The sequence below is a fragment of the Anser cygnoides genome, chromosome 1, assembly GCF_040182565.1.
Source record: "Anser cygnoides isolate HZ-2024a breed goose chromosome 1, Taihu_goose_T2T_genome, whole genome shotgun sequence".
Lineage (NCBI taxonomy): Eukaryota > Metazoa > Chordata > Aves > Anseriformes > Anatidae > Anser > Anser cygnoides.
The window spans coordinates 49,846,699-49,907,646 of NC_089873.1; the positions used below are offsets into that span (position 1 = coordinate 49,846,699).

General features: G+C 35.5%; 1 protein-coding gene and 1 long non-coding RNA gene across 2 annotated transcripts; one reads left to right on the forward strand and one right to left on the reverse strand.

Moving 5' to 3' along the window:
* Positions 1-13,619: 13,619 nt before the first annotated feature.
* LOC136790563 (uncharacterized) lies at positions 13,620-19,797 on the reverse strand. Its single transcript, XR_010830710.1, has 3 exons — positions 19,738-19,797; positions 14,670-14,889; positions 13,620-14,603 (listed from the first exon to the last, which is right to left on the reverse strand). It is a non-coding gene; the product is annotated as an uncharacterized lncRNA (long non-coding RNA).
* Positions 19,762-57,313, forward strand: DCN (decorin). The gene is made up of 8 exons (XM_066995163.1): positions 19,762-19,967; positions 24,123-24,355; positions 39,528-39,640; positions 49,044-49,257; positions 49,480-49,593; positions 51,020-51,113; positions 55,317-55,455; positions 56,528-57,313. Exons 2-8 carry the CDS (start codon positions 24,151-24,153, stop codon positions 56,720-56,722), a joined length of 1,074 nt encoding a protein of 357 aa, XP_066851264.1. The 5' UTR covers positions 19,762-19,967; positions 24,123-24,150; the 3' UTR covers positions 56,723-57,313.
* Positions 57,314-60,948: the final 3,635 nt, after the last annotated feature.

Genomic DNA, 60,948 nt, shown 5'->3' on the forward strand with positions numbered 1-60,948 from the left:
TGGGGCAGACCCCTACATCTATAAAGAACCCAAAATCCCCTGCTGATATCTGCATGTGCAAAACAACACCCCACTGGGACAGAGGACAACGGCACATTTCAATACTTATGGTATTAATTTAAATCCTTTTTTTTTTTTTTTACAAGTTGAACTATAATTTCCTGACTGCATTTATATTTATATTTATACTCCTTACACCTAAATTGTATTATTTTACTAAATATTTAAGCAACTGTCACAGTGCTAGTTGTATTTAGTGACTCTCAGTAGTAGATATGAGTAAAATTGCCTTTCATTTCCCTTCTGCTAGTATTTCCCAGTTTTTTAGCTTTACTGTTAGCTTCTCATCTGTCTGTTCTGTAATTAGTTTTAACAGAGCATACAGAATGCTAATATAATTTTAGTTAGCAAACACAAGCATTGTTTAGTAAACCCAAACACTTAATTTTTGTGTGTATTTGTAAGTGATGTTCAGTAGGATTATCAGCAAAACATTTCCAAAGGAAGTTTATATAGATGGCATTTTCACTGTGTTGTGTTATAAAGGTGTTAAACCAAGCATTTTAGCATGTGTGAGATATATCAGCAGAACTTATCTATGCTTATAACATATTTCATGAAATTTATCTGAATGGTTTGCAGGCTTCTCTTTGGCTTTCCATATTGTTCAGATATTAGTTCTTTGGGTGGCCTAAAGAAACAGGCTATCATTCTAAATGTGCTGTAAAAAAACAATTAGTACCTTATAAAAAGGAATACAGAAACTTCCTAATTGCCCAGGAAGTGTGAATTAGGCTCTAATCTTCTGTGTGTTTAGCTTGCACTCTCCTGCACATGTGAAGGGACCCCAGAGTCAGATCATGGCTTGGACCCATGGCTGTACCCAGTGCTGCAAGTGGTTGCCCAAGATAGCAGCTGCAGATGCAGCAGCTTCCACACCATCCACCTTCTGCAGACACAGCCAGGTGGCAGGCAGCCCCAGGCACCTGCCTCATGTGCCTCCAGCCCAGTTCACTCCTGTGTGTGCTGCCCAGGCATGAGGCATCAGCACTCCAAGGAGGCTTCAGGTCATGCTTTCTGTCTGCTCTTTGCACGGCCAGGAAATTCACTTTTGAGGGGAGAACCATTTCCAATTTCATCATTTTCCAAATACATTTTTCTTTTAAAGAAACTTTAATTTTTTCAGATAAACTTGGGAAAAGAAAATTTGGAATATTTATATGTTAAAGACCTGTATATAAATTCAATTCTTTCCTCAGAGCACCTTTGTTTTAAATCAGCACTTAGGTGCTCACAGTAGCCTAAGGAATAATTCAATTCTTGGGTAAAATAAAGAGAAGCCAGCATGTTTTGTCGATGGTGTTTTGTTAGGAAATCATCAGTAAGCCCCAGGAAAGTGCCCTAACTATCACATTCAAACAGGGTTTTGCTTTGCTCTCTCCTACAAAGAAAGGCTAGGAGAACTGGGAATGTTCAGCCTGAAGAGAAGGCTCCAGAGACAACTCATTGCAGCTTTTCAGTGCTTAAAGAGGGCTTATGAGCCAGCAGTGCACGCTTACATCCCAGAAGGCCAACTGCATCCTGGGTTGCATCAACAGAGGAGTGGCCAGCAGGGTGAGGAAGGTCATTGCCCCCCTCTGCTCTGCCCTTGTGAGGCCCCACCTGGAATTTTGCATTCAGGTTTGGGGCCCCCAGCCCATGAAAGATGTAGACCTGCTAGAGCGAGTCCAGAGGAGGACTACAAAGATGATCAGAGTGCTGGAGCACCTCTCCTATGAAGAAAGGCTGAGAGAACTGGGGATGTTCAACTTGGAGAAGAGAAGGCTTTGGGGAGACCTCATTGTGACCTTTCGATACTTAAAGGGGTCATATAAAAAAGATGGAGAAGGACTCTTTACTTGGGTAGACAATTATAGGATAACGGAGAATGGTCTTAAACTAAATGAGGATAGATTTATACTACACATTAGGAGGAAATTCTTCACTGTAAGGGAAGTGCCTCACTAAGGCACTGGAACAAGTTGCCCAGAGAAGTAGTGGATGGCCCATCCCTGAAGGTGTTCAAGGCCAGGCTGGATGGGGCCTTAGGCAATCTGATCTACTGGGTGGCATCCCTGCCTATGGCAGGGGTTTGGAATTAGATGATCTTTAAGGTCCCTTTCAACTCAAGCCATTCTATGATTCTATGATGATTCTATGATTCTAAAGAGGGGAGATTAGATGAGATGTTAGGAGGAAATTCTTCACTCAGAGGGTGATGAGGCATTGGAACGGGTTGCCCAGAGAAGCTGTCAATGCTCCATCCCTGGAAGTGTTTAAGGCCAGGTTGGATGGGGCCTTGGGCAACCTGGTCTAGTGGGTGGCATCTCTGCCCATGGCAGGAGGGTTGGCAGGGTCTTTAGGGTCCCTTCCAACCTAAGCCATGCTAAGATTCTCTATTAGTCTATGATTAGAAAACAAGAAATCATGGTGTATTAGGAAACTGCCAGAACTGGGGACTAGAAAACAAAGAATTGCACAGTTAAAGATCTACAAAACTACTGACATTACAGCATGGACAATCTCCTCCCCTTCTCAGTGGTGGTAGCAGAGGAAACAAAGGGCTTTGCTGCAGTAAGAAAGCTTCAGGGTAGACTGTGGGAAAAATATCCAACTGCTGGGAAAGGTCACCTCACTGCTGCTGAGGGCATCTGCCTGGAGAGCTGTAGGACCTCCAATGCAGATGGCCCTAAGTGCCCTGGGCTGGGTGAGGGCATCTTATGCGTGAACTGGCTACTACTCACTCTGTTGTCTGGCTTCATGTGGCAATGGGTGTCTTTGTCATTCCTGCCAGGTGCATGAGCCAGGAATCATTGCACAAAAGACAGATCATTAGTAAGCGATGGTATTTGTTTGTTTAGGAAATAATACCAAAGAGTTAGTTATAAAGAAATATGGATATATATTTCATAACCTGGAGTTCTGGGACACTTTTTGATGCCTGAAGCAGAAAGGTTTCCTGAGTTTTTTTTAAGGCCCCATAACTTCTTGGCCTCTTCTCAGTATTTGCTGTTGGCTGTTGTGCTCAAGAAGCAGACTTCAAGAGTTTGGTCCTCTGGTTTGTTTATTAATGAGCAAAAAAGTACCCAGTTAAGAGTTCAGACAATGTATTTGATAAAATGTGTTCTACTTTTTTTTTTTTTTTAAACTATTTCTTTAATTGGAGAAGAAAATTATTCCCTCCTAACAATTTCAATTCCATATTCCATCCACATTTCTTAGATGTATCTACAAGGTGTATCAAGGAACATGAAAGTGCATGTCATGGCCTGAGTGTTATTAACATTTACAGTTAGCAAGTTTGCTAATATTTTTAACCATCTTATAGTGTATAATTTTAACCCAGAATAATGCAAGCAATAAGTTTTCTGTAGGATCCTAGAGACTTCTTGTCATGAATCATATCCAAAATCTCAAACAGCTGCAAGAATATTTAGAAAACGTAGAGCTGTTTCTAAGCAAAAGGTTGGCACCTGTCTATGATAATTTCTGTATGGAAATATATGAGTTGGAAATTTCAAACGCCTACTGTAAGTTAAAAAGTATTTAAACTAGAATGATTCCTGAGTTGTTGTTACATTTACGTGCTTATGAGGACAAAATATTTTCAAGCATTCAAGCAAGCTATAAATTATCTTCTTTTTCATTTCTGTATTTATTTTAACTTCACCTATGTATATTTACTTGTGTACATCCACTTATGTGGAGGTTGTTTCAAATTAATATCTTAATGTTGACTCCAGTAATTCCTCAGCCCTTTTTTCACCAGAAATTATAACAAACATCAATATATTTTAAAGTAACTGCATCAAAAGAAGCATGGCCAGCAGGTCAAGGGAGGTGGTTCTGCCTCTCTACTCTGCTCTTGTGAGAACCCCACCTGGAGTATTGCATTCAGCTCTGGGGCTCCCAGCATAAGAAGGACATGGAATTATTAGAATGAGTCCAGAGGAGGACCACGAGTTTGATCAGAGGGCCGGAGCACCCCTCCTATGGAAACAGGATGAGAGAGCTGGGGTTGTTCGTCCTGGAGAAGAGAAGGCTCTGGAGAGACATCATTGCAGCATTCCAGTATCTAACGAGGGCCTACGAGAAAGGTGTAGAGGGACTTTGTCAGGGAGTGTAGTGTTAGGACAAAGAGTAGTGGTTTTAAAGTAAAAAGGGTAGATTTAGATTAGATATTATGAAGTTTTTAGAGCGTGGTGAGGCACTGGAACAGGTTACCCAGAAAAGTTGTGGATGCCCTATCCCTGGAAGTGTTCAAGGCCAGTTTGGAAAGGGCTTTGTGGAACCTGATCTAGTGGGTGGCATCCCTGCCCATGGCAGGGGAGTTCAAACTAAATGGTCTTTAAGGTCTCTTCCAACACAAACCATTCTATGATTTTATGTTATTAGCAAAGGGGAATGTTGCCAAGAAGCCTGTGCATCCTGTTAGGCTAATGCACTGCACATTAACTCACTAGCCATTCGTAGTACTCTAGATAGTCCAACATTCTGCACATGTATGGTAATAACTAAAACTGTGGAGTAATTAATGTGCAGCAGTATATTACATGTATTACATGTTATTTCCCAAATATTCCTACTTGAAGAACATCAGACCAATCCCATGCCATGGAAAGACGAAGTATTAGATAGTGGAGCTGGGAAATGCTAAAAGGTTTCATATCATTAGGGTTTCTTCTATGCACTATGGACAAAGTCCATGTTAGTGAAATTAGTGGTCTATCTAAATATGTTCTACAGAAGTAAAATAGAAAGTTTTATTAAAGTGTAAGTGAGCCAACACTTCTTTTTTTTTCAGTAAGTGAAATATGTCTTCCCTTAATATTTTACTAATTTGTGATTTCAATGTAGCTTAAAATTTCTAATACAAATTCAAAATTATATACTTGTATCCAGATATGTGGTCTCATTTTAGAAATGCTGAATTCCCACAGTTTCCACTGAGCAAACAAAACTGTGTTGATACATGAAAGTAACCTATTTATTTATGGTCATATCTATCATCCACTGGAGTTAAAGGAAAAAAAAAAAAATCTTTCATGAAGTAATATTAAAGAGCTTGTTTAGTCCTTTAACTTTAGGCACCCAGTCAAACAAGTTTGTCAAAAGAACCTTAAAAATGCCCAAGCAGAATTTGATAAAAAAAATGGTTTTGGAGGAATTTTTTTGTTTCGGAACATTAACACTTATTTTGGAAAATGTGTTTCTAAGTACTGTAATAACTGTTGATAAAGGACAGTGGCAAAGAAACCTTTATATTACCATATTTCTTACTCAAAATATCACACAAAATTTTCCTTCTGAACTATTTGGGAGAAAGTAACTCTTATTTTTCAGTGTTCTGTCATAAACAAAAGAAGTATATCTGGAGAGTAATACAAGCTGTCATAAGGCAAAAGAGGTATATCTGAAGACTAATTCAAGTACCCTCAAGTAAACGCACTATAATAATATTATTCAAACAATTTTCATATCTCAGCCTATTAATTCAGAATGTTTTCTCACGGCCTCTCATATAATCTATTTTTATTGTGTCTGCCTTAAAAATATGTGACTGAGAATGATAGATAGAATAATATTTATTTAACTTTTGCATCATACCAGGAAGCGTTCATTGACCTCTTTTAAATAAGCATTTAGAACTTCCTTGACAAAGACTTTAGAACTTCTTGCCAAAAAAAAAAGTTTTCTCTTCAGTCTCTTCAATTATGCGTAAAGATGAATGAATCTGGAAAAAAAAAATATTGAATAACTTGCTTCAAAGAGAATTATTCATTAAATAAAGCAAAGAAAAATTGTTAAATAAAGCAAATAAATATCTGAATAACAATCCTTATGAAAAAAATGCATATGTAGTATGCAGATTTCCTCACTAATTAGTCGCTTCTGGCAACTACTTTATAAATACCCATGGGCCTTCTCCCTGGGATCATCCTAGATAAGCTGCACCAGCTTTCTGACATGCCTGTGACAGCCTTTACTCTTCTGCCCTTGTTGTACTCTGTGTAACCCTGGAACTGCACCAGAGTAACCCAGCTGAAATATATAGGTCCTGCAGCGGCCAATAAGCAGCAAGATTACTTGTTCCAGAGCTGAAAGGCTTTCAGTGCCCTCTAAGCAACAAGTAAATTGAAATGAGTGTAGTTATGAATTATATTATTCCAGTGTTCAATACACTCTACCTACAATTCAGAAATAAATAAATAAATAAAATAATAATAAATAATAATAATAAACACTTTTTGAATTAGGAAACCTTGAACACAGAATTCACTAGAAGAGACTTCTAGCAAAGTCCTTTTTCTAAAAGAAATTGAAGAAACTTCTCAGCATGAGAGAAAGTAAAAAGATGTATAACCCTCTGGGAGTGTTCAAGTGCACATATTTCTTAGGTCTTATTGCTGAAAAATGGAAAAAATGTCAGAAAAATATGTGTGAGGGGAGGAAAACTTTAAGTGATTCAGTCTGGCATGCAGCAGGAGTAGCTTGAATTTTAACCTTTCTCCATCTAGCACTCTCCTGCCCTCTTTCTCTACCTGATTTTTTCCTGTTTTCCCCTTTAATTTATTTAATTACTTCTAATTATATACAGCCAAGCTTATATGGGTGCTGTAAGTGATAATTTTTTTTTTTTCCACAAAAATGTGTATTCTGAGACATCACTCGTTATTTATAGAACCATGTGCTAGAACATAAGCTTTTCATATATTCAAGGGGTACAGTTTTTGCATATAGGAATTTCTTTAATTTAGTAACATTTAGTACAGAAAATAATTAATATAACTATTCTGCCTTTTAAATATCCACCCTCCAAGAATGTCTTTCACAAGAAAATATCTGGATTGCAAACACTACCTTCAGTGCCAGAAAAAACTCTGCTTTGTCTATGGAACTCTGCAGTCCTGTTGATTTGCAGTTTTAAAGTTGCTTTACTATACTTTCATGCCTACAAATCACATCATTGTGTGTCTCAAAGTTAAAAATTCCCTCAATAACATTTCATAGAATCAGAAAATCGTAGAATATCCCTAGTTGGAAGGGACCCACAAGGATCATTGAGTCCAACTCCTGGGTCCCCAGAGGAACACCCAAAAAATAAGACCATGTTTCTGAGAGCATTATCCAAATGCTTCCTATACTCCAGCAGGCTTGGTGCTGTGACCACTTCCCTGGGGAGCCTGTGCCAGTGAATGAACACCCTTTCAGTGTAGAACCTTTTCCTGATAAACCTGAACTGCCGCTGTTGCAGCTTCAAGCCTTTTCCTTGGGTCCTATCACCGGTCATCAGAGACAAGAGATCAATTCCTGTCCCTCCATTCCCCCTTGTCAGGAAGCTGTAGATCGCAATGAGGTCTCTCCTCAGTCTTCTCTTCTCCAGGCTGAACAAGCCAAGTGACTTCAGCTGCTCTTCATACATCTTCCCATCCAGACCTTTCACCATCTTTGTAACTGCACACTGTATTCAAGGTGAGGCTGCACCAGTGCAGACTAGAGTGGGACAATCCCTTCCCTTGACTGGCTAGCAATATTGTTCTTGATACTCTTCAGGATACGACTGGCACTCCTGGCTGCCAGGGCACACTGCTGGCTCATGTTCAGCTTGAGGTAAACAAGACGACCCGCCCTGCTCCACCCCCCCCCCCCCCCCCCCCCCCCCCCCGATACTTTTCTGCAGGGCTGCTCTCCAGCAACTTGTCCCCCAGCTTGTACATGTTGCCCCTTCGCAGGTGCAGAATCCTGCACTTGTTCTTGTTAAACTTCATGTTGGTAATTGCCCAGCTCTCCAACCTGTCTAGATCTCCCTGCGAGGCCTCACCACCCTCAATGGAGTCAATAGCTCCACCAAATTTAGTATCTTCCATGAACTTCCTCATAAAACCTTCAAGTCCTTCATCCAAACCATTTATGAAAGCATTGTAGAGGACTGGTCCTAAAATATGGGGTTCCTGGGGAACCCCAGTAGTGACAGGTTGTCATCCTGATGCAACCCCATTTATAAGAATCTTTTGGGCCCAACCCATCAGCCAATTGTTCACCCATCTTATTATGCTTTTATCTAACTGTATTCTGGTCATTTTGTCCAGAAGGATACTGTGAGAGACAGTATCAAAAACTTTACTGAAATCCAGAAAGATGACAATAACTGTCTTCCTTTGTTCAACATTTCTGGATGTTTAGTGGTTCATGTGAAATGTATGGCTATAAAATTTGAGTCCACATTTTTATTGTACTAATGAAGAGAAAAACACAAGCTTAACTCCATTGTCATTTTAATCCATAATTTCTGACTTCAGACACATATGAAAAGATTTGTTGGGGGGAGGGTCAAATTAAACAAGCTACAATATTTCTCTGAAATAATATGCACTTCCCACTAAATATTTATAAATGAAATCTCTAAGGGTAAAAAAACTAAATCAAGCCAATTTAAATGACTACTGTAAACTTAGTCATAGCAGGTTGAACATAGGTTTATATTAAATTATAAGCTGTAATATTTACACCAAAGAAACCGAAGAAGTCCAAGTCTACAGTTCTTCAAGGGAAGTAGTAATAATCAACATCTCTCAGAGGTATTTTGCTTGATGTCACCTCACAGAAGAAAGATGAACTAGATGGTCTTTTTTGGTGTATCTCCTACTTTGCTATTAGTTATGAAGACTTCATCCTGCATTTCATCAGAAGCTTGCAGTAGCATACCTCTACTGAGTGTGTTAGAACTTCTGCCTCATAGACATAACATGCAGTTTTGTTTTTTTTTTAAAAATAAAATAATAAAAAAGGTGCTGTTTCATTAACTCTAAAGCATGTCTGTGTCCTCACCCATGATACACATTTCAAATTAATTATATTAGTTTGTGATAGCATATATATATATATATATTTATATATATATGTATATATATTTAATTAATGAAGACTAAAGGAAACCGCTACATTTTACTTGGCGGTCCTGCAAACACTATCTCATATTTATTATATTATGTAACTAGTTAGTAGGTGATGTACATTTAAATACAAGAGAGATGGGACTCCAGCTTATAGCCACGTTTATGGAAAAATCTTATTGAGTTAAAAAGGAATATAATAAATGTTCTTTTATAGAAATTACTCAAAACCCAAGAGAACCAAATAATAAATGAGATTCTTTCAACAGAACTTTTACATAGAACAGGATGGAGAACAGAGCTCTATAGCTGTCATAATTTTCCATTACTTTTTCCATTTGATTGTGTTGTCTGTTTTAAAATATTATACAAAAACAATTTTGTTTCTTGTTAAATGTCTTTGGAATTTTCTGTAAAAACATATGTACAAGTCACACAGTCAGATTTCCTATCTGATGATTTGGGGTCTTTTTGTCTTGAAAGAGCCTAGTGATTATGAAGACAAGCAAAAGAATATTCTGTGCAAAATAATTTCCTTCATAAACTTCTAAATAAAAATGCATATGGATACAAACTCATCACACATGGTAATAGAGAATATCTTTGTGTCCATTTAAAGTCTCTATTGGGTATACTGTTCTCCAAAAGCAAAGAGACTGGAAGAATTAGAAACCGATGCACAGTTTTCTGTGTCCTATGTAATCGTTAATTGACTGGTGTTGAACTACCTCCAGGACTTCAGAAAAGCTAAACCAAAATTCAGTAAACAGTAGATCTAAACAAACAAACAAACAATACAACACAACACAACAACAACAACTACGAAATTCACACTTATGATAAGCCTGGAAAGTCTGGGTAAGGTCAGAGTATAGGTCAGAGATTAGTAAAGCAACAGTCATTTCTTTCATAAAATCATAAAATCATTAAGGTTGGAAAAGACCTTCAAGATCATCTGGTCTAGCCATGACCCTACTACCAATGTCCCTAAGCGCCAAGTACAACCTTTCCTTGAATACTCCCAGGGAAGGTGACTCCACCACTTCCCTGGGCAACCCATTCCAATGCTTAACTACTCTTTCTGAGAGGAAATGTCTCTTAATTTCTAACCTAAACCTCCCCTGTCAATCATTAAGACCATTCACTCTAGCCCTATCACTAGTTACCTGTGAGAAGAGGCTGACCCCCAGCTCCTCACAACTTTCTTTCAGGAGGTTGTAGAGAGCAATAAGGTCTTCCCTGAACCTCCTCTTCTAGACATCCCCAGTTCCCTCAGCCGCTCCTCACAGGACTTGTGTTCCAGGCCTTTCACCAGCTTTGTAGCCCTTCTCTGAACAAGCTCCAGGGCCTTGATCTACTTCTTGTACTGAGGGGCCCAAAACTGAACACAGCACTCAAGGTGCGTCCTCACCAGAGCAGAGTACAGGGAAATGATCACCTCCCTAGTCCTGCTGGCTACACTATTCCTCCTGATAAAAGCCAGGATGCCATTGGACTTATACAAACAAAATGTAATCAGAAAAAAAAAAAAAAAAAGGGGTAAAGCACTCTGGATGTCTAGAAAAGTCATATTTTATTATGTCATATTTTGCACAAGTTTGCTGTATAATTATAAGCTGCCCTGATTCAAGAGTTTATAGTCATAGGGATCATAATGCTACTACGGTATTTCATATAGTCCCACTTAGCACATGGCTTGTCTCTCCTTGTTATCAAACAGCAACTCCTTCTTTATTTATAATTTAAAAAGTTAAATCTCTTTGAGCACTTCACTGGACAATATGCAAATACACACTTTTTTTCGGTGAAAAAAGAGGATATTTAAAAGGGAAAATTCACAGCTTTTTTTTTTTTTTTTTTTTTTTTTTTTTTCAGAACAGGCTGATTAATTCTAAGACTGGTAAGGAAACTAAATTCAAGCTGTCATAAATATTGTACAAATTTTCATTACAAAGTAGTAATTTGACTCTGTTTTTCCTTGATGAAAGATATCTGACATTATTTTTAAAAGATTCAGACCTGAAATATAAGAATGTGAATTTTTGTCTTTTACAACCCCCAACCTTTTATTATAAACAGAAGGTCATATTAGTTTTATTTTTATTTTTTTTAATAAAATATCCTGAGATGTAATCTCATAAGAGAAGCCATATAAAAATAACAATCTCAGACAGGCTGAAACTTCTTTTGAGGTTTAAAGAATACTTGTAAAAACTACAAAAAATATTTTTCTGTCTGCAGTTTAAATGGCAGTAACATTTCATACATTTTGTACTTTTCTAGTTCCGCTGATTTTGTCCTTTGATCTGAAACATACAATAAGGAATTTTCAATTTACTATTTGGAATAGAAACTATACAAAGCAGCTGCTTGCTGTAGAAAATACAACTGAACTATTTCAATGAATAGAAAATCTGAGAGGTCATGGGGAGAATTACAGAAAAGGAAGGTTGAATTTCAGTAGATGGTGCGAGCACCATAACTCTTTATTAAATTAAGATAAAATATCTAGTATGTGAAGTTTGTGGAGAAGAGTCAGTAAATACTTGAGAAACGAGGCTAAGTAAAGTGGTGGCAAGGGATGAAATACAGATCTACCACCAGAGCAACACTTTATGTCATCATTATAGTTGAATATAGTCAGACAGATCAGACCATCAAGCCTCTCAGCCTGGCAGTGCCCGCTCCTTCAAGTCTTGGTAAAGCTTATAAGGAAGGCTATAGTTAATCCTAGACACTTCAGGTAACTTCATCTTTACTATTTCAAGGGCCACAGAAGAAAATATAACTATATTAACGTAATTTTAACCATAAATTGGAATTTGGCCCACATGGATGCTATAATCCAGAGGTTTATTAAGTTGGAGCTGAAAGAATGCAATGACTTTGCTACCTGGAATGAGAAGTAAATTTGCAAAATGGACTCTTTGTAAACCATATAATTTTTCATCTTGGATGTACACTTGACAAATAGATTATGAATATTAACTAGGCACTTCAGGCTAAACAATAAGAATCCTTTAGGATGAAGTACAATATAACCTATAGCCATAGCTGGATAAACTAAAAAATAATAAAGCCACAAATTTAAAGCTTTTGTGGTCCTTGAAAGATTCTACAAAATCCTCTAAATATTAAAATTTTCTTGAATGTATTTTTAAAGTCTATTTTTCTATCTTATGTCCTATAATTTAAAACCAAATAGTTATTTATTTTTGTGACTCCATTCCATATCCTCTTTTGCCAAATATTTCTCATTTTAAACTGACACAAAAATGGCTGTAACTGCATTGCAGGCTGTGAATGGGTTGCATGTAGTGTGAACTCCTCCTCAGAGAGCTGAATTTTCTAACTGTGACTGAAAGAAAGGTACATCCTCCTACAGAGGTGATTCAAACAATTTGGAGGATAGACAGGATGCACAAACACAGTGGAAGACCTTTAACAACAAGACAAATGACTGTTCCAACCTGTCCAAGTCTCAAGATCCAACTTACAGTGGTTTTGGTTTTATAAATGAAGGGCAGGCTCTGAACAGATTTTTGCTTGCAAATATGTGTGGCTTCTTCAGAGGTAAGCTTTCCATCTTCTTATAAAAATGTGATACATTTATTTTGAAACATCCCGTTTCATTTTTACATGTAAGGCAAAACAACTCCATCTTTAATGTAGTTGGTAGATCCAAACTAATTCAATACACTGTGGTTTTCAAAGGTGATTACTTTGTTTAGGTGCCTGCGGTTTTGTTGTTGTTGTTTATTGTTTGTTTTGTTTTGTTTTGTTTTTCTCTTAGTCCTGTTTTTTTGGTCTATTTTTTCATTTTTTTTTTCCAGTGCCTTATAAAATACTTGATTTTCAAAAACTGCTCTTTGAATGTCTCTCTGAAAATCAGAACTATTAGGTGTATAGAGGAAAACTGATTGTCACTTTTCCAAACCTTGATTTAGATCTCTAAGGATAGGGTTCCTGGTATATTACGAGAGATCAAGATGAGTCAAAAGATTCAGTGGCCAGATTTTGAAATGGGGTAAATCACAAGATGTGCAATCTCTATAAAATTATGATTCATGTCCACTGAGGGTCTGTCACATCATGTTAATAAATTCATCTATTACACATGCAGGCCTAAAAACAATAATAATAATAAAAACAGTGAGCTAAATAAATACAAACCAAGCATACTCATAAACAAGAACAGAAACAACAACAAACCAAGCCAAAACAACAAAAAAAAAACAGTGTTTCCCTATTACTCCTATTAATTCACTTTTTATTTATTTATTTATTTATTTTTTCCAGCTTCACTATGGAAAATTGCTGTTGAGGAACATCACCACCAGTTGGTCTGAGTAATCTTTTTTGTATATAGTTAGAGCTTATTTATATAAATAAGTGCTTATTTATAAGAATAAAAGTAGAATCTGCTTAAAATCTGCCAAACAAACAAACCAACAAATAAAAAACATACCTGGTCTATCCATTCATGTGTTCAAGGCACTAGTTAACAGCAAGATAAATAGAATGATTCTTCAAATACTTAAAGAAATGCAATGGATATTTTGAAGACTGTTATCTGGTCTATAGTATAACTCTCTGGATTTAAAAATGAATTCTTAAATGCTTGATGACCTTAATTTCAAGTGATCTTGGAAGAAATCTAATTCTGCATTGATTATAAAAAAAAGATTTAGAAGTTATTCATGACTTTTATTAAATTCTGAGACATGTTACAATTAAAATTTTCCTTTTGTATCAATTTCCATTTTGCTTTTCTTGAAGATACTTGTATTCTTACTTTCTGTGTCTTAAAAAACAGATAAAATTTGTGTAAAACAGAATATTCTCACAATCACTTCTTCCACTTGAATGCTAGATATCAACTGTGTTATCTGAACTCTGCTCCCATGTCATTATTTTTCCTTATTATGTTTTCAAATTTTCTCAGATGCAGTCAATTACTTGAAAGGTTCAATAATTATGAAGTACACATCTTTTTCATTAGAACCCCATGTGATATACTCTGTTTAGACAGAGTTGGCTCCTTCATAACTAACTCATCACCATCCACCTTGAGATTCTCAACAGTCTTCTGTAGTGTGGTAATACAATCCAAACAAAAACAGTAACTTATGATGTCATTGCTTATATCTTCAAAGTCACTATTTTATATGTTTAGTTGAAGTTATAAATTATTTCCTCAGCAGATTTCCAACATTTAAAAAATTACCATTTTAATATAGAGAGACACAAACACAAATGCTACTATAGATGTCCTCCTTTTGTTATTACACTCCTTATTTCAGGACTTTCCTCAGTAATACAGTCACTAGCTTCCTCTAAAGCAGTTTGCTCTCTGTGATGACTAAATTGGAAAACAAGGATGACCTGGCCATTCATATGTTTTTCATAATCTGGGAATAGGCTGTTCAGAGCTGCACAGGATGTGTCTCATTTTGAATGCTGGTTCATAACCCCTGACTAACAAAGGACACGCAAGGCATATAGTTCCAACAATTGCATGAATTATTGTCATCCTTTTCTAGGGCATTGTGTAATCCAGATGGGATGATGAAAGTTGTCCAGAGCATGATCTAAGGTCCATCGAAATGAGAATAAAGGTTTGGATTTTTCATTAGAACCTTGAAAATTGTTGGACTTCAACTCAGGATACTGAAAAATAAAAAGAAAAGTCAAAATCTGATGAAACAGTGCACTTTAAATTTCTTCTTCTCTTACCTAAGCTAGTCATCTCTCTTCTCGAGTCATCACTCCGTCATTTGTGGCCTTCACTCCTACAGTGAGGTTTATTCCCATAGGGAGTTGTATCTTCCTGGGCCCTTTGGTGAGGGGGATACACTTGCACTTTATTTTCTTCATGTAAGGGATTTTTTGGAGGGTGGAAGACTTAACACTCACACAGAAGTCAGGCAGGAAAAAAATGTGATGTTGTCTATCACTGAAAAAAAGTAAATGGGGTACCTCAGTATCACTACAAAAGCATATCAGTGTGTACAATAAGAAAAGGTTTTGCATATGTTTTCTTTATTATTAATTAGTCACACTAATTGGAGATTCTAGGGTCTTTGGTCCCATGATCACTTTTACTTTCCTCTCATTCTTTGCTCCTAGAATGGATAGCAGCTCGGAGTACGGGTACAAATCTGATTTTATATGTTCACTGTGTTTTTGAGGAAAACAGGTTAAGAGTGATCACAAAATGTGCATCTACACCACAGAATTGTAAGGAAGAGTTAGGACAGGCTTTGTCCTCAAGGATTAAAGTTAAATTCAGAACACTGGAAATCACAGCAAGTAGTAAAGCTATATTGGTATGAGTTAGCTGCTGCATCTTTTGGATGTACTTAAACAGAACAATTTGATTCAAGAGAGAATAGACAGACCAGAGGAAAGGAAAAACAGTGTCAGGAAAAACAGGAACAAATTACACTTTCCGTAGAAAAGAGACCAAGGTAAAGGACATGATCACGTGTTAAATACTTCAATTGTAGGCAATTTGAGTTTGTTTCATTAAGAGAGCTGCAAACTCCATAGTCTCCATTCAGAAAACCAGAGAGATGACAAAGAGAGGTGGTTTACACAGTACATGATCTTGTGAGTGGGAAAGGGAGAGAAAAGAAAACAGACTGACAGAAGAGACTTCCTCCAAAAAGATGGATTTCTATTTTGAAATTTAGTTGCTTTTTGTTCAAACAGTTGTACAGGAGGTATTTTCACTGGTACAGAAAAAATAACGTTACTGATAGTATCACAGAATCACAGAATTGTAGGGGTTGGAAGGGACCTCAAGAGATCGAGTCCAACTCCCCTGCCAAAGCAGGTTCCCTAGAGAAGGTTACCCAGGTAGGCATCCAGACAGGTCTTCAATATCTGCAGAGAAGGAGACTCCACAACCTCCCTGGGCAGCCTGTTCCAGTGCTCCATCATCCTTACCATGAAGTTCTTTCACATGTTGGTGTGGAACTTCCTGTGATCCATTTTTTGGCCGTTGCCCCTTGTCCTGTCCCCACAAACCACTGAAGAGATGTTGGCCAAATCCCTCTGTCTTCCACACTTAAGGTATTTATAAACATTAAAAAGATCCCCTCGCAGTCTTCTTTTCTCAAGGCTGAACAGACCCAGGTCCCTCAGCCTTTCCTCACAGGGGAGATGCTCTAGGCCCCGTATCATCTTTGTGGCCCTCTGCTGGACTCTTTCCCGGAGACCCATCTTTTCTTGTACGGGGGTAGTACTTGTCCAAAGTCTGATATTTTGGTCTTTTTGATTTGTAGAAATATAAAGAAGTACATGACTATCATTTATGAGGTCAGAGAACACTGAAGGAAAATAGGTATTCAAAATACTCAGAAATGGCAGTTCTGTCTCTCTAACTACTTTCCCAGGCTGTGCCTGGGTCAATATTTACCTGGATCAATGTTTATTAAGCTTGAGTCAATATTTACTTGCATTTTTAGTAGAAGAAGTACATTGCTATGGTAAAGAACATCTTTCTATGGGTGCTTGGAAGAAATTATGCACTGAACAGAAAAGAGAAGAGACAGCCAGTAGTATATTACAGAGAACAGTGGATGACATGCTAGGGAGCAAGTAAAGCCCAGGCGTGAGACATAGGAGAGGTGGCAAGAGCCCCTAAGAGGCAGCCAAACAAGAGATCCTGTTTCATCCCATCCCCTGCTGGGGACAGGCACTTGACTAGCTGTTTCATGAGGACTTTGAAGCAGATTTGCCTGCCCCACTTCCTTACCACAGCAACCACAACAACTCTAACCAGGTGCTGATCATCAAAGCTGGCGTCTATTAGAAGGCAGCCCAAGGAAAATGCCTTTTTCAGGAGAGGAAACTTAGAATGAGGAAGAACCTGAATCTCTGAGCTACCATGTCCCTGAAGGGCAGATCCTGTCCTTCTTTGCTTTCATTCCAGTAACTTTCTGGATTGCAATAAATGCTACTCTTCTTTCCCAGGCTCCCTAATTTTTTTTTATTTTTTTTTTTTTCCTCCACTCTTTGAGAGCCAATTGTGTCGGCTCCCTCTTCTTCTGAGGAGGCGTGCAACCTGTACTGACAGCTCCTGATGCTTGCAGGACACGTCTATCTTCCAGGCCAGCCCCACGCTCCAGGAGCTATTCCCCCAGGGTACTTCTGCTCCTCACCGGGCAGCTGCTCACCCCCTTCCAGCAGAGACTTCCACTGGACCTGGGCATAGTCATCAACAGCAGACAGTCTGGCTTGCTCTCCTATCTCCTGTCACTGACCTATGAAAGGTCCACAAAATAAGCCATGAGCAAACAAAGCAGATGCTATCCATCAAAATTTAATAAAAATACTGTTATATAAATATCATTAATATGCAGTTGCCTGTAACTTTCTGGGAATAGGTATTTGGAGCAGCATGTAGCCCTATAGGTTGGTTAAATCGGACTAAGATTTTATAGAAACCAATTTTTCTAATTTTTTTTTTTTAATGTTGACTAAGCGGTTGTCAAAGTAGGTCAGACGGACAAGAAGAGCTTATAGATGCTACGCCCTGTATATAGTCATGTTCCTTTAAATAACATACTGACTTAATATTGTTTTGTACTGTTTGTTTGTTTCAATGTCATTTTTCTTCTGAGTGACGTAGCAGAATGCAAAGAAAGGGAATAAAAGAATAATTGTGTCAGAAAGGATCCCACATCCCCTTATAAGCACACAAAATACCTAGAAAATAGTGTGCATTAACACTTTATAGGGTACTGTACTGATATTCGGTCTCATAAGTCCCCACCACCTTAGTTGCTCAGTCCCCCAGGTACTCCACTTTGCATTTCAGGAGGGGTTGGACACATAAAACATACCTGCTCTACTTCTGGGTATCAACAGTCAGAATTAGGGTTTTTCATAATTCCTAAAGGATGTGACATCTGTACCCTTCTGAGGTTCTTGGGATGGACTTCATTACAGAAAAAGAAAGAAAATCCTCCAGTTGATGAAGATGTGCACCAAGTGCTCCACCTGTTCTCACCTTGATCTTTATATTTTTGTTCAACTATACCTCTTGCCAAAGACAGAAAAGAAAGAGAGGTGGCTCTCCATCTTCTTCCATGCCTTCAAAGAGATGACTAAGTTATTAACTTGTAACACCTTTCAACCCCATACCAGATATCAGAACAAATATATTACAGTTTTGCTGGGAAATATAAATGGATTTTATGAAACAAATTGACAACAAGTTTATCCTGACCTGTTCCTCATCAAAATCTTGCTTTGAAATGTATTTTTAAACAACCAGATGCAGCTGGTGACCAAGGTTCAAATAACTGACATTACTAAGATGCAGCCAAGATTTCAGCAAGCCTCATGGAGACACTTCTGGACAAAGATAAGGCTTTGTTGTAAGCATGAAATCTTGGAACACTACTAATCGTATGTAGAAAAAAAAGTCCCAACAAAAATCATTAGCAGTCTTGAATCCATTGGTGAGGCGGAGAAAGAAGGCAGAGGAAGGCTTGAGGACAGGGAAGGAATAAATATTCCTTACTTTTAGAATTAAATATATAAAGAAGCTGTAATATAAGGTCTCTGATTACATCTTTGTGCTACACCGACCAAAACTAACAGTCAATTATTCCACCATGTTTTCTTCCACCAAAGAAAAATTTTAAGAGCTGTTTTCTTGGCTCATCTTAAAATCAAATTAAAAGAATAGCTAAAATTTCAAGATTTTATTGTGTTTCTAAAAAATCTGACTTCTTTTAAACATACTTTCACATTTTACAGGCTTTAATTTCAGATTTGCACCTGGTCCTAGCCTAGGGGTAGAAATAAAAGGATACAAGTCAAAACATAGAGACATAAGCCTCCAGTATTTAGACGGGACAGTTAACAGCACAAGGAAGCTACACATGTTCACAATGTGTTTGGATAACTAACTAAATAATAATTATTGTATTTATTGTCCTTTCTGGTTTCTAGATTTTTTTAAATTGTGCAGGAACAGAGAAATTGCATTTTAGATTCTATTGAAATTTGCATCAAAAGAGAAATTAATTAAAATATAAATCTGAACAATTAGTAAAAGACATTGCTTCATTCATGTTTCAAAAAAACCTACTGTATATCATAAAAAAAAAAAAAAGAGTTGAATCTAATTTCTCCTTTCCTTTGTTGTTCTGGTAAAAAAAAAACAGTAAAAAAAAAAGCAAAGTTTATATAAAACAGTTTTAACCACAAATGCTACAATAATTCAACTAATGAAAACATGATTTTCATATATATCAAAAACATGCTGTAGTATGAAGAAATACGTAAAAGCCTATTATTAAACAGGATAATAGTAGTATATTACACTATATACTACTTGCTTTACACAATGATTATAGCATAAGCAGAGGCAGGTTGATATCTGTATAAATAGTTTTACCTAAAGCTACCCCTTTTTTCTGATGTTAATCTCCACTTTGGCTAGCTCTAGGATAAATTTTATATCCTTTCCTTGAATTACAAGTATTATAAACAAGAGGAACAGCCAAACTTTCTCAGCAATGAGTCAGAAAAAAAAAAAAAAAAAAAAAAAAAAAAAAAAAAAACAGTTAAAACCAAGAAAACTTCACTAAATATATGTTTTAGAGACTGAAATAAAATAAGTGAGATGATTTACAGCTACACATCTGTCTTATAGTGTTCAGGCAGTTTGGGAATCTAAACAGATGAAAAAGGAATAAAGCAAATGGAAAAAAAAAAAAGGAAGGAAAAGAAAGCAAAAGAGCTGATAAAGTTTCTGGCTACAATACAGGAGACATATCATTACCATATGATCTAATGTGGGTGTCAGCCTGGATTGTGTTCATTGAGAGAAACCTTATTTTTTAACTGTGCTATGGAATAGAAGCAGGAGGGTTTTCCACCAAGTGACAGTCGCTGAGCTGAACTTACCCCCTCCTCCTTTCCACACCTGCAAAGCCTTTTGCCTGGGTTGAATATTTAGTTTAATTACATCTCAGCTTTGAGAGCTCCTGTTGCAAATCCCTGGATTAAAAGGTATGGTTTTCAGTAATTCTTCTGAACTATGTTGCACTAATAAAACTTCAGGCAAGTCTACGGCAAGTAGTTGAATTTTAACAGAAGCAAGGAAAAATCCTACTAAATGTTTAGCAATGTTAAATGCTGTATCCAGCACTTTTGTTTCTTGAAAACATGAAAATGCATTCTTAAGGACTGTGCACATTTCCTACTGTTTATTTGACTGTTCTGTCTCTTGTTTTGATTTGTATAAGCACTGCTATAGTCCTTTCTTTTTCCGTACTGTAAACTTTTGCAGTAGTATATTCTCTGTTTGCAATTCAGTGTTTAGAATCTGTGATGTAGCGAGTGTAAAAAAAAGAAAAAAAAAAAAAGTGTTGAGTTCTTGTATTTCTTGTTTAAATGGCACTCTGAGATATATATATTTTTTATTCAGATTTCTTCATATGTATTCCAAACTTTAATGAGTGTAATTTTTGATTTGAGAGAAAAAGATGTGTAGTAGATAGTTAAACAGGATCGGTGTATGTCTTTGTAATGTTAGAAAGTATTATGTTACAGTGTACAAATGAAGGATATATTTAAAGAAGCTGCCTGTGAATGAAATAGTAGAAAAGAAAATTCCTGGAGTTGAAATCCCTGTTAAAAGAATTTTAGTCTCTTTTAGACTCCCAACATTTTTTTCCCAAATCTAGACTTTAAAAAAAAACAAAAAACATAATGAAGGAGATTTCTTTGAAACTGAATGTATTGTTTAACTTGCCATTTGTGGCATTTTGAGAGATGTATGATGGTGGAAGAATTAATATTTAAAATATAATATTAAGGCAAACTGACAAGAAGACCACCAATACCGTGGTGACGTGAACTGATGAAGCATATTTCCAGTGCTATTTTGAACTGAAATGTGGCCAAGTCTATGCTATAGTTTCCTCTGTTTGTGGAAAAGTCTTACTCATTGTAAACACATAATTAAAGCAAATTTAAACAGTTCTGTCCTGCAGACATAAATATTGTGTCACAGACCTTTAAGAATTCAGAGTTTATTTTCCTTCCTTATTTTTTTTATAAATGAAATGTAAACATTTCTTACTAGTACATTTTTGTATATATTTTGTATCTGTTTATGTTCATTTACACATGCAAACAATGTGAACAGATATGTGTGCCTGCAGTAGGAAAATACATAAATATATGCATACACATATCTATTTTTAATTCTTGATTAATATGTAATTGTGTTTGGTATTTTCTCTGCTGTGATCAGATTAGATCCTTGATATCCTTTGTTGCCTTACAGTCCTCCTTTATACACAATTCTTTCTGAATTTGTTATAGTTTTGGCAAAACAGGGACCAAAGGAAAAGGCCTGCTACAGGTTTTCACTGAGATAAGTGAAGTTCATCAATATTAATATGATCAAGTACTAAAGTGTGAAGACACTTCCAGAGTGCCAGTGCATTTTTTTTTTTTTTTTTTTTTTTTTTTCCCTCTTCCCTCCTCCCTCCCCCTCTCCCCCTTGTGAGGGGAGGGTGTTAGTAATTTAACTCCAGGGTAAGATCCTGATTGTGCATTCTTGGGAAGGGGGTGGGGGTTGGGGGAGGATGGTGCTTAGGCAGTGACACTGAAAGAAATAGCAACAGTTTTTAAAAAATATAATAATATGCAAGAAAGAGCTGAGATTTATTTTTATTTTTTTTTTTAATTACTGACTGACAGTGCCATGCCGGGGATGGTGTACATCTTTCCCAATGTTTGTTGATGTTAATAAGCATTTTGAAAAATACTCTGTACTCAGGTAGCATTTTATTGATAATTTTCACAGAGCAGCTTATTAAAATGAATAGTGATGATTTAGCAGGTTTGCATTCTCATTTCAAACTATTAATAAGTTGCATTGTTATTCTATAATCATCTGTACATAATAATAAGTATGCCAAATCTTGCATGAAGTTAAACCATAACTTACCACAATGTATTAACATGACATTGTTGTGACATCCTTGCTTGCCCATCGATACTGAACTATAGGGGTATAGGCTGGGCATGGGACACCACCCTGAAGTCAGCAGGGGCCAGAGTAGGAGGGAGTGCAGGAGGATGCTCCACCCAGGAACACAGCCTGTCCCAGCTACATGACACGAGTTTGTATGGCATGGGGCTTTGCTACCAGGATGGGCTAAAAGGCTTTGACTCTCTAGCTGATGTTAGGGTCTGCCAAGTTCCTCAGTGCATATAGTGGGTAATATGAAGGTCTACTCCAAGAATAGAAAATACTTTCAGATCTAACTAAGAAACCAACTATGTTTCTTATAGAGATAACAGAAACAATGTTTTTCTCCACCTGAACTCACTTTGAAGTCTTTGGGACATCTGAAGATGTTAGACACTTGTTTTCCTGTCAGGTAGATGACAGAACTATAAACTGATTTTAAAACATTATCATAGTTGATAAGGTAACCTTATCATCCTCTTAAGACTGAACCTCAGAGGTTTCTGCAGGACTGCATTTTTGACATCTGTAGGTAAAAAATTGTAAAGGAAAGTGAACTCAGGCACAATACAGATTGTATCTAATTCCCGGCCTGTGATTTTTATATTTTTACTTTTTTTTTTTTTTTTACTGACTATTTCTGTTAGAGTACCTGGATGTGGTATTCTAGAGAGGCCTCAGTATGCAATGCTCACCTAATATCAGCTGTCCATGTTTGTCATCTAGTCCCACCTAGTAGGCTCCTTATGTCAATAGAGAGAGGGAGACATTAATTCTCCTTTTCCTCCCTCCCATTTTTTTTTTCAATCTTCATTAGTCAATATGGAGTTGGGAAATGATATAGCACACCCCTAACTGTTGGATAACTTCTAGATAATATAAATCCCAACTAGCACACAGACAAGGCATTTCATCAGCAAATTTCAATGATCTAATTATTGACTTGAAGAAGCCATTGAATATTTTTGCTTTCCTTACATAGATCAGTATCTGTATTCAGGAATATGTTAAGTTTCCTAAATAAAATACAAGTTTGCCTTTCTATCATTTGATGACTTGAAGGCAATTTTCTTTTTGTGTATTTGTGTTGTTTTTAAACCTATGAAAGGTTACAAAACATAAGCTTCCTTATGTAAAGTAAATAGTAAAAGAAAGTAATTTTCAGAAGATTAGCTGATCTCTACAGACCTGACACAAAACATAGAAACAGCTGTTTCATAATTTTTTCTTAGTGACAACAACATAGGTAGCACAATGTACAGTGTGTAGAAATGCATTTAGGCCGAAGTCCTGAAAACACATATTAAAGCAGTTTTGCTTATCTGGCAGTGTAGCAATCAGTAGTAATTCATAATTCTGTAAAGTTGCTTCTGAGCATGAAAGACTGCAGGATGAGGCCCTGAAGTCCAGTTAGAAAGTATGCTGACAACACTGCAAGCATCAGTTCAAATGCTTACACATTACAAAGCAGAGGATTTTCAGGGTGCATTGTTATAATGTAAAATCCCCTAGCCAAAAGTCTGGAAAGAAAGCCAAGAATATCTAATATAACACAACATTGTATTCCATTTTATTGTGCTGTTTAAACTGAGAATGAAGTATAGCTTACTTAAATAGCTAAAGATTTTACCCCCCTCTCTCTCCACCCCATCACTAGATCTTTTTCTCAGTCAGCTTTACTATAATTTAAAACACACAGCAAGCTGGCACTTTAAAAAAAAAAAAAAAAAGGTTTCTCAAGACATGACATACTGCATTACAGTGAGTTTGGGAACCTGAGGTTCATCCCCAGGGAACAAACCCATTGCTATGAAACAAATGCTAATGAAATCAAATAGACTGTTACGTTGGCAGAAAACAGACACATGGAAAATGTGGGTTATTGTGTTGACTGTTTTGCATAACAAAGTTGACAGTGCTGCCTGTTCCTAATAAATATTACTCTAAATGTGCAAGCAGATGTGTTTAGAGTTGCCTTTAAATCTCTCTGTAAAAATAGGCTATTGGCAAGTAGTTACCAGACTCCTATCGCATAACTGTCTTATTTTCAAAATTCAGATTTCATTTATTGAAAGGAACAGTTATGCAACTGGTGGATATGCTGGACCTCCTTCAGCAGGAACTGTGCAGCTATGGAAAAATTGCTACTTCTGTTTTAAATTCCCTGCTTTGGATCCTAGGTTCTGCCTGGAGTCGATGAACTAAGCCATGAAGCTGGCTCTCCTCTTCATCCTACTGCTGCCAGTATGCTTGGCCAAGCCATTCCACCAGATGGGCCTCTTTGACTTTATGCTGGAGGATGAGGGGTCGGCTGATATGGCTCCAACAGATGATCCTGTCATATCTGGATTTGGGCCAGTGTGCCCCTTCCGCTGCCAGTGCCATCTCCGCGTGGTGCAGTGCTCTGACCTAGGTAAGCCCTGGAGTGTGTCCAAAGGGTCCAGTCATGACCACAAAATATGTTTGATCTTTTATGTATATTTTATGTATGCACATTTCATTTGTTCTTTGAAACACCACAGATTTCTGTTGCAGGGAAAATCACTTTTCAAGGCTATTCCTTCAAAACTGTATTAAATAAATTCAGTGAGGTTAGATGTGGGTATGGAAACATTTTAAAAGGTCTTAAATTGCATGGTTCAGACTCCAACACCCTTAATCATACTGACAAATACTTCAACATAAAAATCATCCTATTTCCATAGGATTACATGAGCATGGAACAACCAACACTGAATCATGGAACAATCAACCATAGAACCAGCTCTTTGGAGGAAAGAACTTGGAAACACTCCAAAACAATGAACACATTTTGGAGTTCCTAATTAAATATCTGTCCTAGACACTGTTCAAGCTGTGAGAACTTTTCTTACAAAATCCCCATACTCCCACAAGTACAAGGGCTTGTCTATATCATCAGGCCAGCAGGATATGAAGCCATGCCTGCCGTCACTGTGTTCTGACTTTACCATGCAGAAATCACAAGTAATGAAGTTGACTTCAGTGTAACTGCTTCTGGTTTATGCCAGTTTTAGTCAGTCATTTCAAAAAAAAAATATATATATATATTTCTGTTTGTTTTTGTATTTCCTCACTAGGAAATTAGACAGTTTATTCAGTGAACAAACGAATATCTTGTCATAATTTTATAGATTATTTTTTTTGAGTCTTCTCTCAGATGTTTGAATGTATTTCTGGTGTTTCTATTTTCCTATGTTATAACATTACCTTTGATAATTACTGTAGGTCATGGCACAATTCTAACAAAAAAGGCTTGGGTCTCACTGTGGTGGGTGTTGTATAAGTACAGAAACGAGGGGGAAACATTAGTTACATCCCTAGAAACTTCTGTGATTTTTTTAAAGCAAGCCACATAATTATGCAACAGATATGTTTGGCAAGGACCCAGTGAACAATGCAAGCCAAGTTGCACAAATGAGCACAGACTAACCTACTCATGCATTCATAAAACTTTCACGGTACTGGCCCTGTTGCAAGATTTTTCTTTTTCACTGTTTAGATACCAGATAGTAGCAAACAGGGAGTGGGGAGGAGGTTGCCCCGCATACCATGAAGACCTTAGGTTTTATCATTGTTACGCTGGATAATGCTGTTGGAATTTAAGTTATTTTAGGAACTTTTCCCCAGTCTGTTTCAATTCTGCAGAATGTAAGGAGCTTTCACTCAGTTAAAAAGTAGAGATACTCACACAGGAACCCTTTGTTGCTATACTTGCTCCCACATTCATTCAGTTCCCCTTCATATTCATGTGGTTTCCAAGGGGGTTCACTACAGTCCACTGCCTGCAATTGCTTCTGGGTTAATAAAGTCCCATAATGTCAAGGAGACTCAGAAATAAAGTGATTAAAGCCCCAGGTCTATGTTTTCCATATAATTTTGAGAGGGATGATAAGAAATACATTTTCAGCTTGGTTTAAGCCCCCATAGTGCAGATATGGAATGAGAAGCCAGTGCTTTTGAAGCAGCTGGGCTGATAACATCCAGCCCCTGGGCACAACAGAAGTGAGATCTCCCTGGGGTTCAGAAATGCAGTCCAGCAAAATAAGTAATATTTCCCTGGCAGAGCTCAGGGAAGTTATAACCATTCAGCATTATCCAGCCTTGGCACGAAGTTTTCTCTATCCCTGTCACGTGTAGCTATGGCAGCCACTTCTGGGCCTGGCCCAGATGGGAGGCTCACCAGGACACAGGTCCAATGGACACCCCTGAGAGTGGGGACAGGACAGCTGAGTGTGCCTCTGTTCTGCACTCCTCCTGCCTTAAGTCTGTTTCTGTGTGACTCAGGCTCTGTTGAGGTCAGATTTACCCAAAGACTTGAGGAAAGCCAGAAGCTGATTCTAAGAGCTCAAAATTTCTTTGGGAGCAGTGGAGGTTCTGCCAAGTTGACCAAGTATGCTCCTTGGCTGTCAGATGAAGGGCACAGGGCACAGTGATCAGGGAGACAACGTGTATGCTGGAGCCTTAACACCAGCAATGAGAGTTGTAACTCCCTGCAAACCACTGCTCCTGATGTGCCTTTCCCTTGCAGTTCCAGGCGTTTCCTACCCAATCAAATTAGCTACCTCCCTCGCCCAGAATTATCAAATTGATTCATGTAGTCCCATGGGCACTAATTGAAGAAAAGCTTCAGGCAATAACAAGACTCCTCCCAAGGATATATTAAGAATTTACTAAATTAAATCCTTGTCCACAAAGGAAAGCTGTAATCTAGATCCTGTCTTCTACTCTGTGGCATGGAAGGAGGCCTCCTTACAGCTGGGTGCAGGGGGCAGGTTATAACAAGGAAGCTGGGGGACCTGACTTGGGCTGCTTACGGAGATTTCTCTTCTTCTTCTGCATGCTTCATTTTGTGCCTGAAGGGGCATTTACTATTTGTAAATTCTTGCTGTGTAAGGAAGAGTCTACTACCTGACACAGACTTATGTGGAAAATTAAAAACAACAGAACTATAACATCCAGGAGGGCCTGGAGGTGAGGTTTGGCCCTTTTATTGTTACTTATTTTTTTTGTTTTTTTTTTGCCTAGTTTCCATGTCCCAAGAGTACTCGATGGGAATATTAAAAAAAATACAACTAAATTTTATAAAAACAGTGAAAAAAAAAAGCCTGGTGGTCTAGTTACACTAGTGTCAGCTGAATTTTTGCATTCTTGTACTTTTAAGCTTTAGTCACATCTTCCTAAACACATACCTTCAAATTAATTTATTTTGCCTTCGAGCCAAAAGCTGAACTAGCAGGAAAGAGAACACTGTCTTCTCACACCCCAAAGAAGAATTCTCTCAGAGGTGCAGTTACTGACATATTGAGAACAAGGCCCAGTGTGCCTACCTCATATAAGATTTATTACCTTTGTGCAACAGGCTCAAGGATCTCATCAAAGAAGACCACTGTGGCATTTTTATGAAAGCCCTGCCTTTTCTGAATTTTCCTCCTGTTGCCAAAAGAGAACCATAGGTTCACTTTTTGATCATGCTTCAATAAAGGCATTACTACGCTACAGCTGTGCTTTTTGTAGAGATAGTAATCTTCCTTATTAGCATGCACTGCAGAGTGGCTGATATAGCTGGTCAGAGGCAGCTCTTCATGTATCAAAATACCAAATATAGGAAAGACATGAAGTCATCTGCCCAGGCAAACATGCCTTGTGAAAGCCCTAGGAAGAGTTGACAGTTCAATTTAAAGTCTCAGCCTCCCAAAGGGAGTCTCAAGAAAAGGTTCCTCTCAGAGTGCCGTGGTAGACAAGAGAAAGAACATGTAATTATTCAGCCCTGTGGCAGATGCAGAATGCTCCTTAAGTACGTTCAGTGATGGTGGACAGAGCTTTATTTCACCTTCAGGTGAGTCTAGCAGCCCCTTATGAATTGAGCAGTGTTTGTGTTCTGTGGGATGTGGTGAAATCGCCTTCCTTAGAGACTTCACAGAAGGTGAAGGTTCCTTCAGCCATCTTGCCATGAGCATCCATGGGGGCTTTGTGGTCTCCAAAAAGTGCAGGAGAGATGAATGTCAGTAATTAAAGTTCAAGCTGTATTACATCTTAAATTGGAGCTTTGCTCACAGCTCAGAATTGCAGAGTTTTTCCAGCTGTAAAGAAGCATGTATTGAAGCTCAGCATGGATGCTGGAGTGTGTATTTGAAAAGTACTTTGAGATCAGCAGGTGAAAAGCTCACAGTTGTGTAAAACATTATTCCAGGGATCCAGTAACGTGAGACAGTTTATCTGAATACATAAAATGTCTAAGTTATATTAACTAATAGCCCTTCAACACCTGGATAATGCTAACATGAAAACAGCTAATTTATTAGTTGACAAAAGACAATTTACCTTGTATAAAATCTTCCAAAAATAACTGAACACCCATTTTCTCATCATATCTCTGATTGGGAACCTCTTCTCTCCTTTTAAAGGAAATTAGCTCCTTTGGGACATACCTTGATTTGAACTTCCATTGTCAGCACAAAATATTCTTAAAGAAAAATAATACTTACCTTATTGGTGATCAGTATCAGTCATTTTAGGAGTCCAAGAAAATAGACGGAAAAACAGAAACTGTTGAGTACTTCAGCTTTTAAATCTCTACCATTAGCATCCTCTCTAAACCGTAATTTTTATAGCTAAATGTTTAGTTCAAAATCTGATGGGTTTCTAAAAGTGCAATTAGAAAAAAACATGAATGACCAGATTATCTTAAATGACCAGATATTAAAAAATATAATTTTAAAATAAATGTTTTCATTAACTTACGTTTCACTTGTTGAGCTTTTAGGTTAAGTTATTAAGCTATGTGTGATAAAACTAAAGGACGAAAAAGTCAACTGAGGATAGCAACATTGTTTTTCAATAAATTTGCCATGATTATAAAAATTTTACTATCTATGCAGTTGACATACTATTTTGGGTCTGTGTTGGAAGTTAAAGAAACCATGAAAGAAAGCCCTAAGCTCAGTAAACCTGGAAACAATTATTAAATTAAGAAGAAAATAATTAGAAAACACTCTTGAAAAGTTGTCAAGAAGAAAAATATTGGCTAGATGTAGACTGATCTATACTTATAAAGTATTAGCTTTCTCCACTGTAAGAACAAAAGACAAGCCTTGTTATAAACCACCAGTTTTACTACCTGAATTCTTGATGTTCCAGTTCCCATTGATAGACATGATTCTGGGTGAAAGTTAGTTCACTCCAAATACATCTTCTCTTTATTTGTTGCCTGCTCCAAGGTAACTGTTACCACTTCTGTGTGTTTGTTTGCTATTTTTGTTTTGTTTCTAGATTTATTCACTTGTTTTAGACTAGAAAATACAATTTAAGAAAGCATAGTGGCAGGAATGAAAATCCTGAGTGCCAAATGCAAGTGGTACAAGAAGTGACTGTTTTCTGGTTCATAATAGAACAAGGTTTCATTTCTAAAATATCCCACAGTACAAATAAGTAACTAATAGCTAAAAAAAAGTGAGTCAACTGTTAAGTCATTACAGAACATAGCGCGTAACTGAAGCACTTCAATTATACTAAATAATCACTACTGACATCTACTAATGTTATGGACATCTATAATATTTGTATTAAATTCTCAACATCTTTATATGTTGTAGTATTTGGTAACAGATATATTTATTTAGAAACTGTTTATATTTTCAAGACACAAAACCTGTGCTATTCACCTGCTAAAGACTCCCTGCTAAGTCTTAGAAAGATCTAGGGAGTCCAAAGGCTCCTTCCCAGAGTTCACTGATAACCCTCAGCCAGTAGGGATGTGACCTAGGAATTTGTCCTACCTGAAGCCACCAACGACAATAGCAAAAAACCACCAATACCAGCCTCCAGCCACTCAGGAAAAATGCTTTTACAGAGTTCAGTTACCATGGTATTTAGAAAAGTTTCTATTTTTAAGTGTATCTTTAAAACATCTTCCTAACCCAGGTTTGAGAGTATCATTTCTAACCCTTCTTAATCAACTTTGGATTCACTGGTCTGTGTTTTACTTTATCCAAGTCCTGGATCTACCATGTGGTTACAGGGAAAAAATATATATTTATTTTTTTCTGAATATATTTTTGTCTTTTCATAAAGTTCAGGTCAAATAATATGTGCTTTACAATGCATTGTACATTCTTTTGAAACTTACTTCTCCTGTTTTACATACTTGTCCTGACTGACAGTAATAGCAAATGCTAGAATTCTGTTGTATTGTGTTTAAAGGTTCGTTCATGCAGAGCATTATTGTCTAGAAAAGGAAAGGAAAATACTAGGAAAAGAAAACAGGTAGGGCAAAAATTTCTTCTTGGCTTCTCAGCAAGGAAAGTGATGGAAACAATGAACACAGTCATACAGGGGCCTTTAAAACCAAGGACCATGCCCACAAATATGTGTGTATGGGGGAGGTGTTGTGGGTTTTGTTCTTTCGTTTTGTATGTGTTTGGTTGGTTGGATGGTTTGTTTTCTGGGTGGCTTTTTTTTGTTGTAGGGTTTTTGTTTGTTTGTTTTTGTGTAGTAGTTTTCAGCTCATGGGATTGATGGCCTTGAACAGGTCTGTACACCATTGTCAACAGGGTTACATTTGCTATACATGCAATCATACGGTAGACTTCTCAGGCATTCTATAAAGAATGAGAAGAGTGAAAAACAACATTTAAAGATTCTGTGTGTACTCTCTGTGCATGCTCTTAGGTGAGAAGACACCTAGGAGGATATCCCATACTAGCCTGCTGTTCATTTCCTGGAAACTATTTGGAGTGCTACAAAAATCTGTTAAGGAGAGGATGTTGGCAGTTTTTATTTCAATATGAAAAATAACATAATAAATATGAAATAATATAAAAGCAGTGAAAACTAGAAGCCCACCTGATTTCATGGTAACTTTAGGGATTTAATGGTAAAATAAATGGACAGATTATTTCTAGAAATGTTACAGCATTACAGACATGCAAATATAAATGAATTTACAGCCTGGTTCTGTAATATATCATCACAATTGACATGTGCAATAGGTCATCCTAGAAACAGCTTCTGCTGCATCATCCGCCTCACCTTAAATATGAAAGCCCAGCACAGCCTCAGTTTCCATGCTAGAGCATTTTCACTTTGGACATAGCATTCAAGCTAATCACTACAAACATTCAAGTTAAACACTAAGTCTAGAAGCTCATTTTCCAATAAATATTTTCATTTCTACTGCTCCAATGTGGGCCTCAGACACTAAATTGGCTCTCAATGAATTCGTATTTTAGGGTAACATGGAAGAAGAGTGTTTGTACTGGTGCAATAGACACTCTCTCTCAAAACAAAACAAACAAACAAACAAAAAAACACCTCCGTCCAAGAAATGTAGGAGCAAAGACATAAGTGAGTTAGCCAAACAAGACTAAAAGACTGTTATCATTCAGCTATAATGCCTTATCTTTCCATAAATTCAATTAGGATTTCCACACCTTCAAACTGAGGAGATCATATTAATTCCTCACCACTGGAAGTAAAAATGGAAAAAATAAAAAGGGGGGGGAGGGAGGGAAGAGGGGTAACAGTGCTAATAATGTTTATATAGCGGCAGCAGCAGAGAAAATTTAAAAAATACAGTGTGTTAATACAAGAATAAAATGAAAGAGAAGAAAACCAATGGAAGAAATACAGGAAGGCAGACAAAATAGGAAAGATTTAAGGAGGAGGGTATGAACACGAAAGGGAAAATCTCACTTTTTCAAGGGAAGCCATAAAAGAAATGTTTAAAAAAGGAGACCTATAGTAAGTTTCAAATACAGGTGAGGAAAAACGAAAAAGGAACTTAAGATAGGAATCTAACGAAAATCTTGCAGCTTTCAGGGTCAGGGGCTAAAATTTATCTTCTTTTCTTTATTCTCTCACTCTGTGGTGGAGATCTGATATCATACGGACTGGAAGAGATTACTGTTTCAGATGACGTCTATCACTAAATAACCAATAAAATAAATGAGTAACATAAGCAAAATGTCAAAGAGTCACTAGAATATATATAACATAATCAGGTAGAAAGAGGAAACTAACAGCTCTGCAGGCTCCCTAATTCTTTCAGGAAATTCTCTCAACATTTATTTAAATGTTACTCACTATGTTCAGACATATTCATGGTGGCTCTCTTCCTTTGTTTGCATGAAAGGAAGTTGAAAGCAATCCTAAAACATTTATGAAAAATGCTCACGTCCCTAAAATACCAGTAACAAACCTCTGCCCTCAGATCATAATAAAACTAGAGCTGTGCAATGACTATGTGGTGAGAAAAGGAAAGTGTAATTTTACTGGAAAGCACAGGAGATCCCACCAAACCACTCTTTATGGCTACCCCTTTGAGTTAGTTCTATTTCTGCTAAATCACAAAGTAAAGATTTAGAGTGGTAGACTTAGATTTGTATCTATTGCCTGCTGCTTAAACTGTGAAACAGACAAATATCAAATATCCAAAGGTTCATTCAAAATTTAATGTTAGAAATTTCCCCAGTCATTGAAATACTGTCTTCTGAATACTGTGAATATTCATAAGAAATATATGTTTCACCTCAATGCACGAATAGTCATAGATAGTACATCTGCATTGCATCCACATTGATTAAAGCCATGATGCATACCATACGGGCAGATTGCATGAATCACACAGGACTGTTGCTGTTCTCTGATAGAATGTTTTATGTCAGTAACCATGACAGTGGGAATTGTAATGTTGGCAATTCTAGCAGTTACTTCAGAAATCTCACGATATTTGATTTTTTATACAAGGTCTTCATCCCTGAAGACCCACGATTGTTTCAAAAATATTTTTCTTCCTTTCTAAAATAAATCTGTCCTTCCTGATAAGGTATATATCTTCCAGACCTTTGAAATTAAGTCAGTTAGAAAGAACACAGAAATGGTATTTGCTTGATTTTAAGATTTAAGAATATAATTACTTTTTATTTTATTTTATTTTATAATTACTTTTTTATTTTATTTTATAATTACTTTTTTATTTTATTTTATTTATTATTATTTTTTGAGACAGGAGGCTGAATCTCTCTGTACCAGAAATGTGACTATCACAGAAAAATAATTCATCAAATCTATAGCTTACAATATCTGTTATATTTTGAAATATGTGGTCACTACACAGAGTGAGTAGAAATGGAAGTGAGCAGATAAGTTATGCATTCATTTTAAAACCTTTCTTTGGGTTTTTACGATTATTAACACTATCATAATGGAATTGCACAGTTGATCATAATGTCTTTTTTTTTTTTTTTTTCCTGTGTTCTTCACTCTGTTCTGGAAAACAATGTTGTGAAAGTTTGGGAAAACAAACAAACAAAAAAACAGTGTAGTAGTATACCAGTTGGTCTACTTTTGTGAAAGGCCATCCCAGCACGGAATGGAGTTCATTTTCTCATTCTTTCCAATGGGAAGGGTCAGAGGTATACAAAAATAATAATATGTGATGAAAATGATGAAAAGTCCCACATGGATCTTAATGGAACATGAATCTTACAGACTGAAGAGCAGGAAGAATATCTGAAAAATGGTTGTCACCTTAAGATGTATTTTAAGAGTTTCATGGATTCCAGTGGAAACTGTGTTGCTCTTTTTTGTTGTTGTTGTTGTTTCTTAAACCTTTAAGAATAATCACCTGAGAAAAAAACAATTCTCCAATTCTTCAGGCTTTTTTTTTTTTTAATTAATTAAAATATTCCCATTAGTACTGATGATTTCATAATAAGAAAAGGAAAGGTAAAGAACAGACTTTTCATTTGAAAGTGGGAGGGAGAAGGAGGTTGTGAGTACTCCTCTGTAAAGAAAGACAATTGTTTCTTATTTTTAAAGTTGGTAGGATGCAAATTGTGAAACCACTCCTATTTTCAAATCCCACACAATAGAGAACAAATTCCAGTAAATACTGAAGTACACAGACTGGGAAAGTTTCAGTGAACTCTTCTAATTTGAAGCATTCAACACTATGCCATGTTCCCTGACATCCTTCCAGAAAGTTGTCCTTGAGTCCTGTTATTTTCCCTGACTAAGTCTCCTGAACCTGTGAGTTTGCCATTCACCCCATTCATCCCAGAGTCCACACAGCCCACTGTTGAGACAAGGCAGAGCTGGGCTTTGAGCAGGGGAGAACACATAGCAGAGGAAGCACAGGCAGCTGCTGGAGAGGCTGCCCCCACCGGGAGAGCAGCCGCTGATGACCACGTCTGGGAATTACATGTAACTCAGCCCAAATTCTTCAGCTGGCAGCAGCTGTTAGTGGAAACTAAAGGAGACTTGAAAAGAGCCCCATTTTATGGCCCCTATGATAATAATTGTGAGTGTTGCAATGCAATAACACATGTATCTGAGCTACAGCATTCAGATCTCCCTCTGCCTTTTGACCCCTTCTCCTCGGCTGGGAAAGGGAATGTTTATTCAGGGGAATGAGCCCCATCCCCGTTTGTTGTAAACTGGATAGGGGGAGGGAAAATATATTTATTTACTTATTTATTTATTTATTTATTTGTAATTGGCACCAGTCACATATTTCTTATTTTGACTATGTGGTCTCAGTGTTGCAAGGATACAGTTCCCAGGGAAGTGTCCTCATCTCTGGGCTACAGACTCAGACTCCCTTTTGCTTCATCTCTCTCACTAGCTCCATAAATCTTGCATTCCTTTTCTTCATAGTTGTATGGCTTCAGCAGAAATGTGGCTTCATGCCATGTTGCAGACTCTCAGTTCTGAGAAACTGGAGCAGTGAACTGAAGCCCCTTCATAGAGGGGAGGTTTCAAATGCCACCCTTCACATTTTGGGGGTTAAACAATTCCACAGCCACTTGATCACAGCTCCTGCAGCTGAGCAGGTAATTCCCTGAGCTGCAAAAGTAATGAAGCTTGCCTTGTATACCAAAATCCCTAATCCCCCTTAGTCCTCAAAATATTCCCAAATCCTTGCTACATCTCCTACACCTGTTTGGCTGGCTAAATGGCAGCATATGTGAGTTGGGCTGGTGTATCACTACACAGGAGATGACTAGCCACAGATTGCTGCTCTCTCAGGGACTCAATAAGGGCTGAATTATACCAGCCTCACTGTATCATTAGTTTGGCTCATTTGTGCTTATTTTCTGGTCTCATAAAATCTCCAGACCCATCAGACTTCTGTCCTTTCCAAGTGGAGAGGCAATCACAGATAAGCAGCCAGACATTGCAATAGCATTAATCTAATTTATTTAAGAAATAATGAGAAAATACTACACATCACGTAGGTAGGATCCCACTGAGACAAGCCTGATTTCTGCAAGGTTACCTTCATTTCTGTCCTCCCACTATGGAGGGATTCCTGGTCCTGATAACCTCTCTCTACTGATCATCTTCTAGTTGACTCTAGATGAGCCTTTCCATCACAGTACTTCCAAAAGTGAGTGTGGGTTCTTGTTGTCTATGTGAAAGAAATCCATTGATGATCCAGCTTTGCTAGGCATCCCTCTAATACATTTGATCATATTATTATATTAGTTATTCCAGAAATCTGTGATGTAGTTACTAGTGTAAGAATAAGTTAAGAATAGGAAAGAATAAGAATGTAAGAATAGGAAACCTTCTGCTGGGAAAATAAAAGTACAACTGATCCTGAGCAACAAGGGGAAGTGTTTCAAGCTCATTTACTTGTTTCTTATTATTGTTGTCTAGTATTCTACTCTTTATGTATTGTCATATCCATGCATGTTTACACACATACATGTATGCTGGTGGGAATCGCTAAGCGCTAGGGGTTGATGATGTAGGACAGAAGAAAATTTCTATTTGTTGTAATCTGCAGAGAATGACACTGATCTGGCACATATTGCAGGAATGGATATTTGTTTAGCTTCTGTAAGTAAGACATGATTTCTCTTGGAGAACTATTTTAGTGCAAATGGCAATAGCTTTCTGACTAAAGATAAGAACTCTTTTGTTAAGTCCCTTATGTTTCCAGAATATTTAGGCTTTTAATTTCAGTGTAAGCAAGCATTTTGTAAGGGTGGGGCTATACCTTTTCTGCTCATTCATGAATTTTTTAATGCATTTAACAACTTAAATAGTAACTGATCTAGTTTTATTCAATCGAAATTAATGAAACAATATGCATTTTCAATTTAACAGATAGAAAGGCAGAAATATGTAAATCTTTAGTCAGTTCTACATTCATCTTAGAAACCAGAGGCCTGAAATATTTCCAGAGAACTGAATACCAAACTCTATATCCCTGAGTATTCACATAAAAAGTCAGACTGCTATGAAAGATTGCCATATAGCTTTCTTTTCTTTGTATTCACAAGCTTAAATGTATATTAAAGAGAAAAAAAAAAAAAGCTGAAATAGTTGTGTAAACTGTTTTTAAAATGATTAAGAAGTGCCTCAGTTGGTATTTTCCCGTACCAGTTCCTCTGTCAGTTGACATTACATAAATTTCGCAGGAAGGCAGTAGGTGGACATAGAGTCACACTACAACAGGTTTTCAGAAGTATATGGGCATTAAGTCATGGGAAATAAGTAATAAGTACAGCCCACAATTCCCCTCTAAATTCTTCTGTCTTCCAGCCAGAAGAATCCAAGAATCATCCTGGGCAATGGTAATTCTAACTTAAGATTCAAGAGCCATTTTAGCTTCTAGTGGGATTGCAGTTTTCTAGATTCATTTCAAATTCTGTCATGCTGTCATGTTAGACTCCCCCATTCATGTGCACTGCTTATATACTGACCTGTTATGACTAGAAAGACTTGAAGGATTGCTCCTCAGGCAATAAAACTCCAGAGAAGAAACTGGCTTCATGAGCTTGCAGGTCCAGGATAGATGTAGAATACAAGTAGAAGTACTGTCGTAGTGCAAACCAATGTAGATGGGACAAGCGGTGAAACACCTGGATCCAGTCGACAAGTTAAACACAGTTTAATCCTGAATTATTAGTTGATGATTTTATAAGGCAGTGTCCAGATCCACCCATTTACAAACTGTTGTGTCACTGGAGAGCTCTATTTGATATAGCTGTCAGTTGGTGGGTGTACTATACTGCTTAATATTAATGTAACATCTCTATGGCACCTGAGGTGCATCCTGTACTCCTATATACAATGCATGATACTTTGCTCTCCATACGTTCAAAACTCAGACAAGACAAGGAAAAATCATATACCATGGTTTCAGTTCAGCTGTTTTCTAAACCATTTTTAGAAATGGCTTCAGGAAACATATAACAGAATGTACATGAGATAGGTAATAAAACAAGTTCAGTATTTTAAGGGATGGCAGTTATATTCCTTGTATGCAGAGCTAATAATTGCATTGTACCTCCTAGATTTTAGTACAATAAGCTTTTATAAATCGCTGTTCACAAAGGGTTATCTGATTATATTTGTCTTACTATAATATGAACCACCATTTAACTTCAATGCTCTGTGAAATTATCAGTTCTACCTCATTCACAGAAAATGCTTGAGCTTGTAGAATCTGACATGTGAAGCTTGAAGAGTACAGCTGGAAATTTAATTTGAAGTTTAGTTTAGTCTCTAGCAAATTATCCCTTCAATGGCAATCCAAGTATTCTTACAAAGCATGTTTCAAGGGCATTCTGTAATGTACAGCTATATAGCTCTCATGTACACTGGTTTCTGTCACAAGAACTTAAATTACTAATACTAGTCTTTTTAATATAAATGTACTAACAACCACAACATAGTAATATTAATTTGTATCCAAATAATTCAACTAAATTTTGCATTTATATGTGAAAAATACTATAAAAGTTGCTGGATTCTGAAAACTTCTCATAACAAAATTATGACCTTAAACAAACAGTGCTTTTGGGAGAGAATTTTTAGTTGCTGACATCACTGCTGTCTGCAGAGTACAGAAATTTTCCAAACACAACATGCAAATTATATGGTATTATATTTTTATATATATGTGGAGCTCTAGCCCCGCATTTCTGAAAATAATTAAGGTTTTGCAACTGCCTTTAGTAAAAATGAACTTCATGCCTAAATGAGAAAAAAAAATTTAGTGATATGAAGAACCTTAATCTGTATCATCTATTCATGCTCTGAAAATCAGTAAGGTGAATAGGATGAGATATGAGGTTTGGCTCTTGTCATTTTATGTACAGTACATACTTTTACTTATTCATCTGGAACTGGAAGATTCTTCATTTTAAAACTTTTGGGTTCCGATGGGATTAAAAATTAGCCAGGTTAATCTATATTGTACTCAGTTTTAATAAATATCAGACTCATATTTTAATACTTGTTTAGCTAATGTTTTAGAACTTGAGGGCTGGGGGGGAGATAAATTTGGAAGAGTGGCTAGGATGTTTTTAAATTCAGAAACCAACTTTTTACAATGTCAGAACGACAGAATGTGTTCTACACAGAGTACTATCATCAGTTAAAGCTAAGTGTAAAAGAAGCACTTTTCAAAAGTTTAGGTCTCCTACACCCATATTAAGATAACTTATGAAGGCTTGTTTTTAGGATTTGTTGGGGAGACACTGGTGATACTTACAGATAAATCTTTTCAAGAGATTTTGAGTATACATTCAGAAATATTTATTTAAACCTTTATTGTTAAAAAGTCTATTCTTCCTGAAAAAAATACACTTCTGTTAGATGCCCATATTGAGACTTTATTACTGGCTATAAATTATTCCTACTAGCCATTCATTTAGCATTTCATATTCTGTAAAAAAAAAAAAATAAAATAAAAATAAAAATAAAATAAAAATAAAAATAAAAGACAAGTTAGGAAAGAACATTTTAATTTTGTGGTAAATCAGAATGACTATAAAAGATTTGCTCTATTCCAAGTCACCGTACGAAAGCAAAGCTGGGTAAAGTGAGTGTTATTTAACACTAAATAATTTCATTTCCATGACTTCATTGGACTTACATATCAGCTATTCAGAAAATAGTCCCAAAGAGAGTCTTTAATTTAAACTGTCTGATGTTCTTTTGGCAGTTGTAGTGAAACCAAGAGATTTGTTCTCCAGAAAACTTGGACATAGTTTCACATAGTTTCAACTGAAAGAAAAGTGGGGGTTTGTGTTTTTTTTTTTTTTTTTTTTTCTTTAAGGTGGACTTAACTGCAAGTTATTCAGTTATTGTCAAATAAATAATATTTTTCTGGAAATGAATGTAATTAGCCATCATACTTCTTTGAAGAAAAGTTTATTGACTTAGATAGCAGGAAATGCTCTCTGTCCAAAAAATTTAGCACACAGTGAAATTAATAAATGCCATACCTCCTTCTGAAAGCAATTTTTATCCACACAATTCAGCAGGGTTAAATGTGTTAGAAATAATTTTGACAAACTCAGTCTTTTCTATAACTTGGAAAAAGGCAGAATGGAAATGTGAATAAATACATTTTAATTTGACATAGCAAAATAAAACTCCCTTTGACACTTTGGAGACAGAAATGTTGTCAAATAAGACTTCATAACATACTTCAGGAAATGAGTTCTAGAAATGTTTACTGGAAGGTAAATAGTACTAAGGAAAGTACTGACCCCTGTTTGAAGTTTCTTTCAAAGTCGATTGTTTATTCTTTTCACTGTTCCTAGGTCTGGAAAGAGTGCCAAAAGATCTTCCCCCTGATACAACTCTGCTGGACTTACAGAACAACAAAATAACTGAAATTAAAGAAGGAGATTTCAAAAACTTGAAGAATCTTCATGTAAGTGTATAGCTGAACTATTACTTGAAAAAAAAAAAAAAAAAAAAGGATAGAAAAGGTGATTTTGGCCTGGTACCCATGTTTTTAAGGAAAACTGATGAAATGCTCTGTGATCTTCCTCCACCAGCCCTGCCTATTAATTTTCTTTCCTATTTCTCTCCTGTAAACTTTCTTCTCCTGCCATGGAAGTTCCTTGTCTGATTTAATCTCTTTGTACCTGTCTCCCTTCCATTCAGTCTCCTGACCCCCACTGTAACTTTTCTCAACTCTTTACTTATGTTTTCACTCCCTTTGGCACGGTGGTTTGGTTATTTCTAGTAAAAAAGAAAATTGTTCTCAAACTTGCTGCCTCAGTCATTCATTACTGTATGCCTTCCTGTCCCACCTTGGAGCTCAAGGAGTGCTAGAGAATATATTCTATTTTTCATCAGTTTTCTTTAATAATTTTATCTCAACCCCCCTTTCAAACCAACCTCCTGCCCACTTCACTACAATAAAATTATGTTTTTGCCAATAATCTCCTCTTACCAAAATTCCATCCTCATCCTTCTTTACCTTCCAGTCTCTTCCAACACTACTGACTTCCTTCTCTTTGTTAAAATATTTTCCTTCCCTGGTTTCTATATACCCTTTTTTCTGGTTCTCTTATTTTCCAAGTTTCCATCAGAAACCTTCCTCTGCTTCCAAATTTTTGTTCTTCTATCAGAGGTCCTCCTCTTTTATTTCTTTGCTTATTATCAACATCTTAAAATTTCATACCTCATAGACTTGTTTTAATTGTATCAAAATATCTTTATTTCCAGATTTAATAAATAATAATAATAATAATAATAATAATAATAATAATAGTAATAATAATAAAATAACAATAATAATAATAATAATAATACTTTTCTGCCTTGGAAAGTAATACCCTAACTCAGATATATTTCAAAATGCTGCAGCAGAAATTATTTTTCTAGCCTGTCACCAAGTCACTTTATTCTGTGCATAGTTTCATTTGATCCTTTTTGATTATAAGCATTATGAATTACTTGACTTCACTTTCTTGGCACTTCACAACCTCTTTCAATTCTATTGTTCCCATTTGCTACCAAGAAGCCAACTCAAAAAAGATTTGAGTAATTACTAGGGATGCAATGACAGTCTGTCCAAAATGGAGGGAGCTGCATGAGCAAATCATGATGAGGTTCTTGTCACATAATTTTAGCAACTACTGTATAGATATCTACATCTGATCTAGTTGTGTAGATAGCCTATAGAGTCAGCAAAGAGAAACCAATGTTTCTATACCCTATTTCACCTGACTTATTTTGAAGTTTGTATTAGAATGAGATTATTTATGCTGCAAATCTGAGTTTTCAGTTTCTGTGCTTCACTACTAAACAGATTTGACACGCTAATTCCTTCTCACTTGTTTTGGTTTTCATCCACCTCAAAGAGACATCCTGTATTTTCAATGAGAAAATCTTGTCAGTAGAATGAATCTTTTGAAATCCTTCCTCACGACACTGCATTAAATGAATCAGAGCATAGTATTGCAGATGAAAAGTACTGGCACCAATGACTTCTCCCTACTTGTCACTCAGCTCTGGTCTTTATTATACCTTGTGCTGTGAGTTGAGCACTTGTGAATGATAACTCATTGAGTTAATTCTATAGATGTTCTTTTCCTTATTACAGCAGATATAATTTAATACTGAATTAAATAGGTAACTCTTCAGGGAAGAAGTCATTAGTTCATCTTAATCCCCAAACTACCTAGGGCATATTTAGGGACTAGTGGAAATTGTTACAATAGTAATGTAAATTTTAAAAAATGACCTTCAAAGCAATGTGGTTTTCTTGGATATATTCAAGACAGAAAAAGAATCCTCTTGTCTCCTCCCCAACATAATAATTTACCCATGCAGTACATTTAAGTAACTGGGCACCATCTTTATTCTAGGCAGGCATCATTCTGCTTGTGTAAGATCTGGGAATATTTCCCATTTTCCTCCCTCATAATATTATTCAGAGCCATATTGCTTTTAATCAATATAATAAATAAATTTGAGAAACTTTACTGTTGATAGAGGTCCATTGTCATTTTTTGTTTTAAGGATATGTGTGTGTGATGTAAATGTACATATATCACATATATACTTTTAAAAATCGTATTCCCAAATACACATGGCTTGTATTTGACCGTGTAATGTTAAAAAGTTTCTAGACTTCTTCTAAATTATGAAACCTTCTTACACTCTACTAAAGCAGAAAGATTTACATATATTATAGCTATTATTGTTCCAAAGTCTGAAATAATCAGAAACTGCAGTCAATCTCATGCATACAGTGACTACTTGTATGTCCATTTAGGGAACAATTCCCTAGATCCCAACTCATACTGGTATTGGAAATAAATAAATAAATAAATAAATAAATAAATAAATAATCCTGCAGACATCACCTACGATAGGACTAATAGTTTTTAAAAAGTTTTCCATGAACAAGTTAGTTTGAACATGAAGTTCAATTTGTACTAAAAGCTAAAGTTAGCAGAAAGGAAAGGATCTACCTATACCTTGCCTGTGGCTTCTCTTTCAATACAAAAGTGATTAAATTCATAAATGGAAGAACAAGAGGACTTAACACCTACAAAGATATTCTGTGTAAATAATAATAATAAAAAATTTAAGAAGGTCAAAGAGCAGTTAAAATTTGCAGCTATTGAATATGGCAAACAGGTAGAAAAGTATGCAACTAAGGGAATATTTAACTGCAAGCAATAAATACCTGCAAAGGAAGACAACCAGAAATCATTAGTCAACAGTTGTGGTGTACCTGATATTTTTGTAGTTTTCAATTAATCCAGGAAAATGTGACTAAACTATTAAAGTTGTACTACAAAAACTGAATGAGACTTCATACTATTAAAAAATGAAACTTGAAATATACTTTTAATCAGAGGACTCAGGAGAAAAGTAAAAAATAAAAAAATAGAAGACAGCCCATTTTAGAGCCAAGGACAGAGTTTTACAGTTTCAGAAAATTGTCTGATACTGTGTAAAAGATTTGCCTATTTAGACTTGTGGCAAAACAGTTACAGAGATGCTATTGGAAAAGGCAGAAGATACCTTTTTATACAACTGTCAGAATTTTCCAGCCAAACTGAGACTTCTGGATAAAATACAGTACTTTTACCCCATAGACATATTTGTAGCAATATCTAGTGGAAAAAATAGTGAACAAAATATTTCATGCCCTCATTTCTTTTTTTTCTTTCTTTCTTTTTTTTTTTTTGTTTTGTTTTGTTTTGCTCTGCTTTGCTTTGTTTTTAACCAAAAGAAGACTCCCTATGGAAGGACAACCATCTAGATTAACTGAGGAAAAGTCTAAGAACATCTTCCAGAAATACAGAAAAATTCCTAATAGATCAAAAAATATTAATGAAAGAACACAGTTTTCTGATGATTCATTACAGCTTCAGTTCCCATTCCCAGTCATAATCAAATGAGAAGTTAGGTAAACTTACTGCTCTACAAATCACAGAATGAAGATTCAGTAGCCACCAGCTTACTGTAAAAAACATTCAGAAATGTCTGCCCAGGTTCTTCCTGTGAACTCGATTCCCACTATCATCTATAGCAGATATTTTTTAACAGAACTGAGAGACACTTCTCCTCTTTCCAGCTTAGAGAATCTGTAGGCCTCTGACAATTATTCTGAGGAAATAAAATAATAATAACAACAATAATGATGACGATAATAGTAATAATAATAATAAAGGATGTTGATCTTTCTGAAATGCAACACTCCCTTAGATGTCCTATTTCCTCAGACTCTCCTTTACATTATGCTGAACACACGATGAGATTTTCCACTAAAACAGCAATGTGCAACACATAACATGCATGTAAAACCTTATTTTTTTTTAATCTGCAGAGGACAAAGAACTTTCTGTGTGAGCAAAATAGCAGGAAAAAATAGTTTGACATCCTCAAAATTTTAGAGATGTTCAGAATGTTAAACTAAAGGAAAAAAAAAAAAAAGGAATAAAGCAGTAAAATAAACAAGTAATTTATGATAAAACGAATGACCTAAATGTTTGCCCCAGTTGACAAAGGCAGTGTTTTCTGGCTCTAGAATGCTAGAGCATAAGGATTATTTTTATTGGAGCAGTAAAATGTAGAGCCAGCAGTTCTCTGGTCATCTGTGCAAGTCACATTACACAACACTTACTAGTGACGGCTCAAACTCAGTGCAAACTAGATGTACGCCAGGCTCCTCAGCTTGCTGAGATTACTCAACAAGCTTCTGTGGATGTGATCAAACTGTTTTCCCCAGCCTTCTTTCCTCTAGGAAAGCCTTCTTTCCTCAAGTGGTAGTCTTGTTTCAATGCCTTGCTGTCTCCTTCTTCATAGTTCATCCATCTCTTCCATCTGCTTTCTATGTCATCCATTTTTCCTTGCCTTTCTTAGTTATGTCCACTTGAACCACTTTACTAAAGCCTACAAAAGAACTTAAGTAACAACATAAAAAGAATCATTGCACCATCATTTTTTTTATTTTTTTTGATACCTTTAGCCTTCTTCTGTCTTAACTCTGTACATCTTGGGCCATTCAGAAGATAAGACATCTGGAATTCCATTCAGAGACCTCCTTGGATTCAGGGCCTCTTGGTTGTTTCAAGTTTACCGATCTTTACTATTGATAAAATGACTTTAAAAATGAACGCTTATTTTGTAAAATTCTATCTTCTGGTAAAACATAATTAGAGAAGGATGTAAAGTTCTTTTGGGGTTGTTGTTTTTATTTTATTTTATTTTATTTTATTTTATTTTATTTTATTTTAGTCTGTTCGATTTGGTTTGGTTTGGTTGGTTGGTTGTTTTTTGTCTGCCTGTTTTTGTTTCCCCTACATGTGCACATTCATTCCTAATAATTTGGCAAAACTTGACTGTATGTCCAGGATATGAATATGTCTTAATAACTGAAACCATAAGGCAAAAAAGAAAAAAAAATCAGATTTATTATTATTTTTATTTGGACACCTGATTCCTCAGCTTACAATTCTTAAGGCATTACTGTACATAGCAGCACTATAATAAAACAACAGGTTAATAATATAATACATAACCCAGGAAATTAAAAAAATTCCATTGGGTCAGCAGATTGATTTTTCAGTTTAAACCCTGAAGGCCACATGCATCATTAAAGATTTGATGTTAGGTAAGAGTACCATCTCCAGCTGGCAAAACAGATGTATCAGCATGTATCACGCTTGATAATAATTTGCTGATTGTTTTACAGTTCATTTCAGCTTTTGGCAAGGCTTTCACTTCAAACTGTTCTAAACCAAGGAGAACAGATGTAAGGATGCAAAAGCCACAGAACAGTTCCCTGAGATTCTCACATAATAAAGTTGTACCAAAAGATACAGTATCCCTCTTCCCACCCCCAGCCAGGGCAAAAATTGCGCATTTTGATAACAGCAGAAGAACGATGCTACATGACTGCCACACGCACACTCTGCAGTTTGTCAGGGTGTATTTTGACAAGAGCATGCTAACAAGTGTTCCAAAATCTTTGTGAACTGTGAGTTCTCCTTTTTGTTTAGGGAATAAATATTTGAAGCAGAAACCAGACCAAAGGGAGATAAATAGCCATACTCCTATGGACTTTAATTAAGCAGTATTCATACAGTCCTTTTTTTCTTTTTTTTTTGTTATTTTTTATTTTGTTGTAGTTGTTATTGTTACTACAATAGTTACTACTAGAAGTAGTTCAGTAAAAATTAAAGTATCTTTGGAACAAAGCTATTTTACTTCTCTGAGCACTGTGTAAATTGCAGATAATGATGAAGTAGTCTATAGGTATTACTACATTGCAATATATAGTAATGAACATAACAGAGTCAATGTTTATACTGTAAGAGCTGAATAAGAGCTGCAAAAGCTATGTTATACGTATCATGCTATATATCCATTTTCCTACTCATAGGATAAGAGTATGAGCTGTCTGAGCCCAACTATATGGTGTCTTTAATACTTCGTGTATTTGTGCCTCTTTATTTTCTTGCCTCTTTTCTTGCCTATGGCTAAGTATCTCAAAACCCATATCAAGTCACGATGAAAGCTGTGCATGCTGAAAGTCTTTTGTATTTTTGGATTTTAGTGATATTCTTCAGTGTTGTTGGTGTCGTGCCCCCCCCCCCCCCCTTATTTATTTATTTTTTTAAAGAATCATCTTTATTCCCTCCACTAAGAAAAGGAAGCATGGAAGAAGATAGATTAAAAAAAAATAATTCAATTCCTGTGGCTCTATTCAAGTATTACCCTAAACTGTCACATTTCTGAAGTCTGCCAAATTGTTCCATACTAGCAGCATTGCAAGTGCTAGCTATGGTTCAAGCACTTTCAGAACTTTCAGATTGACTCTCATCTTAACCTCTGAGAATTGCTTGCCCTGCACAAAATTAGTATATGGAGCCGTCCTTTAGCAAGATGAATATAATAATGTCCCATCATGCCATCTGTGCTATATTCAGGAAACTTAGTCCATGTGGCATTTTTTTTTGTCTAACATCCCTTCCTCAATAACATTGCCTGCAGATGTTTTCCCTCAGATTTTCTTCTCTAGTTCCTGTTTTCACTGACCTCTAAATTCCCCTGAGTTTTTCATTTAATTTTATTGTATTTTGTTTTAACTTTTGTTACATGCAAACCATACGGGGCACATTCTGAAGAAAATAAACAGCAGCACTCCAAAGCTAATAACTTCTTTCTTTAAGTCTTGCATATAATAGAGTTATTGTGAAGTAGGAAAGAAACCCATGGGTATGGCTGGCCAGGTGCTATGCTGGTGTGTTATCCTCATCATTTGCTGTTGCTCTGGGAGACAGTAAAACTTCTCTTGCAAATTCTGATGTGTGGGCTTGTTTTTTCTTCTTTAAAACAGCACAGTGGTGTGAAAAATAATATAGGTTTAAAATAGGAGGAACAGCGTCTTACACAGCATGATGCAAGACAGAACTGATGTTCTGGTACAAAGAAATTGAAAACTACAGGCTTGTGATACTTTTCCAGTTTATACCACCATAGATATGTTCCCACAGTGAAAGTATTTTTAAGTATACCTTTGACAGATATCATCATTTCTAAGTGAGATAGGTTTTCTGAATGTTTGAATAAAATAATTGTTTTGTGTGTTTCTCCAAGATAACATGATCATATTCTGGAAAACATTGGCAAAGCAGAACAGATTAATCCTAAATACATGGACAATTTCTGGTTTTGGTCAGGACTAACAGTTCTTGGAAGAGCTTTAGCTATTCTCTGAACATCAGCTACTCACAGAATATTTACATTACAGGGCCTATCTGAATATATACCTGCCTGTTTCAAGATAGAAGTATTTTGTATCAGAACATCAGCTGTGATAATCAAACCAAAAGCATTTTTATCTAAAAAGAAAACAAGTTAAAACAGATAAGAAATAATAATAATAAGACAAGGAAATATTTAGCTGAAATAAATGACCAAATGCTACAAAGCAGGATGTAGGATAAAAATTACAAGTGCTCACCAGTCTAAACTCAATGAATATTGGTTTAAATATCTATGGAAAATAAAATTATGGTAAAATCAACAACAACAACAAAAGAATGTATTTAGCAGTAGCTCATTCATTTATTCCATTATTATAATAAGAGCAATGAGAGAGATTAATCTGTATAATTCAAGCTGTACTCTTCACAACAACTATATGTCGCCTGTGTCCTAATACATGCAGGTAGCCTTAGTACACTAAGGGGAGAAGCTACATCTGTCTCCAAATTCTTGCAATTTTCTCTTAGGAAACCAAAACTGATGTGTTCTTATGGAAGTTCTTATAACAGTCTGAAATACAAGAGAGCTGTGGCTGTAGCATCCTCTGACCAATCTATTTATTTTGGGAGTGGTTTATTGTTAGTGAAATACTCTGCTGAACTGTGAATGACCTTTTCTACCTCCTCTTGCAAATGTAGCATTGCTAGCTAGCATTCAAAATTAAAAACAGATCTGCTCAACTTTATGCGTACTCAGAAGCCATGTACAGAACACACTGCTTGCTTTGCTCAGGATGAACTGCAAGAGGAGTCCATTAGGGGACAAACATGCATCAAATACAATTTTATACCATCTTCTTACCCCTCTTTCAATTTTCTTGATAGGTAGGTGCTGACACAGATACCGATACGCTTCTTGACACTGTTTTAATACTTAACTGATTATGGAAAGAGCTAAATGTTCTATTTTTCTCCAAGAAACATGTAAACATTTAATTCTGAAAATATTAAAAATGTATTAAAATACACTGAATGTTAACTATAATATATGCAATATCATTTGGGGGGAGTGTATTAACAACTATTTTCTTCTGTTTCTGAAAAAATGGCATGATGGAGTTAGTGAACAGAAATCCACTATAGTTTTTCTCCAGTAATAAATGTAAACAGATAATGCTATCCATATCTATATAGTCCATTGTACCTAATTCACTGCACAAATATGTAAAGCTGTATGTCTTATAAGTAGATAGTAAACAGATGTTATAAGATTCATTCTCATATTTGTCATATCTGAAATCTTTTCCATTAACCTGAATTACTTTTCTGGCAGTAATGGGACTTTGCCTTTTTTATGTCATGGTTGATTAATCAACATAAGTCAGCAGTAAAGTAAAATTTAAAAAAATTGAGATAATCTATTTCAAAATGGAGACCACCTATTATAGTTAACAGAGTTTTCATGGAGGCCTCTCTTCCCTGTCTGTACAGGGATCTAATTTTCTGACAGTTACCCAGAGTCTAGATATCACAGTTAGGGTGGAGATAAATTAGATTCCTACACAAAAGGCAAAACAAATAAAGTCCATGATACTTCACTACATGACTTAGAGTATAAATGTTCAAATTACTCTAATAAAAAAGAAGAAAAAAAAAAAGATAGTATAATTGTATGATGATGGACAAGGTGTAACTCTATCCTCAGAAAAAAACAACACTATTTCCCCACTTATCTGCCTGGAGGGGTGAGGGTGGGGGTGGGTGGTGGGTGAAGTGTTAAGGTAAATAGAACATTTTAATTTTATATGAATGTGGATATAAATTTTGATTTTTCTGGGTGTTAACAGAAGATGCATATACCTCAGCAATGAAGTACCTTTTGTAGTTATTTTTTAGGCCTTGTTTATCTTTTACTGTTTCAGTAGTCCTTAATCTATTTATTTAAGTACTGCATTGTATTTTCTTCAGTTCACTAGACTGGCTAAAAAATGATCAATAGACACTAGAAAATAATAAGTATTTTTTTTTAATATTTCATTCTTAAGATAATTTCTCCAGTAACCATGTAAGATCTCTTTCGTTATTATTCCACAGGCATTAATCCTTGTTAACAACAAAATCAGCAAAATAAGCCCAGCAGCTTTTGCTCCTCTGAAGAAACTGGAAAGACTTTACCTGTCCAAGAATAACCTGAAGGAACTTCCAGAAAACATGCCAAAGTCTCTTCAGGAGATACGGGCTCACGAAAATGAGATCTCCAAGTTGAGGAAAGCTGTCTTTAATGGACTGAATCAAGTGATTGTCTTAGGTAAGAGCATAATAAATTGTAACAAAATCAACACAGTGTATTAAGATGTCGTTCTTAGTTCACTCAGTAATTTTATATATAAAATATATATAGAGAGAGAAAGCCAAGAAATGTGGTAATGAATTTTACCTCCAAATTAGCTTTGATCTATTAGAGATCTGAAGTTTAATGGACATTGATACATAAACTGAAGCACAGCTCAATAACATGTTTTGTTGGCAGAACTAGGCACAAATCCACTCAAGAGCTCAGGCATTGAAAATGGAGCTTTTCAGGGGATGAAGAGGCTTTCCTATATCCGTATCGCAGACACCAACATTACTAGCATCCCAAAAGGTAAGGACTTCAATGAATATTTGAGAGATCTACACAGGTGTAACATGGCGACTTTTAGTCAGCTCATGAAACTTTAAAATCAATAAATTATGGAAGTCTTTTGAGTCTTTAGAGTATACACTACTTGAGTGCTATAAAATAAAATAAAATAAAATAAAATAAAATAAAATAAAATAAAATAAAATAAAATAAAATAAATAAAATAAAATAAAATAAAATAAAAACTCATTTTTTGGTCGGTTGGCTTTTATTTGTTTGAAAAAAATTAATCGTTTTACTCTTATGAGAAGCTCCACAAGAGGTATACTGTCAAAAGTAAGCCATTTTATTTTATTTTGCTTTCCTTGTCTCAAGTTTGAAATATAAATTGGAAGAATGTTTTCACCCTCCAACTCTGGTTTGTAAACCTGATCAACATTATACAGATGTAAACCCATATAGAATTAACTAAAGCACTACAAGCATAAAATCATCCTTCCATGAATCTGTGGAGTTGAAGCCAAAAGACATGCAAAACAGAAACAAATGTAAAACAGAAACATTTGCAATTTTTAAAAGCATTTTATTGTAAATTGCTACAAAATAAAAACAACTTTAGTATAACATTTAAAAAGGAAAGAAGGAGAAAGAAAGAAGAAAGAAAGAGAAAGTGAGAGAGAGAAAGAAAGAAAGAGAGAAAGAGAGAGAAAGAGAGAGAGAGGAAGGAAGGAAGGAAGGAAGGAAGGAAGGAAGGAAGGTTGGTTCCAATACAGAGGAAATTATATTCAATTTATTTGTACTTCAGCCAGCAGAATGTTTTGAAGTAGCTCTACTGTTTTGAAAGTTAATACTAGTTGTTTCTTTCTTGCCACATTTCCTGTTTTGGCTGTTCCTTTGGGGAAACTCAGATAGTTAAAATATTTGGTAGTTTTTTTTTTTCCCCTGAAAAACAGAATTTGCAAACTAATATGTACCCCACTAAAAATAACATTAACATTGTTTTTCCTCATCTTTATAATTTCATTTTCTGCTGCTATTATTTATTAAATATCTAGGCACCAAGTGTTTATATATTTTTATACATGCATAGTCTGGCTAAAACGAAGACTCTTTCTCTTACACTATTGTATATGTCTTATTTATATTATCACGAAGGCTAGAATTCATATCTATGAAAAATTTTGTTTAACTATTTCTTAAGAATTAAGTGCTCTTTGATGACCTTAGGAGCTTGTTCTTATTTCATGCCAAATAAATTGTTACTAGCAGTGTCCAGATCCCCTGATTGTGAAAGTGTTTTGTTCCATTCATTGTTCTTGGCCATGTCAGCTAAAAATCATTTTTGTAACTGTAAAAGGAGCCTCAGCATAACACAAGTCCATTAAAATAAATAGATAAACAAAATCCAGTTTTATCAAAAGTAATTTTATGATGTTCTCTATCTCAGGACTTCCTCCATCCCTTACGGAACTTCATCTTGATGGTAACAAAATCAGCAAAATTGATGCTGAAGGCCTGTCTGGACTCACCAACTTGGCTAAGTAAGAATTCATTTTTTCTTTTCACATATAAATATTAGTTGAAATTGTAACCATCACAGATACATTTAGAAAACATAATTCTGGGCTTCATCAGCATTATTATCACTGGAGCAGTAAATAGCTTAGCACAAAAATCTCCTAAGGACTTGTGCACTGAAATAACAGATCAAAACACTTTTTCTAACTATACTTTCCAGTTATCTTCAGTTATGAATGAGGTATGCCAGGGACAACTATTTCTTTGATTAAAAAAAAAAAAAAAGAAAAAAAAGATAAAGAAAGCAATTAGAGTTTTTAATTATGTCATACTTCTTTCAATGTATTTCCATTGATAATTTAGGCAGTTTATGTGGGACATAGTTTATGCAAATTCCTCTGGAAACTGAGGAAAAACCACAGGAGAACTAACAGACCTTGCAACGATATTTCCACTGTTTCTCAAAAAAGACAAGTTTGTAATGAATCCAAGAATATGATTAAAAAAAAAGAAAAAACAACAACAAAGAAACATACAATGTAAGTGAAAAGGTGCCATTTTTCATGGTGATTATACCTTGGTAATCTGTGAATCTGTTGTTGAATAAATTTCTCTAGCTGTTAAAAAGTATAAGGAGAATTCCTGAAGAACAGTTGTAGACATACTGAATTATCTGTGAATTCATTCACATTAAATAACATGCTAAAATATGAAAATGAGCCTGTAATACATGGTCTTTTAATACCATGATACTTTAAAACACTTCTATGAAAATGGAAGTGTACTTGATCTACAAGACTATTACTCAAATTATTGGATCCAATCCTTCAGACAAATGATTAACTTTGAATAAATAAATAAATAAACCACCAAGATCTTAATTTGTCAGGTAGAGGGTAATTTATTTTACTGTGGGGAGGTGTGTTGTCCTTCAGATTATGCTGTTTTTCTGCTTTTTGACATTAATCTTTGGAAAAGACTATAGATGTTACATGGGTAATATTGTTGGAATTCCTTCCTTAGGCATAAAGCAGCATGTAGAAGTGCTAATGGACTACTAAAAATATCTGTCCCTGTGCTGCTTCCATTGTGGTTGTGCTGTATTGAGAAACAAGATACTCTGTTGATTGTGGTGTGGAAATGTGGAGCTGCTCTGAGTTGGCACCAGTTTTTAAACTGTTCTCTGGCCTGCAGTCAAGCAAGAAATCTAAGCATTGTCAGAAATTTCTTTTGCAAAAAAGAAATTCTTCCTTTGCAAAGCTGAAAAGTGAGGCAAAGTATAGACCTGGTGAAAAAGGAGGGCATTGGACATAACACAGCAGACACATAGAAAGAAGGGAGCAAAGGGAGAGCTACAGAACAGCATCTGGGATAAATCTAAGGGAAAATATGCCTCTCCTTTTAGTTCAACAAAAATAAGTTACCCACAAATAATTTTTATTTATATGTTTAAGACTTCAGAAACATGCATGAGACCACTCTCCTGGATTGTATCAACACTGCTCAAGAGTCTAATAGCTGACCTAAAATACAGTCAGCCTATGAGAATTTTTTTTTTTTTTTGTGTGTGTGTTTTAAATCATAAACTATTCCATGCATGAGCTTGGTGTAGATCTGCCATTTATTCTCTCTTGAATTCTTACATTCTAACAGACCACCAATATTTTGTTTGTTTGTTTTGTTTGTTTGTTTTCCTTGTAAAAATACTCATGTCTTTCAAAAGTTTTTGTATGGTGCTGGAGTGGAAAAAAATACATATATATCAAGAATGTAAACTGAACAAGGACTTTCCTGGTTTCATTCAGGAAGGAGCTCCACAGGGGAGTACACACATTATACAACTATTGTTATTAAAATCTAGATCCTATTGAAGTTTACTGAAAAGATCTAGCTGCATACACTTCAAGCCTTGAATAATGCAGTTTCTTAAAGTACATATAACAAAAAGATGACTGTTGGAGAAAAAAGAATGTGAAAAAGATCTGAGAATTACTTCCATGTTTAGATGTGGTTTTGTTGATGTAGAATGCTGTAATTAAATCAGCCAAAACACTATGTTAACAATTCATGAATATTAAAGGAAATAAAATTTGGCAACATAGTAAGCAAGAGTCATTTTCCAACTTCCTCCCATTTGTTTCCATGTGGGGAAAAAATGTTGGGGGAGAGGAGGAATGAAGATCATATTATTTCCTCTTAATTATTTACTCTTAGTCACCCTGTACTTTACATAGGAATCTTGTCTTATTTCATTTGTAAACAAAGCCCAAAGTGACTGAGAGTTCATTCACATTTAGATGATATGTAATTTCATTGCTTATGAGTTAGATTGATTTTTTTTTATTTTTATTTATTTATTTATTTATTTGTATAGACTCCTTCAGTTTTACTCTTCCCCAAAAGCTTTTCCCTGCATGAGCTAATCCAGAGCTGGATCTTTTCCATATTTAATATCTATAAATGGGTTACTTTTGATTCAACAGAGCAATATGAGAGTCAGGCCTGCTTTTCTCAAGCTGTTCTACCTAGATATGAAACTTCTGTTTACGAAGTGAGAATTCAGATATGTGTTCACTAAAAATTTATAGTCTTCTGCCTAATTTTTTTTTGTCTTTTTTTTTTTTTATCCTTTCAAAAACATTCACTGTCAATATCTGTTCCTGAAAGCCTTTGTAATTCTATGAATCTCCAGGCCAAATTGCTCTGTAGAATCAAATCTCCCAAGCTTTATTAAAACTTGATGTACTCTTCTCTACAGGAATTTTGTTCTAATAACTTTAAAATTAGATTAATAAAAAAAAAATCCTAACAAATTCTAGTAAAAATATAGGGTGCTGTGAATTGATTTCTGAGTAAATGAAATCTCCATTGATGTGAATGGGAGATCTCATTAAGCTTTCCTTTGTCTTTTAATAGTATGATAATTTTGCAATATTTAAATGAGCATTATTATGACTGTTTATGTATAATATTAGCTAGCAAGATCTTTCTTTGACTGTTTATTCTTAAAAGAAAATTTCTGAAATGTGCTTCTGTTCTTGTACTGCCCTATTTCTAGAAACATCTCTGCTATAAATATCACGAAAGAATTTTTAGTTCTATGATTTTGTACTAGATCCAGATTCTGACTTCTGAAACAGGCACAAGCTACAAAGAATTACAGTATATTGCTGTGAAACAGGATTTCTTTAAAGGTATTCATCCATAGCAAATTATTTTATCATAGGGATTCTGATCACTTATATTAAATTCTTTAATTGTTTCAGTTATTAGTAGATCACATAATTTTTCTCAAAATTATAAAAAGATTGCCTAAATAAAAATAATAAACAAATAACCCAAACTAGATGATGTATATCTAGCTTTTACAGAGATAATTTTCTCAAAGGACAACACACTTACTGACAACTGAAGAATTACCACTGAATTCCTTACTGCAACACAGAACATTGTAACTTATGAGTGTCTTCAAAACAAAACAAAACAAACAAATAAATAAATACATAGTCTGATGATTGCAAATTTAAATACTGTTAACACAGAGACATGCAGATAGAACTAGGTTTTCCAAACTGGACATAAACTGTGTTAATAAACCAAGAATATAAAGAAGTATAAATTGGGAGGGATGATTCTGTGGTTAAAGCTCTGGTCTGGAACCTGGGAAAAATGTGTAATGTCCCACTTCTGTGTCCTGATGAGCAGATCATTACATATGACTCAGCTCCAGTTTCCAGTTTGCAACATGGCTCTTAACTACATGTGTATTTTAGGATGTGGCGAAGATTTAAAATTAACAGTTCTGGTCACCGTGGGTTATGTATTTTGACAAGAAAGTTAAAGCCAGTGCTCCTAAAGTCCCGCAAGAAACTTTTATTCAGCTTTTAAAGAAAGGCCCGTGCTTATGGGGTTACACAGTACGATGTATATTACTGATGCTATAGTATGATGCCATACAGTGGCATCAGTAGTGTAAGTTATGAAGGTATGCAGTACTATGGACAAAGGTTGAATGAAGTCATGATAATTATGATAGTTCGTATCAGATGTCAGACATTTAAATATACTTTTCTAAACTAGTTCTCTGTAGTGAGTCTAAACTTCATGCATAATTAGCCTGGTCATTCCTACTGCAGTAGTATATAGATGTAAACACTCCAAGAAAGATGATAATGTGGGCAAGTTTGACATCACTTTTTATTTTTATTTTTATTTATTTTCTGCAGATTGGGTCTCAGCTTCAACAGTATTTCTTCAGTTGAAAATGGGTCTCTTAACAATGTACCTCATCTGAGAGAGCTTCATCTGAATAACAATGAACTTGTCAGAGTACCTAGTGGGCTGGGTGAACACAAATATATACAGGTATTGTTTATTATACTGCCTCAGAGAACAAGATTTGGAAGACTCTGTATGATATATATATGGTTATTTAGTTTTGAACAGAAAAGTATTTGTGCAAGAGGTAACTTGATTCAAGTTTTATAAACCATTGAACTGTCATAGAAAAGTTGCAAAATACGGGAGTACCCATTCTGTTTTTTGTGTGGGTGTAGCTATGGAAGGGTGTAGACCTGTAGGCATTAATTTGTGTCTCTAAGAGTAAAAAAAAAACATACAATTATTTGTGTACTCTTATTTCTTCTTTGCTCAGAAAACCTGCTTTCTGAGAACATTTCTTCCATTGTTTTTTGTTTGTTTGTTTTATTTTGTTTTGTTTTTTGATTCGACTCAGTGACATTTTTCAACTTTTCCCAAGAACCACCCCTTTGGTATCCTACAAAACTATGTCTTCAGGAAGGCAAAGAGAAGAAATACACATTTCAAACCAGTACTATTCTTAAGGTCTGTGTAACTGAACAGCAAGAAATATAACCTTATGGAACCAGTTAAAATCTGTCTTCACTTAAACTAAGGTTTTACAGTAAAGAAAACGCCACAAGAATGAAGACTCCCAAATGGAAAACGCTGCCTGAATTTACCTTGGGAAAACTCATCAGAAATAGTTTCTCTGGAGCAAAGTAACCATCAGCTCTTTTAATCATCATTAGTAAACTTTTGGAGTCATGAGAGTGAAAGTTGGAGAGAAACCAATCAACACCAAATACATTTTCATATACAGCACATGCTTCTGAACGACAGCACTATATTAGTAATATTACATTTGACTCCCCTTTCAGTTACAATACAATCAAATGATAGTATTACTACTGGACTTCCTTGCAGGATTTCTGCTTTTTCTCTAGAAATTATTTCTAATTTGGTATAATCTAGGTATTTCAAAAAGTAAGAAGAATCAAATGTTTGTTTGGAAAAGTGGATATTTTGTCAGTCTGTACAGTATTGCACAATGCTAACCAAGTATTTGACATCAAATGATTTATGTTATTTGCCACAGGAGCTTTATTTCTCACTTCTGCATTTCTATACTTTTTAGGTGGTCTATCTTCATAACAACAAAATTGCTTCCGTTGGTATCAACGACTTTTGCCCTCTTGGATACAACACCAAAAAGGCTACCTATTCTGGTGTGAGTCTCTTCAGCAACCCTGTGCAATACTGGGAAATCCAGCCCTCTGCTTTCCGGTGTATCCATGAACGCTCTGCAATACAGATTGGAAATTACAAATAGATTTCTCAAGATGGGGTTCAATTGTATTTCAGCTAAAGTACCTGTTGTAATAGGCCTGTTCAAAAAATTGTTGCTAACAATGCCAAATACCAGAAACTTTACTGCAAAGTGGAGATGATCCATTGATGTAAAATAAATTAATCATTGCAGATCTACAAGATAAAACATGCCATCAAAAAAGAATTACTGACTGTGCTTTAAACTGACTTATTTCAGCCTTCTTTTCCAGCATGCTTTCTGTGGTAATTTTTGATTTGCTGAATGCTACAGTTTTTCACATTCCACTGTATATGAGATTCGGAGTAAATATTTGTCAAGTTATGATATATAAAAAAGAAAAAAAAAGATAGTGATTGAGCATATTTTTATAGCCACACAAGACAAATAGAGGAAAAAAGGACTCTCAAGTCATTTTGAGACTTGAGAAGGTGAGGGTTACCTCCTTTAAATTTATTTCAAGCCCTGGAGGTTTAAAAATATCACTATAATACTAAGCTAATTCTGAATGTATCTATTTAGCAAAGGCAAATAAAATTGTTGCTAATGTCATTATTTTGGGAAAAATAAAAATAAATTCATATTGTACACATAGTTCTTTTAAGTTTGCCATTCTTTTAGAGCATTGTTATTCAGGATTAGTCTAACGTAATCCTAGTGAACAAAAGAATGAGTAGTCTGCAGTACAAAACCTATAACCTATGTCTGGAGCTCAATTACTAAATTTCCTTTAGGATAATCCCTCTTATCTTAGTCACAAGAGCAGTTTCACTGACTTCAGTAAGGTTGCTTTGCAGACAAAGGTATTAGGGTTTGGCCATTGGTATAAATCCGTGTGTATATCTAAAACAAAAATAGTAATAATTCCCTGTTAACTTGGTCTATATTGTACATTCGTCATCATCATTTACTGATTTGGGTTCTTCAACACTGTTTTTAACTGTCGAGTAGAGATATGCAGGCTCCCCATATGATGAATTTGTGGAATTTAAATTATGAGCCAAAACATAAGAATAGCAAAAATAAAAATAAAAACAAAGTGAAACAACTGCAAGGCCTATCTGGACATTGCTGGGGCACCATTTGTAGAAGTATCTTCTGAGAATGATTTGAAGCTCTCTGCAAATTGAGATTCTTCAACACATTCTAATGGGTAGCAAGCACATCAAGGTAGGCTGCACATTTCTACTGTCAATCTACAAAGCTAAACATATACTCAATCAAAATGTCACCTTAAAAGAATCTTCTGCAGCCTCTTAATTCTCCAAAGCCAATCTCTCTAATTTGTAAAACATATATGTCTATTATATTAAAGAATAATGTAATACAGGCAAACTCCAAAGTGTTTGTCTTTATTTTCTGTTTTGACAGCATGACATAATGTATCATAACTTTAATTATGATTAAGTCCAGAAAAAATGAACCTCTTTGATATAGTGATAGCTATAGTAAGAACAGGTTATGTGAAAGCTCCTTTCTTTTCTTCTTTTTTTTTTTTTGAAAGTCAATATAGTTTATAGTTGTAGTTTATTTAAGTAATAAATAGATGGAAATTATAATGAATTACTAAAGCCATTACACAGAAACAGTGTGTTGGCATGTTGGCACCTTTATTTTAAAGAGGAAACTAATGAGTTCCAATATTTGCATCTGATTTTCTTCTGGGTTTCACATTTTCTGAGTGTTATTATCTATAAAACTGACAGTATGTGATATCCATCTGTCACTGGAGGGAAAACCCTACAGAAAATCAGCAGGTTTTAGTTTGCTTGTTTGCTTGTTTTACCCTTTGATTCTTAGTTGTATTTCTGATGTTACTGAGAGAGACTTCATGCAGAAAGCTAAGCACTGGCATTTCAATAGAGGGCATAGGCCTTTTTTAGCTTGAATTTCACAGTTAATATGCACATTATTCAAATTAACAGATACAACTTACAAGAAGAAATTTATTTAAAAACAATACAAATAACCTATTTCATAAAGCTTCATGTGAACATATATACAACCTTCCCTTTTTTCTCTCCATAGTTTTAAAAATCTCTACAGACTAAGGCTCTTCTTTCAAACTAGAAGCGACTTTAAGTCCAAAGGAAAATATCTGAGACTGGTTCTCCTCTGCCTGTGTAATAGCTATACAATACCAATACACCAAACTTACTTGCCTTCTATTCTTAAGCACTAGGTATTCCTCATATAGTACATTCTCTGCCATCAATAAAGGACTGGAAATATAATGGGATTTTTGTTATTCCCAGTTCTCCATAATAAAAGAGAGTAAGTAATTCCTATAGCATGAGACTCCAGCAAGATCGTCGTAGTTGATCAATTCCGAAGGCAAACATGCTCTTAATTTTCCAGAAATAATGCAGCCAACTCTGCAATATCTAACTGACAGAACCCTATACTGGGTCCAACCTACATGCAGCATCTGCAAAGACTTCAAAACAGTGGGAAGCCCAATACTTTTAAAACTTTTTTTTTTTTTTTTTTTTTTTTAAATACAGAACAGATGGAAGGGAAGGGAAGGGAAGGGAAGGGAAGGGAAGGGAAGGGAAGGGAAGGGAAGGGAAGGGAAGGGAAGGGAAGGGAAGGGAAGGGAAGGGAAGGGAAGGGAAGGGAAGGGAAGGGAAGGGAAGGGAAGGGAAGGGAAGGGAAGGGAAGGGAAGGGAAGGGAAGGGAAGGGAAGGGAAGGGAAGGGAAGGGAAGGGAAGGGAAGAGCTTACAATAAGGTATAAACAGTCAGGTAGAAAAAAATGAGATATAAAATAGAAAAACTTTAGTCTAAACAGTCCATCTCCAGTCCCTTCATAAATAATGAAGATAGTAATCAACCACATCAAACGTGGGATTACTCTCATTTTATTCCCATAAAGGAATAAAATGCTTGTTTTCTGGGGCATGCTGAGGTACCCTAGCCCCTTCTGCAACCCTGGACCACAGAAGGATCACTACAGGCAAAACAGATGACCACCTCTCAGATTTTAGGATAGATTCTTCTAGGAAGCCTATCCAAAAACATATCCTCATAATCTGAAAATTCAAGCTGGTGAAAACAAGAGATATGAGAATAAGAAGGTGTAGTGACAGATCCTCAGCTGCAAGAATGATGTAAGGATTTAACTGCTGTACAGCAACTTTTTATTGCTTCCTCTGAATATGAAATAATAAAAAGATACACACATACACACACAAAACCTCACCTTGCCTGTTTTTGCTTTTAAAGACATATTTTGTCATAACTGTACTTTTATGATGAGGAAGACAGAGTAATAAAATTAGACAACAATGTGTTTTTGTCATCTTTAATTAATGATGCCAATGATTTGTCACAGCACTTAGGAACAAACCTGAATAAAAGCTTCAATTTCATCTCCTCTCATTCAAAGGACTTTTCAGAGTTATGACCAATATTTTCTACTGTTTTATGATATTTAAATTAATCATTTTTCCCTCATTCATTAATCTTATTAGATTAATCTTATTAGAATGCTCATTAAAATCCTTGCAGGAGGTTTTTAACTGAAAAAAAAAAAATCTAAGTTCTCACTAAATTGATTAAATAAGTTGGAAACAAAGACAGTATCTTGAAGAAGCAATGCTTCACCTTTTTAATGCCTTACTTTAGCTTGATGATAATGTTTGAAGTTGTTATTTGCTTTTGTAGAAACCTTCCCTTTGTCACACCCCCTTTTATTATTATTATTATTATTATTATTATTATTATTATTATTATTATTATTATTATTATTACCATTATTATTATTATTATTAATGATATCCCACAGGCTTAGGATTTTCCTAAGGTATATATACATTTTTATGTTAGCAAAACCAAATAAAGGTAAATAATTTTATTTTTCAAAACTTAACAAGAAAACCTCCAAATTAAACCCTTCATATATGCTCGGTTTATAGGCCACAATAAAGCTGATCTGTCTCTTCTAAAGTCCACCTGGTTATGGACAGTGACCACATACTTGATTACTGATATATAAATGACATTAAATCTAATTTAATTTCCAGGAAAGGATTAACTTTTAAATCCTTAGTATCAGATCAAATACTTCACAGACAACATTGCTCTGATTTCCAGGCCTATAGTTTTTCTTCAGTTCCCTCCCTGGACTGCTTCTCAAATCCTCTAGATACAGTGTCTGGCAATAGATATTTGTTCCATAGCCTCGCTTTTTCAACCTAAAACAGTGAATAAATCTCTTAAAATCCTTTTC

Coding starts and splice junctions, on each gene's coding strand:
- DCN (XM_066995163.1), top strand. CDS start 24,151: ATGAAGCTGGCTCTCCTCTTCATCCTACTGCTGCCAGTATGCTTGGCC. Junction 24,356..39,527: donor GGTGCAGTGCTCTGACCTAG/GTAAGCCCTGGA, acceptor CACTGTTCCTAG/GTCTGGAAAGAGTGCCAAAA. Junction 49,258..49,479: donor GAATCAAGTGATTGTCTTAG/GTAAGAGCATAA, acceptor TTTTGTTGGCAG/AACTAGGCACAAATCCACTC.